The 72,089-nt window shown below is 45.2% G+C and overlaps 1 protein-coding gene across 5 annotated transcripts; it reads left to right on the top strand.

Annotated features, from left to right (window-relative positions):
* The first annotated feature begins 28,279 nt into the window (after positions 1-28,279).
* On the top strand, positions 28,280-61,195 carry TARDBP (TAR DNA binding protein). 5 transcript variants are annotated; one of them, XR_010984955.2, is made up of 8 exons: positions 28,280-28,620; positions 37,315-37,478; positions 37,651-37,791; positions 44,866-44,910; positions 54,140-54,310; positions 57,619-58,150; positions 59,896-60,012; positions 60,793-61,195. XR_010984955.2 is itself a non-coding variant. In XM_068120160.2 (7 exons), the coding sequence occupies exons 1-7, from the start codon at positions 28,383-28,385 to the stop codon at positions 59,919-59,921; spliced, it is 1,317 nt and encodes a 438-aa protein (XP_067976261.1). In that variant the 5' UTR covers positions 28,280-28,382; the 3' UTR covers positions 59,922-61,195. The 5 variants fall into 5 exon arrangements, 3 of the variants coding, with proteins under 3 accessions (XP_067976261.1, XP_067976259.1, XP_067976260.1); XR_010984954.2 differs by having other exon boundaries at positions 57,619-60,012; XM_068120160.2 differs by having other exon boundaries at positions 59,896-61,195.
* The last annotated feature ends 10,894 nt before the right edge of the window (positions 61,196-72,089 follow it).

Here is a 72,089-nt window from a genome sequence, read left to right as displayed (position 1 = left end):
CCGACTCTCTTGAAAATCCTCTCTATCTCTTTGCTGATGACTCCACTCTCTGCCGCTCCATTCCTCATCCCTCAGATCGGCAGTCTGCAGCCTCCTCACTCTCTGCAGACCTGGACAAAATCACCGACGGGGCAAACAAGTGGAACATGTCTTTCAATCCTGACAAATCTCACACTCTTACGATGTCTCTCCGAAAAGACCGACTGGACAATCCTCCCATCCACTTTCTGAATAATCCTTTCCAATAAGTTCTGTCACTCAAGCTTTTGGGTCTCACTATCTGCCATAATAGTCTGGAGGCACTTCCAGGAAATGTGACAGTAGGGGTACACTCATGTTACAAGCTGGCAACAATGTTTTTCTGAAAGCCCAGACCTCTAGGAACCCAAAAAGTCTTGTTGCCAGCTTGGGAAATGGTCTGGACCAGATTTGTGGCCATTTTTCAAAATGGCCACCTACATTTTTGGTGTTTTCTAATATTTGAGCTCTAGAACTTATATCTGGCTGTCTTAAAGGTCTCTAGGGTTATGACCTTATAACATATAGTCATACAACAATCCTCACCCAAATTGGGGTGCATGGCATATCTATAATTGGTTTTATTGAAGCAAAAAGGCAAAAATATGCCTGAAAAACGCCTTCATTTTGATTTTTCCAAATCACTAAATTGCATACTGTGAAGTTGTTCTTTGGTCAATTTCTTTCAAAATAGTTTTAAAATTTGCCCAGATCCCTCCTCTTCATTAGCAAATCTTCAGGAATATACCCAAGTTCTCAGAAAATATGTTTTATGCATGATCAGCTACCCCTACCCCCTAAATCACAAAACGTGCCAATTTTCAATATTTCCAGATTCCAACCAATATCATTGTTGTATGACTTTTTCTCATCATGATAGGTCCAAATTAACTTACTCTATGTGATTAGGTGTTAATAAAAATTGAATTTCACACTTTAGTGAAAATCCAAGATGGCTGCCAAATGGCCAATAAAATATAATATTTCACATTATGACGTTAAGTTAAGGTAATGCAGTCTACCATTTGATACCAACACATTTTTGAGACATAATATATTGCAATAATGATGCTTTCCTTTGTATCCTTCCTCAGGTCCTGCCCGAATCATCATTTTAACATAATTGTTGTGTTAACAATGTACTATAACATATTGCTTGTTGCATGTGCTGTAAATAGCTTTCAGTGTTGTGGTAGACATAGTCTTTGTCTCTTTCCAGATATGAATGAAGATGGAACCTGTAGCTGTGATAGGCGGGAGACGGAAGAGAGAATCAGTTGCACTGGACATCGACTGGAGCACATGCCTCATTTGCCAAGGCAACAGAAAAAATGAAAAGACAACCAAGCCCACAGATGTTGGTCTCGAACGCTTTAAAGACTGTGTGATTACGAGACAGAAATACGATACCATGACCATGAGTACATCTCAACACTTGACAGAATACAGAGTATTGACCTTGATGATGAAAAAGAACACATAGTATGGCACAGGGGCTGTTATTCAAAGTTTACACATGCCAACCATATTGAGAGACTGAAAAATCGGCATGAAAAGGAAGCAAAGGACTCGTGTGACCAACCATCTACATGCATTCGCCCCTCTTCTAGAGCATCAGTTGCTTCAGTGTCCTGGGACAAATGTATTTTCTGTCAGGAGGATAAGGCAGGAAAGCAATTGAGGAATGTAGCCACTTTAGAGACCTCAGACAGAATACTAAATGATGCTCAAAAGAACAAGATTATGAGATGCCGGTTGGCAGGAATAAGTGACCTAATAGCTGCTGAAGGGAAGTACCACCTTCCTTGTTATGTAACCTTCAGCAGGAAGTCTGAGTCAACTGTGGTAGAAGAAGGCCCAGAATATCCACCAGATGTTTGTTTCAACAAAATGATCGAGGAGGTGGATGCTGGGCTGTCTGGAGGAGACATCTATACCATGAAAACCATCTGGCACCAATACTGTTACATGATGAGAAGAGACTTCAGTGTCTGTGTGGAGCAATGTGACCGACAGAGTTACAAAGCATTCAAGAACAAAGTCAAAAGGGTATTAGGAGATAGGGCAGATTTTGTACAGTCCATGAATCAACAGGATTCACTTCTAGTCTTCCCACTAATTCAAACAGGTATTGTTGTTCAGAACTTAGCAGAGATGGCAGATGAGCTAGAACAAAGTGAGATACAAGATTCTGATGAAACCTCCCAGCACATTCCATCTTTCTCAGCCGAAACAAAGGACAAGGAACTCTTGAGTTGGCTTTACAGAGTGGCAGTCAAAATGAGAAATGACATCAAGACAATGCCAGGACACTCAGATATTGGAGACATCAATACTGAAAGTGCACAGAAGGTGGTTCCTGAAAGCCTTTACATTTTCCTACGCCTGCTGTGTGATTGTGACAGCATATTCTAGAGAAAGATGGTGTGTCTCAGGCAAATGCCCCAGCATCTAACACACCAACATGCACAATTGTTGATGGAATGGCCTTAGTTCAGGCATTGGGAAAGCCAAAGGACACAAAGACATTTGGAGACTATGCCAAGAGGGTCGTAGCTGCAGTGTCAAACAACTTCAAGGAGCCCTGTAACCGTGTGGATGTGGTCTTTGACTGCTATGAAAAGCACTCAATCAAAGATGCAACAAGAAAGAGGCGGGTTGGAAAGGGTCGTGGCATTAGATGTGAAATAAGCAACAGAGATCTCAAGCTACCACAGCAATGGAAATCTTTCATGGATGTCAATGACAACAAAGTGGCTCTTACAAAGCTTCTCAAGGAAGAACTACTTGAACATGAACATGAAGCCACACAGGAATTGGTGGTTAGTGGTGGAAACAATGGCATGGCTGCCTCTTCCACAGGCAGGAACATGGAGCATCTCTGTTCATCACAAGAGGAGGCAGACACGCGTATGATTCTTCATGCTCTGGAAGCAAAGGCTAGAGGATATGAGAGGATCGTCATCACCAGTAGTGATACCGATGTATTATTGCTTTTGATGGCCTTCCAGCCCCAAATGCCAGAAGAGGTATGGATGAAATCAGGGACCTCTAAATACAGGCGCTACATTGCTGGCCACAAAATTGATTGCACTGATGATGTCAGGGACAGTCTTCTAGCTTTCCATGCCATTACAGGATGTGACAGCACCAGTCAACTCGCAGGCATATCAAAGAAGGCAGCATGGAAAATATTTTGTGAAGTTCCTCACCTACTCTCCCAGCTAGGGGTTGCACATGTTCCAAGTGAAGAGATTTGTGCAAAGGCTGAGGAGTTTGTCTGCCGTCTTTACAACCCGAAAGGAGACGCAAAGGAAATCCAGGCGCTGAGATGTTCCCAATTCAGAAAAGTTGGTAAAAAGCCAGAGAACATGCCACCAACAGAGGATGCATTGCACCAGCACATTTTAAGGGCACATCATCAAGCCCTTGTGTGGCGAAATGCCAATGTGCCAAATCCAGGAATCCCCAATCCAACAACATCCGGCTGGTACCTTGAGGACAACCAGCTGATGCCCCGTCTCATGACCAAGGAAGGGCTCACAGCAGAATGTGTCAAAATTGCGACGTGTGCATGTACCTCAAAGGCCCGTCCATGTCTAACTGGCAGGTGCAACTGTAGGAAAAATGGATTGCGGTGCACATTGGCATGCAAATGTGCAGACTTATGCAGGAACCCCCTCAATGACTCTGATAGTGATTAGACGACATGCATGGAAACTTGAGTATATTCCATAATGTCATATTGTTACTATGCTGGCTGTATTTGACGTAATGTAACTAGTCTTGCTTCAGCTCTGTTCCACCAATGTATTACTAGTCTATGATATGACTGTATCCCACATTCTGTCACTTATGTATGAATAGCCAGATTAGCTTGTTGGGTATGACTTTGTTAATTCAGTGCCAAATATTTGTTTAGTTTAAAGGTGCAAGCATTGCATTGACGTTTGTATTGTTTGGATCAGTGTAACATAATAATGTTTGCATTATGTATACAAGTTATGTATGTTTATTTTTGTTTTACATTAAATAATATAGCTTATATTTTACAATCTTCTATGTCTTCATTTATGTAAGTGCCTTGTTTGTCAGCTATGTTGGAACTAATATACTCCGCAAACAGGGCACTTCCAAATCCACACTACTTTCCTGAAATTCAAATGTTATAAAACATAAATTTTACATAAAGTCCCCCTCTAAAATAATACATCTTCAACTCATCAAGACTCTTTCACATACATGTGACCTATAGAATAGTAGTGCCTCATATATTTAGTATAAATGGAACATTTTAGAAGTGCCTCTGAATGAAATTGCAGTCTTATGGTCTCGCGCCACCAAATATTCTATGGCCATTTGGCAGCCATCTTGGATTTTCACTAAAGTGTGAAATTCAATTTTTATTAACACCTAATCACATAGAGTAAGTTAATTTGGACCTATCATGATGAGAAAAAGTCATACAACAATGATATTGGTTGGAATCTGGAAATATTGAAAATTGGCACGTTTTGTGATTTAGGGGGTAGGGGTAGCTGATCATGCATAAAACATATTTTCTGAGAACTTGGGTATATTCCTGAAGATTTGCTAATGAAGAGGAGGGATCTGGGCAAATTTTAAAACTATTTTGAAAGAAATTGACCAAAGAACAACTTCACAGTATGCAATTTAGTGATTTGGAAAAATCAAAATGAAGGCGTTTTTCAGGCATATTTTTGCCTTTTTGCTTCAATAAAACCAATTATAGATATGCCATGCACCCCAATTTGGGTGAGGATTGTTGTATGACTATATGTTATAAGGTCATAACCCTAGAGACCTTTAAGACAGCCAGATATAAGTTCTAGAGCTCAAATATTAGAAAATACCAAAAATGTAGGCGGCCATTTTGAAAAATGGCCACAAATCTGGTCCAAACCATTTCCCAAGCTGGCAACAAGACTTTTTGGGTTCCTAGAGGTCTGGGCTTTCAGAAAAACATTGTTGCCAGCTTGTAACATGAGTGTACCCCTACCACCTTTTCTAGGCCACTTTTGGGGATATGCCTCCAGAGCATAATCTTTCCTGGGAAAACCACATTTCAAATCTGGCCTCCAAAGCCAGTCGCCGATTGGGCATTCTCCGTCGTGCGAAGTCCTTGCTTGGCACACCTGAGCTCCTCACCACATACAAGGCTTTCATCCGCAGCTCAATGGAATACTGCTCTCCCCTCTGGGCTGGTGCTCCTGCCTCACACCTCGCTCGTCTTCACGCTGTTTAAACCAAAGCGTTCAGAGTCATTGGAATCTCCTGTGATGAAGCTAACTCCAAGGGCCTTTCACTTACTCACCGCAGGCAGGTTGGTGGTGTTTCTGTCTTCTACTGACTCCTCTCCGGCCTTGCTCCTCCAGCTCTCTCTGGGCTCTGTCCCCCAAATATTCCTAAAGGTCCACAAGATCTGCCTGCAACCCTCTTATGGTTAAACTGCCAAAATCAAGACTCTCTGCTCACCTTCACTCTTTCATTCCTCTTTTCTTCCACCTCTGGAACAAACCTCCCCACTCCCTTCAATCCCACTCCTCCCTCCAGGTCTTTAAAACAGCTGTTCACCACCATCTCTTATCTTCCCCCATCCAAAACCTTGATCTTTTCTACCCCCGCTAATTTCACCCCAAATCCTCTGTTTTGAAATACCAACTTCTTTCCTGGAAGACCTTGGTTTCCTTGTGTTATATACTTCTCCCCCCTCTATCCCCCCCCCCCAAGCCCTCTCCCACCCACACATTCCCGATGTCCCTCACAAATGTTGTGTTTATGTGCTTCCCCTTCTCTCCCCATCTTGTCTCCCCTTCTCCCCTTTTTATATATTTTGTTTATTTGTCTGTTTGATTTGTTTATGTGATAAATGTTAGCTCTTTCACGAGCCTCGATTATGTATACAAAAAAAAACAAAAAAAAACTGAATTCAAACCAACTATTTTTGAGATCAGCATAGGCCAAAAGGTCAACATAGCCCAAAGGTCAACCACTTTTTTCAGATTTCTAAAATCCTCAATTTTCATCCGATTGACTTGAAATTTGAATATGACTTTCATATCAGCTAACTGAATTCAACCAACAACTATTTTTGGGATTAGCATAGGCCAAAAGTTCAACATAGGCCAAAGGTCAACAACAATTTCAGATTTCTAAAATCCTCAATTTTCATCTGATTGACTTGAAATCTGAATAGGAATTTCATATCAGCGAACTGAATTCAACCACCAACCATTTTTGAGATCAACATAGGTCATAAGGTCAACATAGGCCAAAGGTCAACCACTTTTTTGAAATTTCTAAAATCCACAATTTTCATCCGATTGACTTGAAATTTCAAAAGGATTGTCATATCAGCCAATTGAATACAACCATAAACCATTTTTGATATCAACATAGGTCATAAGGTCAACATAGGCCTAAGGTCAACCAATTTTTTCAAATTTTAAAATCCTCAATTTTCAGCTGATTGATTTGAAATTTGAAAAGGATTTACATATCGGCTAACTGAATTCAACCACCAACTATTTTTAAGATCAGCATAAGCCAAAAGGTCAACATATGCCAAAGGTCAACCACTTTTTTTTCAACATTTCTAAAATCCTCAATTTTCATCCGATTGACTTGAAATTTGAATAGGATTTACATATCGGCTAACTGAATTCAACCACCAACTATTTTTGAGATCAGCATCGGCGAAAAGGTCAACATAGGCCAAAGGTCAACCATTTTTTCAACATTTCTAAAATCCTCTATTTTCATCCGATTGACTTGAAATTTGAAAAGGATTTACATAACGGCTAATTGAAGTCAACCACCAACTATTTTTGAGATCAGCATCGGCCAAAAGGTCAACATAAGCCAAAGGTCAACCACGTTTTTCAAATTTCTAAAAGCCTCAATTTTCATCCGATTGACTTGAAATTTGAATTGGATTTTCATGTCAGCTAACTGAATTCAACCATCAATTATTTAAGAGGTCAAAAGGATGCTCTACTGACCGCCATTCTACTTTGTTCTCTTTTGCCAAGTGTCGCTCTATGAGTGATTTTTCATTACTTGGCAAAAAAAAACATTTCTTTGCAAGTGTGTTGATCACTCCGGTGTGTGTGTTTGTGTGTGTGTGTTTGTGTATTTGTGTGTTTGTCTGCCCGTCCGACAAAATCCTATATATTTTTGAGGTCAAAAGGTAAAAACGTCAACATAGGCCAAAGGTCAACCACTTTTTTTCAAATTTCTAAAATCCTCAATTTTAATCCGATTGACTTTAAATTTGAATAGGATTTGCATATCGACTAACTGAATTAAACCACCAACTATTTTTGAGATCAGCATAGGCCAAAAGGTCAACATAGGCCAATGGTCAACGCCCTTTTTTTGAATTTCTAAAATCCTCAATTTTCATCCAATTGACTTGAAATTTGAAACGGATTTACTTATCGGCTGACTGAATTCAACCACCAACTATTTTTTAGATCGACATGGGCCAAAGGTCAACCACTTTTTCAGATTTCTAAAATCCTCAATTTTCATCCGATTGACTTGAAATTTGACGAGGATTTAGATATCGACTAACTGAATTCAACCACCAACTATTTTTGAGGCCAAAAGGATGCTCTACTGAGGGCCATTCTGCTTTGTCTCTTTTGCCTAGTGTCGCTCCATGAGTGATTTTTCATCTGTTTGTTTGTTTGTTACTTGCCGGAAAAGATTCCGGCAAGTATGTTGATCAGTTGGTTTGTCTGTCTGTCTGTCTGTCTGTTTGTTACTTGCCGGAAAAGATTCCGGCAAGTATGTTGATCGGTTGGTTTGTCTGTTTGTTTGTCTGTCTGTCTGTCTGTCTGTTTGTCTGTTTGTTCGCAGTACTACGTCTACACCATTGTACGTAGCATCGCCAAACTTTACACACATATTTGTCTTGCCCTGGAATAAACTGTGCCCAATTGATGATGTCATCGGTCACGTCGTTCGGCCGCCATCTTGGAAAAAACGAAAAACTTTGCACCTCTATATCTCCGAAAGTGCTGAATAGAAAAATTTGTGACATGGCTCATGGTAAAGAACTCTCCATGGGGAATAAAATATGTTAATGATGATGTCATCGGTCACGTGATTCGGCCGCCATCGTGGAAAAACCGAAAATTTTTGCACCTCTATATCTCCGAAAGTGCTGAATAGAAAAAATTGAGACATGGCTCAATGTAAAGAACTCTCCATGGGGAATAAAACGTGTTAATGATGATGTCATAGGTGCCTCCATTATGATGTCATAATTCGACAAGTACAAAACGTCATCCGATCAAGATGAAATTTCTTGAGCATCATCAAGGAATAAATTAGTTTAGAAGACCAATAATGATGACGTCATCGGTCACGTGTTTCGGCCGCCAGATTTGTCCAAAATGGCCGATAAAAAAGTACATTCCGGCAAGTCCTCGGTCTCTGACCGAGTTTTCATCTGTTTGTCTGTCTTTGCGCAGCACTACGTCTACACCGTTGCATGTAGAATCGCCAAACTTTACACACATATTTGTTTTTCCCTGGAATAGACTGTGCCCAATTGATGACATCATAGGTCACGTGGTTCGGCCGCCATCTTAGAAAATCGAAGAACTTTGCACCTCAATATCTTCTGTCAAACCTCGACTCTGATTCTGCAACTGGACCAGACGGCATCAGCCCACGGGTCCTAAAATCCTGCTCTGCCACTCTATCTCACCCTCTCTCTGTTTTTTCACCCTCTCTTTTGCTCAAGGTCATCTGCCAGCATCTTGAAAATCAGCAAACATTACCGCTTTACACAAAAAAGGTGCAAAAACAAATCCTTGCAACTACAGACCAATCAGCCTGCTTCCAATTTATCAGCAAAGTCATGGAATCCATCATTGCTTCGGATATCAAATCCTTCCTCTTCTCCAATGGCTTGATCTCTGATCATCAATTTGGATTTAGACCAGGTCATTCTACTCTGGACATGTTGCTTCTGCTGTCTCAACAATGGATGGAGGTCCTCAATGCCAAACAGGAAATCAGAGCTGTCTCACTTGACATATCACGTGCCTTCGATACGGTCTGGCACCTAGCTCTGCTCACCAAACTCTCCTCCCATGGTATCCATGGAAATCTCCACTCATGGCATGCCGACTTCCTCTCTGGTCGAAGGCAACGTGTGGCCCTGAATGGATTTCTCTCATCTCCCCCTTCCTGTTCTGGCTGGAGTTCCCCAAGGTAGTGTTCTGGGCCCTGTGCTATTTCTGGTCTTCATCAATGATCTCTCCGACTCTCTGGAAAATCCTCTCTATCTCTTTGCTGACGACTCCACTATCTGCCGCTCCATTCCTCATCCCTCAGATCGGCAGTCTACAGCCTCCTCACTCTCTGCAGACCTGGAAAAAAATCACAGACTGGTCAAACAAGTGGAACATGTCTTTCAATCCTGACAAATCGCACACTCTTACAATGTCTCTCCGAAAGGACCGACTGGAAAACCCTCCCATCTACTTTCTCAACAATCCTCTCCAAGAAGTTCTGTCGCTCAAGCTTTTGGGTCTCACTATCTGCCATGATCTTTCTTGGGAAAACCACATTTCCAAGCTGGCCTGCAAAGCCAATCGCCGACTGGGCATCCTCCGTCATGCGAAGTCCTTCCTTGGCACACTTGAGCTCCTCACCACATACAAGGCTTTCATCCGCAGCTCAATTGAATACTGTTCCCCCCTCTGGGCTGGTGCTCCTGCCTCACACCTAGCTCGGCTTCACGCTGTTGAAACCAAAGCTTTCAGAATCATTGGAATCTCCTGCGATGAAGTTAACTCCGAGGGCCTTTCACTCACTCACCGCAGGCAGGTTGGTGGTCTTTCTGTCTTCTACCGACTCCTCTCCGGCCTTGCTCCCCCAGCTCTCTCTGTGCTCTGTCCCCACAATATTCCTTCAGGTCGCACAAGATCTGCGTGCAACCCTCTTATGGTTAAACTGCCAAAATCTAGGCTCTCTGCTCACCTTCACTCTTTCATTCCCCTTTTCTCCCACCTCTGGAACAAACTCCTCCACTCCCTTCAATCCCACTCCTCCCTCCAGGTCTTTAAAACAGGTGTTCAACACCATCTCTTATCTTCCCCCATCCAAAACCTTGATCCTTTCTACCCCCGCTAATTCACCCCAGATACATTTTTTTTCTTTTTTTTTGAATTCCAACTTCTTTCCTGGAAGTCCTTGCAGTGTTCATATGTTTTATCCATCTCCACCCTCCCCCAAAGCCCTCCCCCTCCCACATTTCTCCCGTTGTCCCTGCTCTCAAATGTTGTGTTTGTGTCCTTCCCCATTTCTCCCCATCTTGTCTGCCGCTCCCCTTATTTTTTGTGTTTTGTGTGTCGGTTTGACTTTTTGAGTGATTAATGTTAGCTCTTTCACGAGCCTCGATCTTGTATACAAAAAAAGAAAAAGAAAAAAAAGTGCTGAATATAAAAAATTGAGACATGGCTCGTTGTAAAGAGCTCTCCATGGGGAATAAAATATGTTAATGATGATGTCTTAGGTGCCTCCATTATGTCGTCATAATTCGACAAGTACAAAACTTCATCCGATCAAGATGAAATTTCTTGAGGATAATCTAGGAATAAATTAGTTTCGAAAAAAAATAATGATGACGTCATCGGTCATGTGGTTCAGCCGCCATATTTGTTTAAACACAAAAGCCTTAAAAACCACTGAAAATACATCCTGGCGAGGATTTGTAACCTCTGATTGCTCTTTTTCTTGTTATTTTTGTAATTTGAAGTGGTCTTGGAAAAATGCCACAATAAGGTGGATCTACACTCGAACTGCTTTTTATACACCTTAACATGCCTTTTTTTTGCCAAGGGGGGGAAAAAGGCAATGAAACATGGGAATTCCATCACATTATTAGCCTATATTGGACATAGTCCAAAGCGGAGGCTTATGGATTGGGTCTCGTCTGTCTGTCTGTCCGCCATCATATCTCGGAGATGTAGTGACCGATCTTGTTCATACTTGGCGTAAAGAGAATACATGATGGTAAACATGTGCACATCATTTTGTTTCTCGATGCGATTAAAGATGGCCGACTAGCGGCCATTTTAGTTGTAAAAAAAGCGATGTTGAGCATGTCCTCAACCATTTATTGGACATGCATTTACCGATCCTGTTCAAACTTGGCACACAGATAATGAATGATGGTTTACATAAGCGAATCATTTTGTTTTGAGTTAACATCCAAGATGGCCGACCTGTGGCCATTTTGTTACGTAAACGTGACCCCAACCATATCTCGGACATGCATGGACCGATTTTGTTCAAACTTGGCACAAAGACAATAATACATGAGAGTAAAGCGCAGCGTTACGCGCGCTGCTTGTGAGCAAGTAGGAAGCGGACAAGCGGTAACATATAAATGTCTTTATTGTAAGACTACACTGTAACACCTCCGGGCTGGTCGCCCGGTGTATATCATGAGGCCACGCCTACCCCTCGGGCGTGGCCACCGCCCACTTCGTGCGTGGAATGATGTCACCACGCCAGTGGGCTTTTGTGTCCGCCACACGCGCCCCCCCAGAATTCCCGCGCACCTGGAGGGCCAGTTTGCGGGGCAGACGAATGACCCGGCCGAAGCGCCCCCTGGCGATCGGCGGCGTCCGGGGTGCAGGGATACCAGGTGGGATGCCCCTGGCTGCCCCTGGGATGGGTGCAGGACCAGGGGGCGCCGTGGCGGCGGGGCTGGGCGGTGCCGGGGGTCCGCCCGCAGGAGGGCGGCCCCGACGTGGGGGTCGGGCCACTGGCGGTGGATGGTCCACATCGAGGTGGGCCGGCTTGAGGCGGTCTACCGAAACGCGGTCAGGAGTACCGCCGATGTCCAGGGTGAAGTGCTTCGCCCCGGTCTCCAGCACGCGGAAAGGCCCGTCGTACGGGGGCCGCAGTGGTGTCCGATGGGCATCGTGGCGGACGAAGACGTACTCCGCCGTGCGAAGCTCCGGGGCGACGTGCGTCGGTGGGTGCCCGTGGCATGCCGTTTGCACCGGGGCGAACCTCTGGGCGGTCTCTTGCAGAGCGGAGCGCTGCTGTGCCGCGGACCATGGTGCCGTGGAGTCGGGGAGGAACTCGCCCGGCACCCGCAGCGGTTGCCCGAAGACCAACTCCGCCGCGGATGCGCGCAGGTCCTCCTTGGGCGCCGTCCGGAGGCCCAGCAGGACCCAGGGGAGCCTGTCGACCCAGCCGCCGTCGCGGAGGGTGGCCCGGAGCGCGGCCTTCAATGAGCGGTGAAATCGCTCACACAGGCCATTAGCCTGGGGGTGGTAGGCCGTGGTTCGGTGCAGCCGGACCCCGAGCCCCTGCGCAACCGCCCCCCAGAGCTCCGAGGTGAACTGGGGGCCGCGGTCGGATGAGATCACGTCGGGGTCACCAGTAAAGCGCGGCGTTACGCGCGCTGCTTGTGAGCAAGGAGGAAGCGGACAAGCGGTAACATATAAATGTCTTTATTGTAAGACTACACTGTAACACCTCCGGGCTGGTCGCCCGGTGTATATCATGAGGCCACGCCTACCCCTCGGGCGTGGCCACCGCCCACTTCGTGCGTGGAATGATGTCACCACGCCAGTGGGCTTTTGTGTCCGCCACAAGAGCATACTTATGCAGAATATTTTGTTTTGTAATCTGACCAAAGATGGCCGACTGGTCGCCTTTATCTCTGTACAGCAAAATTATTAAAACCACGGGGGCTTTTCTCCTTGTTTGCAGTCGAGTCTAAAGCAACACAGGCTAAGCTTGTGTTAAAATAATACGCAGTCCTCTTACTCGTGATGCAATGGATGATTGTGAAGCATCGCTCTTAATAACCTCTCCCACCACCACCAAAAACGGCGCCACACGGTACACGTTTACAAAGATAATTTGCATTGCTCCACCTTCAGAACTCCTGGTGAGGGGGGCAAATTAGGTCACTGCACCCTTTGCCATATGATGCCTAGTCCCCTTGAAAGTTTAATTGGGTGAGATTGTATAAGGAACGACCGAATACATTATTATTATTATTACTATTTTTTTGGTATACAAGATCGGGGCTCGTGTAAGAGCTAACATCAATCACAAAAAAAAAAACGGACACACAAAGCATACAATAAAGGGAGCGGGAGACAAGATGCGGAGAGAGAGGGAAGCACATAAGTACAACAGCAGAGAACAGGGACAACGTAAGATCCGTGGGAGGGAGAGGGCTTGGGGGAAGGAGGCATGGGAAGGCGGGGGAAGGGGTGGGAGAGGTATTAAACATCATGGACACTGCTAGAACTTCCAGGAAAGAAAGAAGTCGGGATTTCAAAAAAAAGTGGATCTGGGGTGAATTAACGGGGGTAGAAGAGATCAAGGTTTTGGATGGTGGAAGACAAGAGATGGTGGTGAACAGCTGTTTTAAAGACCTGGAGGGAGGAGTGGGATTGAAGAGAGTGAGGGAGTTTGTTCCAGAGGCGGGAGTAAAGAGGAATGAAAGAGTGAAGGTGAGAAAAGAGTCTTGATTTTGGCAATTTCACCAGAAGAGGGTTACTGGCAGATCTTGTGCGACCTGCAGGAATATTTGAGGAACAGAGCACAGACAGGGCTGAGGGGGATAGGCCGGATAGGAGTCGGTAGAAGACAGAAAGACCACCAACCTGCCTACGGTGAGAGAGAGAAAGGCCCTCAGAATCAGCTTCATCGCGGGAGATTCCAATGATTCTGAAAGCCTTGGTTTCAACAGCGTGAAGACGAGCTGGGTGTGAGGCAGGAGCACCAGCGCAGAGGGGAGAACAGTATTCCATTGAGCTGCAGATGAAATCCTTGGATGTGGTGAGGACCTCAGGTGTGCCAAGGAAGGACTTCGCATGACGGAGGATGCCCAGTCGGCGACTGGCTTGAGGCCAGCTTGGAAATGTGGTTTTCCCAGGAAAGTTCATGGCAGATAGTGAGACCCAAAAGCTTGAGTGACAGAACTTCTTGGAGAGGATTGTTCAGAAAATAGATGGGAGGGTTGTCCAGTCGGTCTTTTCGGAGAGACATAGTAAGAGTGTGAGATTTGTCAGGAATGAAAGACATGTTCCACTTATTTGACCAGTCTGTGATTTTGTCCAGGTCTGCAGAGAGTGAGGAGGCTGCAGACTGCCGATCTGAGGGATGAGGAATGGAGCCGCAGAGAGTAGCGTCATCAGCAAATAGATGGAGAGGATTTTCAAGAGAGTCGGAGAGATCATTAAGGAAGACCAGAAAAAGCAAAGGGCCCAGAACACTGCCTTGGGTAACTCCAGCCTGATCAGGAAGGGTAGATGAGAGAAACCCATTCAGGGCCACACTTTGACGACGATGAGAGGAAGTCCGCAAGCCATGCATGGAGATTTCCATGGATACCATGGGACGAGAGTTTTGGTGAGCAGAGCGGGGTGCCAGACCGTATCGAAGGCAAGTGATATGTCAAGGGAGACAGCTCTAATTTCCTGTTTGCCATTGAGGACCTCCATCCATTGTTGAGACATCATAAGCAGCATGTCCAGAGTAGAGTGACATTACAAGGGGTGCTAGATGTCAGACAGACTTGATGTCACACAGACTGTCAATGGATGCCAAATTGCGTACACCATAGATCGGCATCTATTTTAGTGTGAGGAAAGATTGACGGGGCTCACGGAGGCCCTGCTTGTCCATCATTGCATTTTGCATGGGGCTCCCAAATGACTAACGCCGCCTCTAGGAATAGTTAAACATATTATATTTATATACCAACGCCAGGAGTATAAATAACAAGCGTTACGCCTCGGTCCCCCGTCGGTGAAGTGATGTGAGTTGACAAAGTGGAAGACGCAAGGCGGCCATCTTGGATTTTGACTTGGCGACCCAATTTTCAATAGCGTTCTTCCTTATGCCTGCATACACCCACACACCAGATTAGAAGTTAGTAGTTCGTTTATATTTCAAGATATTTCGCTCACAAGGTTCAGACATATATATGGTGGCGGCCATCTTGGATTTTGACGTGGCGACCCAATTTGCAATAGCATTCTTCCTTATGCCTGCATACACCCACACACCAGATTAGAAGTTAGTAGTTCGTTTATTTTTCAAGATATTTCGCTCACAAGGTTCAGACATATATATGGTGGCGGCCATCTTGAATTTTGACGTGGCGACCCAATTTTCAATAGCGTTCTTCCTTATGCCTCGATACACCCACACACCAGATTAGAAGTTGGTACTTCGCTTATTTTTCAAGATATTCCGCTCACAAGGTTCAGACATACATGGCGGTGACCATCTTGGATTTTGACGTGCGTTGCACCCACACACCAAATTAGAATTCGGTCCTTCGCTTACGCACGCACGCACATACGCACGCACGCACGGACGGACAGACGCACGCACGCACGGACGGACGGATGCACGGACGGATGGACACACGGACTGACGCACACACGGACGGAGGGGAAACCATAGTCCTCCTTCCGCTCCGTGGTGCGACGGGGGACAATAAGATGGAAGAGCTTGATGCCAAAGTGCAAGTACCAAAGTGCTAACCCCTGTAACGTTCTGGACTGTATTGTCCTGAGCATGCCCCCTACGGAGGAAAAACGGAAATAATAGTCAGGTTCACTTTGTCAATAAATTATATTTCGTTCAAAATCATGGTAGATTAGCAAACCTATACATTTTTGGAAAGGTTATAGCATGAGGAAACTAAAAATCAATGTTTACATTTGGAGAGATACCTGTATGGCGGCCTTTTTGGATTTTCAAAATGGCCACTGTAAAATACATATTTTGTTCTATTTCTGCCTCTAATTACCCTAAAAACTTTTTAAAACATACTAAACCTATATTTTCAGGGACAAGGAATCCAATGAAAGTATCAAATTAGTGCTATGGGGAATGGTAAGACACGAATCAAAGGTTTTGAATTGCAAAATACTGTCTTTATATTCGCGATAAGTTGCATAATCAAATACATGTTATCATTTTGTACAGGCAGTTAATAACATCAAAATGTGTCACAATAATTCATATCACCAAACATACACAGGCAGTCAGCAAAATCATATATATACATGCAGTCAGTATAACTTCACATCTACACAGGCAGTCAATGACAAAATATACACAGGCAGTCAATGGCATCAAACATACACGATTACAGAATATGCCATTTAGAGTTCGTCATCACTGTCCTGTGTGTCGTATCCGACAATATAGTCCGCATCGTTTTCACAGTCCGTTCCACACAAGCAAAGGTCGGTCAAATTGATTGGCAAATCGAATTGGTCGAATGGTCGATCGAATCGAATCGAATCGAATCGATCGAATTGGTCGAATGGTCGAATGGTCGATCGAAACGATTGGTCGAATGGTCGAATGGTCGAATTGGTCGAATGGAATTGGTCGATTGGTCGAATTGGTCGAATTGGTCGAATCGAATTGGTCGGAATTGGCAAATGTAAACATTGATTTTCAGATTTTCCATGTAATAACGTTTCCAAAAATGTATAGGTTTGCTAATCTACCATGATTTTGAACGAAAAAACATAGTGAACCTGACTATAAAGACAGTGCCTGCTGAGACCTCAATTAGAAGAGTCCGTGTCTTTTGTGCTCATCACAAAATACTACAGGTACGTATTATACCAGGCACGTTGGATACTTTACAACCTCCCCAAAATATTATACCAGGCTACTCTCCCGTAAAAACCTAGATTTGTGAAGTGCTGCAGAGACGGTTGTCCTTCCGGCATGTTCTCCCATCTCAGCCAAGGAACTCTGTAGTTCTGTCAGAGTGTTCATTGGGTTATTGGTCACCTCCCCGACCAAGGTCCTTCTAGCCAGGTTGCTCACATTGATCAAAAGGCCAGCTCTAGGAAGAGTCTGGATAGTTTCATATTCTTTCCATTTCCTAATGATGGAGCTCACTGTGTTCTTGGGAACTTTTAACACTCTATAAATTGTTTTATACCCTTCCCCAGATATGTGCTTCTTCACAATTCTATCTCGGAGTTCTGCGGACAGTTCCTTGGATTTAATGGTGGAGTTTATGCTCTGACATGCACTGTCAACTGTAGGACCTTATATAGAAAGGTGTGTTTCTTTCTAAATCATGTCCAATCAATTGAATTAGTCACAGGTGGTCTCCAATCACGTTGTAGAGACATCTCAAGGATGATCAAAGGAAATTGGATGCACTTGATCTCAATTTGGAGTGTGATAGCAAAGGGTTTGAATACTTGTGTAAATTAGATATTTTTGTATTTAATTTTTGATCTTTTTTTTAATTTCGAAAAAGAAAATCCACTTTGACATTATGGGGTATTATGTGTAGATCAGTGACAAAAAAAATCTCAATTTAATCCATTTTGAATTCAGGCTGCAACACAACAAAATGTGAAAAAGTCGAGGGGTGTGAATACTTTCTGAAGGCACTGCATGTATAATTAGGAGTACCCATCCCCAGTGATGGGAAAAGCAAGCAAAAGTATCCTTTTCAAAAAGTATCCAAAAGTATCCCCAGTGATGGGAAAAGTTGAAGTAAATTTATCAATTTAAATTATTTCATAGACTTTCAAAAGGTTAATTGTGTTGCACTCTTCATTTCTCTCAGAGGCAAAGCTCGAAGCTACTTATACCACCCACCGGGAAATGGTGGTGCAACATTGGGCGGAAGAGGTTGGATTTGTCTAAAAAGAGTTTTGAAGGTCCTGCTTGCAAAATAAAATTTGGTATCAACATTATCCATGCCTGTTCTGCTGTCATTTGAAAAGTGAATGTTAAGCTTTGCCGGCATGCGCAGCTTTTGAAACGCAATGCGAGAAGCGGCCACCGCAAACAGGAGACAGACAGAAGCATGAGCTTTTTTTTTTTTCTTTTTTTTTTTGTATACAAGATCGAGGCTCGTGAAAGAGCTAACATTAATCACACAAAAAGACAAACCGACACACAAAACACAAAAAAACAAGGGGAGCGGTAGACAAGATGGGGAGAGAGGGGGAAGGACACAAAAGAGAGGGGGAAAGACACAAACACAACATTTGAGAGCAGGGACATCGGGAGGACTTGGGAGGAGGTGGGAGAGGATTAAAACATATGAACACTGCAAGGACTCTGGGGTGAATTACCGGGGGTAGAAAAGATCAAGGTTTTCGATGGGGGAAGATAAGAGATGGTGGTAAACAGCTGTTTTAAAGACCTGGAGGGAGGAGTGGGATTGAAGGGAGTGGGGGAGTTTGTTCCAGAGGCGGGAGAAAAGGGGAATGAAAGAGTGAAGGTGAGCAGAGAGCCTAGACTTTGGCAGTTTAACCAGAAGAGGGTTGCAGGCAGATCTTGTGCGACCTGAAGGAATATTGGGGGGACAGAGCACAGAGAGAGCTGGGGGAGCAAGGCCGGAGAGGAGTCGGTAGAAGACAGAAAGACCACCAACCTGCCTGCGGTGAGTGAGTGAAAGGCCCTCGGCATTGACTACATTGCAGGAGATTCCAATGATTCTGAAAGCTTTGGCCTCAACAGCGTGAAGCCGAGCAAGGTGTGAGGCAGGAGCACCAGCCCAGAGGGGGGAACAGTATTCCATTGAGCTGCGGATGAAAGCCTTGTATGTGGTGAGGAGCTCAGGTGTGCCAAGGAAGGACTTCGCACGACGGAGGATGCCCAGTCGGCGACTGGCTTTGGAGGCCAGCTTGGAAATGTGGTTTTCCCAAGAAAGATCATGGCAGATAGTGAGACCCAAAAGCTTGAGCGACAGAACTTCTTGGAGAGGATTGTTGAGAAAGTAGATGGGAGGGTTGTCCAGTCGGTCCTTTCGGAGAGACATTGTAAGAGTGTGAGATTTGTCAGGATTGAAAGACATGTTCCACTTGTTTGACCAGTCTGTGATTTTGTCCAGGTCTGCAGAGAGTGAGGAGGCTGCAGACTGCCGATCTGAGGGATGAGGAATGGAGCGACAGAGAGTAGAGTCGTCAGCAAAGAGATAGAGAGGATTTTCAAGAGAGTCAGAGAGATCATTGATGAAGACCAGAAAAAGCACAGGGCCCAGAACACTACCTTGGGGAACTCCAGCCTGAACAGGAAGAGGAGATGAGAGAAACCCATTCAGGGCCACACGTTGACTACGACCAGAGAGGAAGTCCGCCAGCCATGCGTGGAGCTTTCCATGGATACCAAAGGAGGAGAGTTTGGAGAGCAGAGCAGGGTGCCAGACCGTATCGAAGGCACGTGAAATGTCAAGGGAGACAGCTCTAATTTCCTGTTTGGCGTTGAGGACCTCCATCCATTGTTGAGAAAGCAGAAGCAGCATGTCCAGAGTAGAGTGACCAGGTCTGAAACCAAATTGATGATCAGAGATCAAGCCATTGGAGAAGAGGAAAGATTTAATATCTGAAGCAATGATGGATTCCATGACTTTGCTGATAATTGGGAGAAGGCTGATTGGTCTGTAGTTGCTGGGATCTGTTTTTGCACCTTTTTTGTGCAAAGCGGTGATGTTGGCTGATTTCCAAGCAGATGGCAGATGACCTTGAGCAAAAGAGAGGGTGAAGAGAACAGAAAGAGGGAGTGAAAGTGCAGAAGAACATGATTTTAGGACCCGTGGGCTGATGCCGTCAGGACCAGTTGCAGAATCAGAGTCGAGGGTTGCCAGAAACTTTTCCACCTTGTCAGGAGGAAAGGACACAGAGTCCAAGAGCAGCTGGGTACGACTGGGTACGGTGGGTACAGAGAGGGATGGGTTTGGGACACAAGATTTAGAGGCAAACACAGAGTTGAGGCATTCAGCTTTTTCACGTGCGGAGTCAGCCGTTAAGCCATTTGAGGTGAGGGAGGGGATGGAGGGGGAACAAACACCAGAAACAGATTTGACCAGACGCCACCAGGATTTGGAAGAGGGAGACAGATAAGAGAGTTCGGTCTTGAGAATGGTGAGATATTGTTTCCTGGCTCTCCTGAGGGTGGACACACACTTGTTTCGGGCTTTGTGAAAGGAAATGAGATTTCCTTCCTTTGGATTTGCTTTCCAGGAGACGAAAGCAAGTTGTTTCAGGGCAACAGCCTCACCACAAGATTCCGTGTACCATGGACGGGAGGAAGGGTATGACAACTGAAGACGAGATGGTATAAATCTGTGCATGAGAGAGAGCAATTTACTTTGAAAGAATTCCCAGGATGAGTTGATGTCAGAGGCGGTAGAGATGGGAGACCAGTCCAGATGATTGATGGCTGCTTGAAGACCGTGCCAGTTGGCCTGAGTGAAATGCCAGACTCGTCGACGCTGAGGAGGCTCTCTGAGAATGGTCAGAGAGATGTCCACTTTGACAAGCACATGATCAGATGAGCCGATTGGAGCAGAAGAAGAGCAGCAGACATTTTCAGGGAAGTTTGTCATAACCAAATCCAGAAGAGAAGATGCTCCGTTGACTGAGATCCGGGTCGGGAAATTGACAGATTGTGTCAGTCCCAGTGAGTCGCAGAAGTCCTTTGCTGAAGAGCCATGGCTGGTGAGAGAGGTACCCACACCCAGCCAACTGGCATGGTGACAATTGAAATCACCACATATGAGGAAGAGAGAGTTGGGATGGGTAGATAGAAGTTGGTCCATATTATCAGACAGTGAGATGTAGATGGAGTCATCGCTGATTGGTGGACGGTACAACACACATATGAACAAAAGGTGGGAGCGAAGGGGAAGCCGTAGCCAAAGGTATTCCTGGGGGTGAGGTGGAGAGAGGGCAGTGGAGGGCGAGTGAGGAAGAGAGTTTTTTATAAAGATAGCAACCCCACCTCCAGGACGAGGCTCAGGTCTATCATACCGGAGGAGGGAGTAACCTGGGAGAGATACCAAGGCATCAGAGACATCATGAAGGAGGAAAGTTTCTGTTAAGCAGATCACATCTGGTTTGTCAGAAGCAACCTGTATGGAGAGGTCAGTCAAGTTTGAGCGAAGGCCCCGGATGTTTGAGGTCCATACCGTTAATGAAGAGGAAGGGGGAGCATCGGGTCCAGAACAGGGGGGGAGGGGTAGGGTAAGATGTGGAAGAGGAGGAAGAGGTAGGGAGAGCTGTTGAAGGTGTGTTAGAGATTTCAGAATAGCTTGGAGAAAGGGAAGAATGGGGCGGACAAAAGGTTTGATGGAGATTGGGTGAGGCACAGTGAGGTGTTATTTGAGGAGGAGGAAGAGCAAGGCAGAAGGTTTGGGGAGATGAAGGTGAAAGTTGGAAGGAGGAAGAAGCAGGGAGGATGCTTTGAGGAGGAGGGGTGAGAGGGGAGTCTAGGAGGGGAGGAGCGAGGGAGAGTCTCGGAGGGGAGGGGTGTGGGGGGAGTTTAGGAGGGAGGGGAGGGAAGGGGCAAGGGGGGAGATTTGAAAGGGATGGGTGATGGGGAGGATTTGGAGGGGAGGGGTGAGATTGGATTTTTAAAAGTGTACGATTCATGGGAAACGAACATTTTTTGCAAAATGAGTTTGAGACCTTCGAGTCAAAAATTCGTTTGAGGACACTGGAGGAGAGATGGAGTTCTGGATAGTTTAGGGAATGTAGAAAGGAGGAACTGTAAGAGATGGTATTATATATATTTTTTGGAATGAATAGATTTGGTGAGCAAGACGAAAGCATCCTTTTGTAGGAAAAGAAGAAAAGGGTGTTATAATATATGAGAGAAAATAGTTGTTCAGGGGAGAGATTATACATTTCTAACCGCGTGATCGCGAACGAAGAACGAACGAACAAAAAGAACAAATAAACGAATAAGACCTGGGAAGGAAATAGTTTTTTTGGGGGTTTTTTTTTTTTTTTGTGAGTAGAGATATTAAACAAGGAGGTACGGGGTGAACGACTGGTACGAAACAGTGAACGAAAATAATTTCAGCGCATTCGACGAATCACTGAGAGAAAAACAAACCACAAGGTCGGAGACGGTACGGTAGTCCAAGCCAAACGGTACGGTAGTCCAAGCTGACACCACAGTTCGCAATATACAGTGCATTCAGAAAGTATTCAGACCCCTTCGCTTTTTTCACATTTTGTTATGTTGCAGCCTTGTGCTGAAATCGTTTAAATTCTTTTTTTTCCCCTCATCAATCTAAACTCAATACCCCATGATGACAAATAGTAAGGGAAACATATGAAAATCTGTTAACTAAATTGTTACCAAAAAATTTCTTCACCAATATGTTTGTAAAGGTGTGTAATAACATGTGTTAAAATGTTGAAGGTCAACTCCCGTGGGAAACCCAGAAAAAAAGCTGTTGAATTCGGGTACCGAAAAATTATTTTCGAGAATTTTTATTTTTTTTAATCGGCCCTTAAGTAACTTATGAGGGGTCAAATAAGGGTTTTTCATGATTCTGAGTTGATTGTTAACATTTATATTTCACCACAGACACTCCTTTGTGGAAAAATAATTTCTAAATATATCTCATTTTCTACTTTGCAGGACATGTAGTCTAGCAATATGGATGAAGACGTTACTCCACCTGTGCTCAATTGCTTCATCTGTGCACGCTCGGATACACCAGCTGAAAGGCTCATACAGGCAACTCCAATGGGATACTCAACTTTATTGAAACAAGCAGAAACTGTCGAAAATGTTACTGTTGTGGAATGTATGAAGGAGGCTCAAAAGGAAGGAAAACTGAGGTACCACCAGAAGTGTAAAAATGATCTGTACAACAACTTTGTTGCAACCACCAAGAAGTCAGCTCAAGCATCAAAGGCAGAGAAAGAGTCATCAAAGTTGAAGAGAAGACGCACTACTTGTGAGTTCAGTTCATCAACTGGCTGCAGTTCTAGAAGATCACAGTCAGTTGACCTCCTGTATAAGGATGTATGCATTCTTTGCAACCAACCAGCCCAGCTCTACAAAAATAATCCAGCACAAGCTAGAAAGAAATACAGAGTGCCAGATAATTTGACTACAGATACACTGAAGGCAAGCTTGCTGAAGACAGCACGGAGTCGCGGGGATGACTGGGGCACTGAAGTCACTGGATGCCTGGAAGGGATCAACGACTTGGTAGCAGAAGAAACACTGTACCATTTGCGATGCAAACTTATGTTTGCGAGAGGTGACAGTTTGTCCAAGACTGATGAGGAAGGAAAAAGGAAGAGAGGACAGAGGAGTATTGATGAGGAGCGAGAGGCAGTTTTTATTGAATTCTGCGAATGGTTAGACTCAGAATTAGAGCATGGGGTAATGAACATGGACCAAGTCCATGAAAAGCTGCAGGAGTTTGATCAGTCACCAGAGAAGAGCCTTTCTTATTCAAAACATTGGCTAAAGATAAAACTTCTAGAGAAATACGAAGACACCTTGTATTTCACAACACAGGAAAGAAGGGCAGATGTACTCTGTCTCAAAGATGGCACCGACAATATTCTGCGAGTGCATCATGCTAATCTTGACAATAGGTGTGCATGGGTATGAGCCAGTTCCAACACTGGACCCCACGGCTCCTGAGGAGCTATTGCAGATCACGAGCTGTAATTGTCATGGAGATTGCAGCAACCGGCGATGCAGCTGCAAGAAGAATGGGGTCACGTGCATCTCGGCCTGTGGAGTCTGTAATGGCATTACATGCAGAAACTGCAGTCATGATGTTGTTGAGTCTGAAGAAGACATAGACAATGACTGTTGAAACTTCTGACATTGTGAATGAGAAATAGGTGTGCATGGACAATAGGTGTGCATGGGTATGAGCCAGTTCCAACACTGGACCCCACGGCTCCTGAGGAGCTATTGCAGTTCACGAGCTGTAATTGTCATGGAGATTGCAGCAACCGGCGATGCAGCTGCAAGAAGAATGGGGTCACGTGCATCTCGGCCTGTGGAGTCTGTAATGGCATTACATGCAGAAACTGCAGTCATGATGTTGTTGAGTCTGAAGAAGACATAGACAATGACTGTTGAAACTTCTGACATTGTGAATGAGAAATAACTCTTGAGTATTATATATGTATGTGAAATAAAAGCTACTTTGTGTGTAAATGTAAAAGTGAAAATATAAATGTTAACAATCAACTCAGAATCATGAAAAACCCTTATTTGACCCCTCATAAGTTACTTAAGGGCCGATTAAAAAAAATAAAAATTCTCGAAAATAATTTTTCGGTACCCGAATTCAACAGCTTTTTTTCTGGGTTTCCCACGGGAGTTGAACTTCAACATTTTAACACATGTTATTACACATCTTTACAAACATATTGGTGAAGAAATTTTTTGGTAACAATTTAGTTAACAGATTTGTGAAATATCTCATAAAATATCCTTACTAAAAGAGAAAACAGGATTTTAGAAAGTTTTGCAAATTTATTAAAAAGAAAAAACTGAAATATCACATTGAAATAAGTATTCAAACCCTTTGCTATGACACTTGAAATTTAGCTCAGGTGCCTCCCATTTCTCTTGATCATCTTTGAGATGTATCTACACCTTGATTGGAGTCCACCTGTGGTAAATTCAATTGATTGGACATGATTTGGAAGGCCACTCTGCCATAAAGCCCAGATCGGTGGAGTGTTGCAATGATGGTTGTCCTTCTGGAAGATTCTCCCATCTCCATACTGGATCTCTGGAGCTCAGCCAGAGTGACCATCGGGTTCTTGGTCACCTCTCTTACCAAGGCCCTTCTCCCCCGATTGCTCAGTTTGGCCGGGCGGCCAGCTCCAGGAAGAGTCCTGGTTGTTCCAAACTTCTTCCATTTAAGAATTATGGAGGCCACTGTGCTCTTTGGAACCTTCAATACAGCAGAATTTTTTTTGTAGGCTTCTCCAGATCTGTGCCTCGACGCAATCCTGTCTCTACGCTCTGCAGGCAGTTCCTTCGACCTCATGGCTTGGTTTTGCTCTGATATGCATTGTCAACTGTGAGACCTTAAACAGTCACGTCAAAAAGTAAGTACACCCCATGAAAAGTTTTGACTTTTTCAACATATTTCAACATACAGCTATTTGATCTTCATTTCAACAATATTGATAGATAAAGGTGATATAATATAACAAATATCATGAAGCATTTACATTTTGTAGTCAATTGTATAATTTAAATAAACATAAATGCAAATTTCGCATGTGGAAAAAGTATGTACACCCCTACATTTATCACTACTTCAAATACCTAAAATTAAAATCAGGTGCACCAGCTCAGGTGCAAATGATTAGAACATCGTTAGAGAGGATCTTGGAGGAACCTGTCTTATTTAAACCTCAGACATTTAGTTTGGTTTGCTCTTTGTTGTTGAAGTGTGCGGCATCACCATGCCTAGATCAAAAGAGCTCTCTGAGGCCTTCAGAAAGAAGGTTATAGAAGCCTACGAGTCTGGGAAGGGATTCAAAAAGATCTCCAAACAATTTGAAATCAATCATTCGACTGTCCGGAAGATCATCTACAAGTGGAGAAGATTCCAAAAACAACTGCCAACTTGTTCAGGCCAGACCGCCCCAGCAAGTTCAGCCCGAGAGCAGACCGCAAGATGCTGAAAGAAGTCTCTAAGAACCCCAGAATGTCATCACGGGACCTACAGGTAGCTCTTGCCACTGTTGATGTCAAAGTGCACAAGTCTACCATTAGAAAGAGGCTGCACGAATTTGATCTACATGGGAGGTGTGCCAGGAGGAAACCTTTGCTGTCCAGAAAGAACATCAGGGCAAGATGTAAGCTTGCCAATGAACACCTAGGCAAAGACCAGCACTTCTGGAACAATGTGCTCTGGACAGATGAGTCAAAGGTAGAGCTATTTGGCCACAGTACCAGAAGACATGTTTTGCGAAAACCAAAGACAGCATTTGACCACAAGAACCTGATTCCAACTGTAAAGCATGGTGGTGGAAATATTATGATTTGGGGGCAGCTTTGCTGCATCAGGGCCTGGGCAGCTCACCATCATAGAATCCACTATGAATTCTTCATTGTACCAGAGGGTGCTTGAGCATAATGTGAGGCCATCTGTCGGAGTGTTGAAGCTCCACCGAAGGTGGACCTTGCAACATGACAATGACCCTAAACATACCAGTAAATCCACCAAGGAATGGCTGAAAAGAAAGAAATGGAGGGGTTCTGGAATGGCCAAGTCAAAGCCCCGATCTAAATCCCATTGAGATGTTGTGGGGGGATTTGAAACGAGGTGTGCATGCAAGAAACCCCTCAAACATCGCACAGCTGAAAGAATTCTGCATGGAGGAGTGGGCAAAAATTTCTCCCAGTCGATGTCAGAGACTGGTCGACAGTTATAAGAAACGCCGACTTGAGGTTGTTTCTGCCAAAGGGGGCAATATCACCTATTGGAGCCAAGGGTGTACCTACTTTTTCCACATGCGAAATTTTAATTTATGTTTATTTAAATTATACAATGGACGACAAAATGTAAATGTTTCATGATATTTGTTATATTATATCACCTTTATCTATAAATATTGTTGAAATGAAGATCAAATAGCTGTATGTTGAAATATGTTGAAAAAGTTAAAACTTTACAAGGGGTGTACTTACTTTTTCACGTGACTGTATAGACAGGTGTGTGCCTTTCCAAATCATGTCCAATCAATTGAATTTACCACAGGTGGACTCAAATAAAGGTGTGCAAACATCTCAAAGATGATCAAGAGAAATGGGAGGCTCCTGAACTAAATTTCAAGTGTCATTGCAAAGGGTCTGAATACTTATGTAAATGTGATATTTCAGTTTTTTATTTTTAATAAATTTGCAAAACTTTCTAAAATCCTGTTTTCTCTTTGTCATTATGGGGTATTGAGTGTAGATTGATGAGGGAAAAAATGAATTTAAACGATTTCAGCATAAGGCTGCAACATAACAAAATGTGAAAAAAGTGAAGGGGTCTGAATACTTTCTGAATGCACTGTATAATAGATGACTTCCCTTCGAAGGAACTTCACACAGAAAGAGATCATTCGGTCCATTAAACCTGCTCAATAGTTGCCAACCTATGGTTATTCTTTGTATACAGAGTCACGACTCATTGGAGAGGACAAAAGGAATGGTAGAGAGGGTGGGACACCAACAGCAGAGCCGAAGACAAAGATAAAGGGAGGCATACAAACAATGGGCATGGGGAGGAATGCATGGGATGGACAATGTGGATGCAGGAGGAAATTCTCAGGAAGGAAAAACTTGAAACTTGGAAGGAGGAGGGATTGGGGCGGCTTTATAGAAGGTGGAAAAGATCATGGTTTTGGATTGGGGACCATTTGAGATGATGGTGACTCGCTGTCTTGAAGAAGTCTTGTCATGGTGTTACAAGTTCCAACTAACAATGGAATTGTTCAAGACATTATTTGGTTGTAATTGTGTCCAGTATTTGAATAAGTACAGTACCTACCTTCTGCTCATCTTTGTGCGCACACCATGAGTGTGAAACCTTCGTTCTAGAAACCGAGTTACCATGCAGAGACACCTGTCGGTGATTGCTCAAACTACATGTTTTTAGATGTGCAGGTGTTCTTGCACATTTTTTTTTTAGACTGTGTTGGGTAAGGTGTTCTATGACCTCTCCAGTTTATATTAAGTTTAATATTAAGTTTATGTATTAGGTTTATTTAAGATTTCAGATAGTTTCGATATAAGAAAGCACAGCATGATTGCAAACCTTGACTTAGTCACAAACCTCCTTCAGCTGAAGAGTTCTTCACACTAGCCAATTACAGGTTTTTAAACAATGATGTAGGGATGGATCTTGAATATTATTGTGCTGTTGGCATCTTTTTTTCCTTTTTAATGCTTTTTCCTTGTATACATATTATCTGCAATGGTCATTCTCATGTGTATGAACAAAATCGTCTTATCCCCACCAACGTGGATATCTATACTCATGTCTTTGTCCTGTACTAGATTATGTTTGTGCAAACTTCACGATGAGCTTTAAGTTAGGTCAATGTTAAAAACCACTCCCATACATACATACGTCACCAAAACCACCCAACCACTTGTTTGTGCGATGTTAGATCAAAAGTGGAATTTTACTTCTGATATTTATTCGGATCTTCGTACTCTTACACTATTTATCGGCAGGTGTTGACTGTCGGTGCCTTTTTGTTTTTCGTCCAAATCTTTACGCCATGTGAGTGTAGTTAAAAGCAGTCACTGTGCGGTGGACAGCTTTTAATCTATTTTCCTTATAAATTCTTCGATGAAGTTAACAAAGAAAAAAATTTGTGGGTGCAATTTTCTCCACATAATAGGACTTTATGAAGTGGATATTGTGTGCAAGAGAAGAACGGAAGCAGATCTTTCGCGCCCTCTCACTCTCAGGTTTTCTTCTGGCGCCATTTTCTGTTTTGTGTTGAAGTTGAACGTGGTCGATTTGATTGCTTCCTTTCATCGCGAAATCAAACAAAATGGCAGAATATATTCGCGTTGCGGATGATGAGAACGAGGAGCCAATGGAGATCCCTTCTGAAGAAGATGGTACGGTGCTTTTGTCAACGGTCACAGCGCAGTTTCCTGGCGCCTGTGGCCTAAAGTACCGAAACCCAGACACGCAGACCATGCGCGGGGTTCGCCTTGTGGAGGGAGTGCTCCACCCGCCCGAACCCGGCTGGGGAAACATCATGTACATTGTCAGTTACCCGAAAGGTGCGTTTAAGTTTATAGATCATCCCACTAACACAAATAATGAAATATCGCTCTATGTAATTGTATGCATCCGGTGTTGTTTTCGGAATATATTAAATGCAAACTTTATTTAAAAAATTCCCTTTATATAATATACATGTATTAATTATATATACATACACACGTGCAGTATAATGTATATGCAAGCAACTTTGATACAAGAGGACAATTGGCCGATCATGCCGACGCTGTAGCAACACTGAATAATTGATTAGGCCTATTATTATTATTAGGCCCCATAAAAAAAGTATTATCTTATCACTCCATCCAGGCTGGAGAAGTGATGAGGGAGGGCTCAGGGCGGTTTTTTTTTTTTGGGGGGGGGTTTCCACACAAAGGATCGAACAGTCATTGTGGTAACTGCGCATGCGCATAAAGTAAAAACTATCGATCCGATGACTTCCGGAGCGCGAAAGGAATCGTTCGTTGTTATTCGGAAGGGATCGTCCGCTTTTCGAGCAAAAAAAACACCGAAAAGACGAAAGAAAAAATAAATAAATAAATCGGAATTCCACCAAAAGCGATGCGCACGAGGGTGATAGTGATACTGATAAGCTAATGCTTTTTGTTATGGGGCCTTATCAGAGAACCCACCCGACGGGCGATCTTGTTCCAAGCGTGCAACACATTTTTCTGCCGACACTACTTTGACTTGGATTTATTCTTGATTTTATTTGGTAATATTGCTCTTGCTGATTTCTGTTCAATGTAGGTGTCCTTGGGCTTGGTTTTTGAGGCCTCAATTTTCCAGAAAGAAAAAAAAAAATCAACCGTCACCCTAGCTAACGTCCCCCTAGCGAACAATGACTGCCACATCCTCTTCCTTTCCCGCCCCTCCACCATCCCTTCACAATCCCCTATCAACCGTCACCCTAGCTAACGTCACCCTAGCGAACAATGACTACCACATCCTCTTCCTTTCCCGCCCCTCCACCATCCCTTCACAATCCCCTATCAACCGTCACCCTAACTAACAATACCACACCCTCCTCTTTTCCCTCCCCTCACAATCCCCTATCAACCGTCACCCTCGCTAACAATACCACACCCTCCTCTTTTCCCTCCCCTCACAATCCCCGATCAACCGTCACCCTCGCGAACAATACCACACCCTCCTCTTTTTCCTCCCCTCACAATCCCCGATCGGATCAACCGTCACCCTCGCGAACAATACCACACCCTCTTTTCCCTCCCCTCACAATCCCCTATCAACCGTCACCCTCGCTAACAATACCACACCCTCCTCTTTTCCCTCCCCTCACAATCCCCTATCAACCGTCACCTTCGCTGACGATACCACACCCTCCTCTTTTCCCTCCCCTCACAATCCCCGATCAACCGTCGCCCTCGCTAACAATACCACACCCTCCTCTTTTCCCTCCCCTCACAATCCCCTATCAACCGTCACCCTCGCTAACAATACCACATCCTCCTCTTTTCCCTCCCCTCACAATCCCCTATCAACCGTCACCCTCGCTAACAATACCACACCCTCCTCTTTTCCCTCCCCTCACAATCCCCTATCAACCGTCACCCTCGCTAACGATACCACACCCTCCTCTTTTCCCTCCCCTCACAATCCCCGATCAACCGTCACCCTCGCTAACAATACCACACCCTCCTCTTTTCCCATCTTCTCACAATCCCCTATCAACCGTCACCCTCGCTAACGATACCACACCCTCCTCTTTTCCCTCCCCTCACAATCCCCTCACAATCGTCACCCTCGCGAACAATACCACACCCTCCTCTTTTCCCTCCCCTCACAATCCCCTATCAACCGTCACCCTTGCTAACAATACCACACCCTCTTTTCCCTCTTCTCACAATCCCCTATCAATCGTCACCCTCGCTAACGATACCATACCCTCCTCTTTTCCCTCCCCTCACAATCCCCGATCAACCGTCATCCTCGCGAACAATACCACATCCTCCTCTTTTCCCTCCCCTCACAATCCCCTATCAACCGTCACCCTCGCTAACGATACCACACCCTCCTCTTTTCCCTCCCCACACAATCCCCGATCAACCGTCACCCTCGCTAACAATACCACACCCTTCTCTTTTCCCTCCCCTCACAATCCCCTATCAACCGTCACCCTCGCTAACGATACCACACCCTCCTCTTTTCCCTCCCCACACAATCCCCGATCAACCGTCACCCTCGCTAACAATACCACACCCTCCTCTTTTCCCTCCCCTCACAATCCCCTATCAACCGTCACCCTCGCTAACAATACCACACCCTCCTCTTTTCCCTCCCCTCACAATCCCCTATCAACCGTCACCCTCGCTAACAATACCACACCCTCCTCTTTTCCCACCCCTCCACCATCCCTTCACAATCCCCTATCAACCGTCACCCTCACTAACAATACCACACCCTTCTCTTTTCCCGCCCCTCACAATCCCCTATCAACCACCACCCTAGCTAATAATACCCATGACCGCCCCACCCTCCTTACCCCACTCCACCATCCCCTCACGATCCCCTATCAACCGTCACCCTAGCTAACAATACCACATCCTCCTCTTTTCCCGCCCCTCCACCATCCCCTCACAATCCCCTATCAACCGTCACCCTAGCTAACAATACCACACCCTCCTCTTTTCCCACCCCTCCACCATCCCTTCACAATCCCCTATCAACCGTCGCCCTAGCTAACAATACCACACCCTCCTCTTTTCCCGCTCCTCCACCATCCCCTCAATCCCCGATCAACCATCATCCTAGCTAATAATACCCATGACCGCCCCACACTCCTTACCCCACTCCACCATCCCCTCACAATCCCCTATCAACCGTCACCCCAGCTAACAATACCACACCCTCCTCTTTTCCCGCCCCTCCACCACCCCTCACAATCCCCTATTAACCCTCACCCAAGCTAACAATACCCCACGACAACCCCACACACTCTCTCCACCCCCCCCCACCCACCCACCTCCCCCCTTCATCATCTACAATCAGTATCGGAATCAGAGCTCGCAATGCGACGTTTCTCGATGTACAGTCGCCGGCAGGATAACGGCGTGTTCACAATGTGACATCACTGGCAATCTCAAAAATCGACAGTCTCGGGTTTTTTTCGGCACTTTGTGATTGACAAATAAATATAAAAATTCCCTTCAAATTAGACCATGATTAATGATTGCCAATGGTTTTTCAGACCAATAAATCGTGCTTTTTTCCCCTTTAAGGGTATTTTGGGTCTTGGTGGTCTTTTGGGTCTTGATGATCTTTTGGGTCTTGATGGTCTTTTGGGTCTTGATGGTCTTTTGGGTCTTGATGGTCTTTTGGGTCTTGATGGTCTTTTGGGTCTTGATGGTCTTTTGGGTCTTCATGGTCTTTTGGGTCTTGATGGTCTTTTGGGTCTTGATGGTCTTTTGGGTATTGATGGTCTTTGGGGTCTTTTCGGTCTTTTAGGTATTTGGGGGTCTTTTAGGTCTTTGGGGTCTTTTAGGTATTTTGGGGTCTTTTCGGTCTTTGGGGTCTTTTCGGTCTTTGGGGTCTTTTCGGTCTTTGGGGTCTTTTCGGGCTTTGGGGTCTTTTCGGGCTTTGGGGTATTTTCGGGCTTTGGGGTCTTTTCAGGCTTTGGGGTCTTTTCTGGATTTGGGGTCTTTTCGGGCTTTGGGGTCTTTTCGGTCTTTGGGGTCTTTTAGGTCTTTGGGGTCTTTTAGGTCTTTGGGGTCTTTTAGGTATTTGGGGTCTTTTAGGTATTTGGGGTCTTTTAGGTATTTGGGGTCTTTTAGGTCTTTGGGGGTATTTTAGGTCTTTGGGGTCTTTTAGGTCTTTGGGGTCTTTTAGGTCTTTGGGGTCTTTTAGGTCTTTGGGGTGTTTTAGGTCTTCGGTGTGTTTTAGGTCTTTTGGGTCTATGGGGTATTTTTGGTCTTTTGGGTCTTTGCGGTATTTTGGGACTTTGGGGTCCATTGGGTCTTTTGGGTCCTCTGGGTCTTTGGAGTATTTTGGGCCTTCAGTATCTTTTTGGGTACTCTGGGTCTTTGTGGTCTTTAAGGGTATTTGAGGTATTTTGGGTCTTCGGGGTATTTTAGGTCTTTAAGTGTTCAACCCCGAAACCCCCCTGAAACATATTCAACCCTGAAAAGTCTTTTAGGTCTTTGTGGTCCATTGGGTCTTTGGGGTATTTAGGGTCCATGGGTTATTTAGGGTCCTCGGGGTCTTTTGGGTCCTCTGGGTCTTCACGGTCTTGTAGGTCCTCTGGGTGTTGAGGGGGGGGGGGGGGGGGGGGGGGGTGGTCGGTCTCTTGGGTCATCTGGGTACTTTGGGTTAGGTATGTCAGGTTACTTTTGTGGGAGGAGTCAGGTCAGCTGTCCAACCAATGGGTGAAGAGCGGACATACAGACACATACATACATACATACGAACACTTCATTTATATGTATAGAACTAGCTGAATGCACCCGGCGTTGCCCGGGTTCTTTTTGAATGAATTTAATCTTCTGTACATAGGTCTGACGCGAGCCCAGTATCAGTTAGTGCTCAACGATTCCTTGTTCTTTCTTCTGTCGGGCCCCGCGAGAGAGAATTTTGAAAGCATGTGTGGCAATCAGTCAGATATTCCGATAAAGTGCATAAGAAGTACTTCCAGAGGATTTTGGAAGAAGAAGAAGAATATTTATTGCGAAATGGGCCCAGCCCGGCCGAGGCGGCCTCGCCACCGAGCCTAAAACCTTCCCGGGGCCCGTCCCGACATTTTTTGTTTCAGACGTTTCCTCTTATCTTTCACCGTTCAGGAGATTAGCGCGTGCAGACAAACAAAAACTTTCTTTTATATATATATATAGAAGAAGAAGATAGATAGAAGATAGATTATCTGCTTGAGTTCAGTGGAGGGGTGGGGGCAGGAGCAGGGTGTTATTTAATGGGGGGGGGGGGGGGTGGAAGGGACATGGTGTTATTGGCATGTGAGGTGGTGATGGGTAGCAAGGGGTCATTTACCCAGTTTGGGCAGGGGGCTGGGGGAGGTGGTGCTGGGTGGATGAAGGCGGTTGTACGGTGAGACATTAACAAATGCCGACAGCATACTCACCCCTTGACGAGACTCCTCTCCCACACATTGCATTCACTACACGTGTACACTGTACAATCACCCATCCATACCAAAACTACCCACCAGTCCCACCAATATCAATGTACCCTTCTATCCGCAATGATTCTAGGTGCCCAATTCAAGTTTAAACCTATTTACTGTTTATGCTTATCTTTCCAGGGATACCAGTACCAGTTCACTGGTAATTCCCTGTTTGTCGTTAAAGGCGGCAAAAAGGGTTGGCGTCAGGAAGGGCATCCGGCCGTAAAACATTGCTTCAAAAAGGGGACCAAAAAAAAACAACAACAACCACGGTTCCCGAAAAAGGCCAACCCCCGCTTGCGGGGAAAAATGGCCTCTAAAGGTGGTTTTATCTTTCCAGGGAGAGCATTATATTTATATGCATTAACTACTTCCTGAATGAAAGAACAGTCCCTGCCTTACTACTGTCATTCATATCACGACCATGGATCGGATCGCTCCACGGTGCTACAGAGGCACAGGCTTTTTTAACCGAGGATAATGACTCGGCTGAACTAGAGTTGATCATAGTTGAGTTGTTGAACTAGAGTTGTTAATCTTGTTGATTTAGATCTAGAGTCGTTGATCAACTAGAGTTGTTGTTGATCTCGTTGATTTAGATCTGGAGTTGTTGATCAACCAGAGTTCTTCAGTTGAAAAAAAAAATTTTTTGTAGAAATTTATTTGTAATAATATTTACTTGTAATGTAAAAAGTTCCAAGTGGTCTAAATGTTCAAGGGTCGAAGCTATTATAATGGGTCTGTTTTAAAAGCGTTTTACACGTCTTTAGGGTATTAATGGTCTTCAGGGTATTTTGGGTCTTTGGGTTATTTTGGGTCCTATGGGTCATTTGGGTTTAAGGGGTCTTCGACGAGATTGCCAAAAAGAATTATAACATAAAGAAACGCTGGTTTATGTCAACTAGAAATGACTGTTCCCTCCGGGACCACACGCACACATGAACGTCAAAAATTATCAACTTATCGTTGTGCCGGGGAGTGGGGGGGGGGGGGGGATGAGGGGTGGCGGTGAGGGATGCTGTTTTACACATGATTTGACCTTGTGCAGCCGCAGCACATATTCATATTTGGCAGAGATAGGCCAAATCATTGGAGTCTGGAAGCGAATGGGGGGGGGGGGGGGGGGGGATGAGGGGTGGCGGTGAGGGATGCTGTTTTACACATGATTTGACCTTGTGCAGCCGCAGCACATATTCATATTTGGCAGAGATCGGCCAAATCATTGGAGTCTGGAAGCGAATAAATGATCGACACAATCAGACACAGTGTATTTTCATATGTACTTACTGCCACGGCGATGTACTTCCTGTGTAAGCGAGCGTACATGGACATTGTAATCAAGATCAACTTGGTTTAAAGCGCCATGAATCAGGTTTCCATGTTTTTATATAATTTCCATGCCCGCCCTGCGGTCCTTTGTCCACGTGCGCCATGAATCATTTTCTTATTCTCTACATTTGTAATCCTGATGGTAAAATTACACCATCTGGGGATGCCGTGGATGATTTTAGGTGTGGAGACTCAAGGAAAAATTTAATTTAATTTTATTATTATTATTGTTATTTTTTTAGAAATCCGCTTTTCCTGGGCTCTCTAGATATTTAGATGGGATTTTATTCAGTATTGATTTTTTGGTGCCAGCAACCGAGAAATATTCACAGCGAGCTTTGTCCAAAGCAACTGCAATTCACGTGAGCGGACCATCGGCTTTGTTCACATTCCAGATATGACTATATTCCGTGTGCATCTAATTGAATTTTTTCCCTTCTCCCCCCCCCCCCCCCCCCCCGTACTTTTTGCAATTTTGCTGTGGAAATAAGTCTGTGGAGAATCGCAAATGCTAATTTTATTTTTTCCGTTGCAAATTCACCAACAAATGCTTTTCTTTCCATTGATAACACGAAATTGAACTTTTTTTTTTTAAACGGAATTTAGGTTTTTAGGAAATGGAAAAATCGCTGCCTCTACGTGCCATGAAAAAATTTCGCACGTTTATAGTTCCAGGGCTTCGTCTGCGATTTGTTGTGACCAGAGCGTTCACAAAGCAAAAAATAAAAAAAATCTCCAATTGTTTTGTCTCTTCGAGCCAATTTACTATTTCTCCTCAATTGATCAATTACAGGCCAACATTGTATCGAAGCGAAATGAATTAAATTGTCCCCCGTCGCACCGCGGAGCGAAAGGGGGACTATGGTTTTCCCGTGCGTGCGTGCGTGCGTGTGTAAGCAAAGGACCGAATTCTAATTTGGTGTGTGGGTGCAACCCACGTCAAAATCCAAGATAGCCGCCACCATAAATATGTCTGAAGCTTGTGAGCGAAATATCTTGAAAAATAAACGAACTACTAAATTCTAATCTGGTGTGTGGGTGTATCTACGCATAAGGAAGAACGCCATTGAAAATTGGGTCGCCACGTCAAAATCCAAGATGGCCGCCGCCATGTACGTCTGAACCTTGTGAGTGGAATATCTTGAAAAATAACCGAAGTACCAACTTCTAATCTGGTGTGTGGGTGTATCTAGGCATAAGGAAGAACGCTATTGAAATTGGGTCGCCACATCAAAATCCAAGATGGCCACCACCATATATATATGTCTGAACCTTGTGAGCGAAATATCTTGAAAAATAAACGAACTACTAACTTCTAATCTGGTGTGTGGGTGTATCTACACATAAGGGAGAACGCTATTGAAAATTGGGTCACCACGTCAAAATCCAAGATGGCCACCTTGCGTCTTCCACTTTGTCAACTCGCATCACTTCACCGACTGGGGACCTAGGCGTAACGCTTGTTTATTATGATTTTCGCTCATTCTTGAAGATAATCTTCAGAACTGCTGAACCGATCTATCTGAAATTTTATTTAAATCCTCAGTGGACCTGTGTCCTCAGTTTGTGAAAAAGTACATCTGTGAAAGACTATGGCCCGCACAGACAAATCAAATTTGACCATTTTGTTTTTATCAAAATGTCGAAGTTGATGGCTTAGCAGGAGAGTTGTTATATTTAGGTTTTAATCTCTCATGTTTGAGTTAGCTACCCAAGATCCGTCTATTTCAGGTAGTGACAATTCTCTTCATGAAAACCAGACATCATACAAGTGGGTGATTATCATACTGAATTTATCATATTGTTTTTGTGTGTTTGACCTCTATGCGCTCCTCAACCCCTGGATAGGATGAGTCAAAAGCTGGTGTTTTTACTCGAGGGGTGGAGGGGAAGTTTTTGGGGGTATTTTATTTTTAAGTCCCAAGGATTCCAGCTGGGTGAAGAACCCCAATTTCCTCTTGATGTATAGTATACTTCAACCTGGTGGAAGCTGATTCTAAAAGTCATACTAAAATGCAAAATATACTTCATAAAAGTGGGGGATGGTTCTTTGCTAATGCTATGCATCTCATGGTTCTATAAACTCGAGGTGTTGCAGCTTGGAAGCCTTGACAGTTTGTTGCAATTCTAGTTTCAATGTGTTACTTCTCGACTAGTGCTGTTTGTAAATACACTTGAGATTTCCGGGTGAATGGATGTGATCTATATTGATGCATTTGTTGCTGTTGGACAGACAACAAACGCAAGATGGATGAATCTGACATCTCAAATGTGATAAAGATAAAGCGATCAGTGCAGAAGACATCTGATCTTATTGTGTTGGGGCTGCCATGGAAAGCTACAGAGCAGGACTTGCGTGACTATTTTGGTGCCTATGGGGAAGTTCTCATGGTTCAGGTACGGTACAGGCTTTATTGTTGATAATTTGCAATGTGGTATTTATTTCATCCCGTTTTGCTTCTTCCACTTGTGTAATAATTTACTTTGAATCACAGTTTGGCATTTTAAAGAGTGAACATGTTTTGTAATATGAGTCGAAGCACCAATATGAGACATTAAATGCTTGCAGGTGAAGCGAGATGTAAAAACTGGAAACTCTAAGGGCTTTGGTTTTGTCCGATTTGGTGACTATGAGTCCCAAATGAAAGCCCTGTCTCAACGGCACATGATAGATGGTCGGTGGTGTGACTGCAAACTTCCTAATTCCAGGGTGAGCAAACAACAACACTTTCCATCACTCTTTCCTCTTTGAGCTTTGTGCCTATCCTCTTGTGTTGAGCCTTGCATCCACCTTTTTCTTTTGTTGTTGTTTTTGAGCCTTGCATCCATCCTTTAACTTTTGATCCTTGCATTCATCTAATTTTTGAGCCTTGCGCCCGTCATCTAATTTTTGAGCCTTGCGCCCGTCATCTAATTTTGAGGCTTGCGCCCGTCATCTAATTTTTGAGCCTTGCGCCCGTCATCTAATTTTTGAGCCTTGCGCCCGTCATCTAATTTTTGAGCCTTGCGCACGTCATCTAATTTTTGAGCCTTGCGCCAGTCATCTAATTGTTGAGCCCCGCGCCAGTCATCTAATTTTTGAGCCTTGCACCCATCATCTATTTTTTGAGCCTTGCGCCCATCTCTAATTTTTGGTCCTTGCGCCCATCATCTAATTTTTGAGCCTTGCGTCCGTCATGTAATTTTTGAGCCTTGCGTCCGTCATGTAATTTTTGGACCTTGCGTCCATCATGTAATTTCTGAGCCTTGCATCCGTCATGTAATTTTTGAGCCTTGCGCCCGTCATGTAATTTTTGAGCCTTGCGCCTGTCATTTAATTTTTGAGCCTTGCGCCCGTCATGTAATTTTTGAGCCTTTCGCCCGTCATGTAATGTTTGAGCCTTGCGCCCGCCATCTAATTTTTGAGCCTTGTGCCCGCCATCTAATTTTTGAGCCTTGCGCCCGTCGTGTAATTTTTGAGCCTTGCGCCCATCATGTAATTTTTGAGCCTTGCGCCCGTCAGGTAATTTTTGAGCCTTGCGCCCGTCATGTAATTTTTGAGCCTTGCACCCGTCGTGTAATTTTTGAGCCTTGCGCCCGTCATGTAATTTTTGAGCCTTGCGCCCGTCATGTAATTTTTGAGCCTTGCCCCCGTCATGTAATTTTTGAGCCTTGCCCCCGTCATGTAATTTTTGAGCCTTGCGCCCGTCATGTAATTTTTGAGCCTTGCGCCCATCGTGTAATTTTTGAGCCTTGCGCCTGTCTTGTAATTTTTGAGCGTTGCGCCTGTCATGTAATTTTTGAGCCTTGCGCCTGCTCTCCTGTCCTGGGCCCGCTCGCTCCTGCCCTGCGGTCCTGGTGCTGGGCCCGCTCGCTCCCGCCCTGCGGTCCTGGTGCTGGGCCCGCTCGCTCCCGCGGTCCTGGTGCTGGGCCCGCTCGCGCAAGCCCTGCGGTCCCGGGCCCGCCCGCGCAAGCCCTGCGGTCCCGGGCCCGCCCGCGCAAGCCCTGCGGTCCCGGGCCCGCCCGCGCAAGCCCTGCGGTCCCGGGCCCGCCCGCGCAAGCCCTGCGGTCCCGGGCCCGCCCGCGCAAGCCCTGCGGTCCCGGGCCCGCCCGCGCAAGCCCTGCGGTCCCGGGCCCGCCCGCGCAAGCCCTGCGGTCCTGGTCCTGGGCCCGCTCGCGCAAGCCCTGCGGTCCTGGTCCTGGGCCCGCTCGCGCAAGCCCTGAGGTCCTGGGCCCGCTCGCGCAAGCCCTGAGGTCCTGGGCCCGCTCGCGCAAGCCCTGAGGTCCTGGGCCCGCTCGCGCAAGCCCTGCGGTCCTGGTCCTGGGCCCGCTCGCGCAAGCCCTGCGGTCCTGGGCCCGCTCGCGCAAGCCCTGCGGTCCTGGTCCTGGGCCCGCTCGCGCAAGCCCTGCGGTCCTGGTCCTGGGCCCGCTCGCGCAAGCCCTGCGGTCCTGGTCCTGGGCCCGCTCGCGCAAGCCCTGCGGTCCTGGTCCTGGGCCCGCTCGCGCAAGCCCTGCGGTCCTGGTCCTGGTCCTGGGCCCGCTCGCGCAAGCCCTGCGGTCCTGGTCCTGGGCCCGCTCGCGCAAGCCCTGCGGTCCTGGGCCCGCTCGCGCAAGCCCTGCGGTTCTGGTCCTGGGCCCGCTCGCGCAAGCCCTGCAGTCCTGGTCCTGGGCCCGCTCGCGCAAGCCCTGCGGTCCTGGGCCCGCTCGCGCAAGCCCTGCGGTCCTGGTCCTGGGCCCGCTCGCGCAAGCCCTGCGGTCCTGGGCCCGCTCGCGCAAGCCCTGCGGTCCTGGGCCCGCTCGCGCAAGCCCTGCGGTCCTGGTCCTGGGCCCGCTCGCGCAAGCCCTGCGGTCCTGGTCCTGGGCCCGCTCGCGCAAGCCCTGCGGTCCTGGTCCTGGGCCCGCTCGCGCAAGCCCTGCGGTCCTGGTCCCGGGCCCGCTCGCGCAAGCCCTGCGGTCCTGGTCCCGGGCCCCGCTCGCGCAAGCCCTGCGGTCCTGGTCCCGGGCCCGCTCGCGCAAGCCCTGCGGTCCTGGTCCCGGGCCCGCTCGCGCAAGCCCTGCGGTCCTGGTCCCGGGCCCGCTCGCGCAAGCCCTGCGGTCCTGGTCCTGGGCCCGCTCGCGCAAGCCCTGCGGTCCTGGTCCTGGGCCCGCTCGCGCAAGCCCTGCGGTCCTGGTCCTGGGCCCGCTCGCGCAAGCCCTGCGGTCCTGGTCCTGGGCCCGCTCGCGCAAGCCCTGCGGTCCTGGTCCTGGGCCCGCTCGCGCAAGCCCTGCGGTCCTGGTCCTGGGCCCGCTCGCGCAAGCCCTGCGGTCCTGGTCCTGGGCCCGCTCGCGCAAGCCCTGCGGTCCTGGTCCTGGGCCCGCTCGCGCAAGCCCTGCGGTCCTGGTCCTGGGCCCGCTCGCGCAAGCCCTGCGGTCCTGGTCCCGGGCCCGCTCGCGCAAGCCCTGCGGTCCTGGTCCCGGGCCCGCTCGCGCAAGCCCTGCGGTCCTGGTCCCGGGCCCGCTCGCGCAAGCCCTGCGGTCCTGGTCCCGGGCCCGCTCGCGCAAGCCCTGCGGTCCTGGTCCCGGGCCCGCTCGCGCAAGCCCTGCGGTCCTGGTCCCGGGCCCGCTCGCGCAAGCCCTGCGGTCCTGGTCCTGGGCCCGCTCGCGCAAGCCCTGCGGTCCTGGTCCTGGGCCCGCTCGCGCAAGCCCTGCGGTCCTGGTCCTGGGCCCGCTCGCGCAAGCCCTGCGGTCCTGGTCCTGGGCCCGCTCGCGCAAGCCCTGCGGTCCTGGTCCTGGGCCCGCTCGCGCAAGCCCTGCGGTCCTGGGCCCGCTCGCGCAAGCCCTGCGGTCCTGGTCCTGGTCCTGGGCCCGCTCGCGCAAGCCCTGCGGTCCTGGTCCTGGTCCTGGGCCCGCTCGCGCAAGCCCTGCGGTCCTGGTCCTGGTCCTGGGCCCGCTCGCGCAAGCCCTGCGGTCCTGGTCCTGGTCCTGGGCCCGCTCGCGCAAGCCCTGCGGTCCTGGTCCTGGTCCTGGGCCCGCTCGCGCAAGCCCTGCGGTCCTGGTCCTGGTCCTGGGCCCGCTCGCGCAAGCCCTGCGGTCCTGGTCCTGGGCCCGCTCGCGCAAGCCCTGCGGTCCTGGTCCTGGGCCCGCTCGCGCAAGCCCTGCGGTCCTGGTCCTGGGCCCGCTCGCGCAAGCCCTGCGGTCCTGGGCCCGCTCGCGCAAGCCCTGCGGTCCTGGTCCTGGGCCCGCTCGCGCAAGCCCTGCGGTCCTGGTCCTGGGCCCGCTCGCGCAAGCCCTGCGGTCCTGGTCCTGGGCCCGCTCGCGCAAGCCCTGCGGTCCTGGTCCTGGGCCCGCTTGCGCAAGCCCTGCGGTCCTGGTCCTGGGCCCGCTCGCGCAAGCCCTGCGGTCCTGGTCCTGGGCCCGCTCGCGCAAGCCCTGCGGTCCTGGTCCTGGGCCCGCTCGCGCAAGCCCTGCGGTCCTGGTCCTGGGCCCGCTCGCGCAAGCCCTGCGGTCCTGGTCCTGGGCCCGCTCGCGCAAGCCCTGCGGTCCTGGTCCTGGGCCCGCTCGCGCAAGCCCTGCGGTCCTGGTCCTGGGGCCGCTCGCGCAAGCCCTGCGGTCCTGGTCCTGGGGCCGCTCGCGCAAGCCCTGCGGTCCTGGTCCTGGGCCCGCTCGCGCAAGCCCTGTGGTCCTGGGCCCGCTCGCGCAAGCCCTGCGGTCCTGGTCCTGGGCCCGCTCGCGCAAGCCCTGCGGTCCTGGTCCTGGGCCCGCTCGCGCAAGCCCTGCGGTCCTGGGCCCGCTCGCGCAAGCCCTGCGGTCCTGGTCCTGGGCCCGCTCGCGCAAGCCCTGCGGTCCTGGTCCTGGGCCCGCTCGCGCAAGCCCTGCGGTCCTGGTCCTGGGCCCGCTCGCGCAAGCCCTGCGGTCCTGGTCCTGGGCCCGCTCGCGCAAGCCCTGCGGTCCTGGTCCTGGGCCCGCTCGCGCAAGCCCTGCGGTCCTGGGCCTGGGCCCGCTCGCGCAAGCCCTGCGGTCCTGGTTCTGGGCCCGCTCGCGCAAGCCCTGCGGTCCTGGTCCTGGGCCCGCTCGCGCAAGCCCTGCGGTCCTGGTCCTGGGCCCGCTCGCGCAAGCCCTGCGGTCCTGGTCCTGGGCCCGCTCGCGCAAGCCCTGCGGTCCTGGTCCTGGGCCCGCTCGCGCAAGCCCTGCGGTCCTGGTCCTGGGCCCGCTCGCGCAAGCCCTGCGGTCCTGGTCCTGGGCCCGCTCGCGCAAGCCCTGCGGTCCTGGTCCTGGGCCCGCTCGCGCAAGCCCTGCGGTCCTGGTCCTGGGCCCGCTCGCGCAAGCCCTGCGGTCCTGGTCCTGGGCCCGCTCGCGCAAGCCCTGCGGTCCTGGTCCTGGGCCCGCTCGCGCAAGCCCTGCGGTCCTGGTCCTGGGCCCGCTCGCGCAAGCCCTGCGGTCCTGGTCCTGGGCCCGCTCGCGCAAGCCCTGCGGTCCTGGTCCTGGGCCCGCTCGCGCAAGCCCTGCGGTCCTGGTCCTGGGCCCGCTCGCGCAAGCCCTGCGGTCCTGGTCCTGGGCCCGCTCGCGCAAGCCCTGCGGTCCTGGTCCTGGGCCCGCTCGCGCAAGCCCTGCGGTCCTGGTCCTGGGCCCGCTCGCGCAAGCCCTGCGGTCCTGGTCCTGGGCCCGCTCGCGCAAGCCCTGCGGTCCTGGTCCTGGGCCCGCTCGCGCAAGCCCTGCGGTCCTGGTCCTGGGCCCGCTCGCGCAAGCCCTGCGGTCCTGGTCCTGGGCCCGCTCGCGCAAGCCCCGCGGTCCTGGTCCTGGGCCCGCTCGCGCAAGCCCCGCGGTCCTGGTCCTGGGCCCGCTCGCGCAAGCCCCGCGGTCCTGGTCCTGGGCCCGCTCGCGCAAGCCCCGCGGTCCTGGTCCTGGGCCCGCTCGCGCAAGCCCCGCGTTCCTGGTCCTGGGCCCGCTCGCGCAAGCCCCGCGGTCCTGGTCCGAGCGCGCCCGCCCTGCGGCCCTCGGCCCGAGCTCGCCTCTCCACTATTGCCCCCCCACCCCTTTCCCCACCCCATTTGCACTTCTCACCTGGTCCACACAGCCTCAACCCGTGTCCTCGCTTTTGAGCCCCGCAGTTTCCTGTCCAGCCCCTTTCAAGCATCCCCCTTTAAAAAAAAAAAAGGCTTTAATTATATCTTGCAAGTTTCTTTCAACTTCCCCTCCTATTCTAAATCTAACTTTTCACCATTTGTTTTTGTGATCCATTTTGCTCTCTTCTCTGTCCTGTTTCGATTTTGAACCAGCATTAGAAAGTTTTCAAGTGAGCAAGCGTGTGGCATTTGTGCATCTTAAGGCGTTTTGTAGATAGGGCATCAATGATCCCGTTCTTTGGGAAGATTTGGAGTGGAAAAACGTGTAAATAAAAGCCCAGTGCAGTCATTGTTATGATGAGGGCCAAATTATTAGTTTTTCCTTTTTCTTTTTAAATCTCGGTTGAACTCCAATTTTACTGTCCCTGTGTTTTAGTTTGGTTCCCCCATCTTTTCTATTGTACCCTAGCTTCCTGTGCATGAAATGGAGAATTTATTTCCATTGTTTGAGCTTAAACTAGCACCATAATACATCAAGATAATCAAAATCTAATTTGGAACACTTGCCGTATTTTAATTTTGTCTTGAATGCTTGCGCATTTTGTTTGAAATAATGATAAAAAGTAATTCAATAAACAATAAGTAATAAATAAATAAATCATGGTGATTTTTGTTTATTGGACAAATACAATTGGACAATTTTTATTTTGTTGCTCGTATTTCAATCGACCATTCTCATTTCAAGTTTGTTTTAATCGAGCACTTTTCATTTTGAACAAATTTTCAAAGTCCTTTGGGAAAGCAAGAAAGGGTAGGAAGAATAATTAAAAATAAGAGAAAATCAAACTGTAATGAGATCGGATCAGTCTGCCACTTTAAGGGGTTTCTTCACGATGGATGAGGCCCCAAGTTTTAAAAGCCTTCTTCAGGTCAGAAGCATGTCTGAGACATGCTTGATCGCCAAAAGTCTTCATCCTAGTACGAGTAACCCGTTGGATTGCCATTGTTGGGCCATCGTGTTAGTATCGCTTTCCTATCTTAAAAGTGAGGATTGCGTACATTTGTGTATTGCTCTTTATTTCTCTTGAAATTCTCTTTTCTACAATTTTTCTTTCCTTGTATCACAAAACCAATTCTTCCTTTCTCCAGTGTTGTTTTTGACTTGCTTTTATTTTGCTCATTTCATAGTATTGCATAAACTGTGGCTCTTTCAGTAGAGTGCATATTTTGTTTTGGCATGTTACAGTCGGTCTCATCCTCGAACCCAAGGGTTTTGGGCCTGAAGGCTGATGTTTTTAAGTCGGGCATTGATTTTGACTGTTATATTGGTGTGTGAAGGATTTTGGGGATCAAATTGACCTTAAACGCATTTTGAAAATGTTTGGAAAAGAGGGGTTGGCTGAGAGGAGGCTGGTGGGGAGTGTGTCAGGGTGTGGGTGGGGGAGAGATAGATGGAGAATGGAAGGGAATATGTACTGTATGGATGACACTCGTGATTATTCAAATTTGAGGGCAAGGCTTAGAGGGATGGAAGTGGGCAGTAAAAATGGATTGCTGTAGATAGATGAATTGTGGGTGTAGATTGGTTGATGATTTTGGTTGAGTGGTGTTGGGAGGGGGGGGGGGGGGGTCAGGAAAATATGTTTCGGAGGCATTTTCCAGCCTCGCGGATGTAAAGCTGGGGGCATGTAGCTGCGCCAGCCTGCAGGGGCAAGAGCAGGCGTTTTACAAGACGCCAAGAGTTTTCTCTCTCTGTTTGTCAGCTGAACAACGTACCAGCCGAGTTTGCTCTAAACAGGACGTACTTGGTGAGTACGGGAGCGTTAGCACTGTTGTCAACATGGCAAATTTGTTTACAGGCTGGAAATGTTGGCCTCAATAGGCAAGCAGAGATATTTTTTTTTCCTGATAACCCAAGGGTTCAAATCCTTTTCCTGATTTACCAGTTATCTATTTTTCTATTTGGATCTGCAGATATACCATTTTGATGATGATGATGATGATGATGATTATGATGGTGGCAACGGTAATCACATTTTGTTTTGCAATACAAGTGTCTGATATTCACTTGCATTTAAATAAAGTAACTGGAGAATTAATTTCTGATCTAAAGAATTCTTAAGAATGTAATGTAAGAAAAACTAAAGTCTATCTAAAATTACAATCTAAAGAATGGAGAAAGAATCTAAAGAATGATATCTTTAATCCAATTAACTGGATTAGAGATAGAACACCTGAGTATCCTGCAAGGTCTTGAGAAAACAAGAATGATCGTACTGTGGTCACAACCTGCTGCAAAATCTGGTAACGGACCGATTGGGAAACACATTTAATGCGCTATTTTGAGATTAACTTGACACATCTCATCCATGTTATCCTCCACCACGGTTATTTCAGAACGAGCTGAATGGTCACGTATTGTTTAACCCCAATATGGGGGTGTTCAAAAGTTATCTTCTACGAGTTTATCCCCGAAAACCCGCGAATAGAGAGGACCAAACCGCGAACGGCGAGGCAAAATCTGCGAATGGTGAAGCAAATCCCGAGAATATCGACGGTAATCCGCGAAGGTCGATGAACGTTCCGGAAATGGTGAGATAAAACCCACGATTGTTGGCAATAATCTACGAATTTCTATGAAAATCCGCGAATGAATGCCGCGCCATTGTTTCAATGGGGAAAAGGGAGACAGCTAATTGCACTAATAGATACTGTGGAGTGTTTTCATTCTGTACAGTAACTCACAAGGATGACGTGTTATGCAGCTGGTGGGATATCCCGCGAAGCAATGTTTACCTGTGAACGGTGGAATATCACATGAAGCTGTTCACTATGTGAACAGAACTGTGGGACTGCGAAACATTGTTTACCTGTGAACGGTGGAATATTACGTGAAGCTGTTCACAATGTGAACGGTGGAATATTACGTGAAGCTGTTCACAATGTGAACGGAACGGCAGGACTGCGAAACATTGTTTACCTGTGAACGGTGGTTCACGTGAAGCTATTCACAGTGTGAATGATGGGATATCCCACGAAAGCCGTGAAAACGTGAAACACACGGCAGCAAACGCAGGAGCAGTTCTTGCTGCTCGTGGAAGATGTTTTTTTGCGAATGTCCAGCTGCTTTATACATGCTGGTGAAAGATAGGTTATACAAGTAAACAAAAAAAACATGTTTTAGGGCTACACACTTTAATTTTTTTTTTGTTGTTGCAAGTTTTAAACCAATTATTTTTTATTTCAATTAAAAAAAATTTTTTCTTACATTTTCATAGATGAAAACCATTTTCGGGCATAGATGAAAATGTACCAGAAAAGAGGACCGTGGGCCAGATTTCAGCTCTCTCGGACGTATGGAACCTAGAAAATGAATGGCTCAAAGATTTGACATGGGACAAACAAACAAAGTTCATATGAAGTTAAATAAAAGTGTGTAATAAATACCGTATGTCAAGCTAATGCCTCGTGAAAAAAAAATTTGCGCCCCTGAAAAACCGTGAATTCACGGAACACGACCGCGAGCGAATAGGAAAAAAAAAATCCGCGATTTTGCAGAACACGGCCACAAATAGAAAAAAAAAAAGCGAATTTGCGGGATACTTTTCCGCGAATGGAGACACAGGTTGCATTTTATCGCCTGCGAATAGTGGGGTCCGACTGTATTTAATTCATTTGAAATAAATAAAGATTTTAAAGGTTGTCGGGAAAAAAATATTTTTGAAAGTTTACCCCCATCTTTTATACCACCTTATTGAAGAACTTACATTGGTTATTCATGCATGTTTGTGTCCTTTATGACGTCCTTAAAAAGAGTAAGCTTCCTGTTTGGAATGATTTTCAATTTCGTTTGACTGCCAGGCAGGCAGAGTAAAAAAATAAAATAAAAATTAAAAAAAATACTCAACGTACTGATAAACTCCAGGTTCGTTTTCTAATTTGTGTTCAAAATATAACATTCAATTGAAATTAAGTTGGTTGTTCTTCGATCATAAACTGACGTTTGTTGATGGACAGATGCAGTGAACCAATAATTGCTTAACCCCACCTTTCGCTTCACGTGTGTGGGGTAATTACAACTATCTATGATATTTCCCATCGTTCCAGAGATTATTATAATGGTTGCACATTGAAACGTTACCATTGTCAATTAAAATGTGATGTAACTTCTGATGCATCACAATCAACGTCCTCTGCTAGCAGCCCTTTTCCCAATGGGGGGTTTTCCCTTTCCAATTTCAAACTTGATTGAACACGGGTTTAAATCAATTTTAAAGGATGAATCACTTTTGCAATTGACATTTATTTTTATTGGTCTTTGGTATTTTCCCAAACTACTCGTGACTTTGCTTCCAAATTTATTTATTTATATTTCGATGCTGCTGTCTAAGAGCCAACGTTCCACCTCGCAGGTTGGAGAAGCGCTGCTATCTGCACATTCTTCCCGAAACCTCTCAGTAGAACTTGTAAAATGAAAGCGAGAAATCTGCCCTTAAACATCACGATACAAATGATTTTTCTCCAAGTGGAGGCATTGTCATCAAAATGGTACATAGGCCAAATATATGTTCAGCCTCCCATCTTGAGACAGGACAGTGTAAACTTTTGCAACCCTTGGGTTCTCATTTTGCCCCCATTCCCATGTCGATAGAAAAATTACCATGACAATATCACACAGGTGATGTTGGGAATTCTAGATTTATTGTACTGACAAAGGTGGGGGAAATGTTTTGCATGTTGGTCAGTTGCTTTTACCTGTGCACTTCCAAAATCTAAATTTGCTTTGCAACATCCTTATTTCAAATGTACTAATGAAATGACACTGGTTGACACCTGTTTCTTCCTGGTACGTGCACACATTCTCCAGTTGGCTTTTGTTTGGAACTCAGCGTATAATTGGAACCCATCCGCTGTTACAAATTGCCTTATGCATAAACTTAAGGTTGTGCTGATGCTCTTCGAGTGGTGAAACTATCTACATGTTACGTATGCAAAAGGATAGAATTTCTGGTCTCCCCACTTTGCTGCACTGTTCTAAACATCCATCCCTCCACCCTCGCTTGCTTTTCATCTTGTTGATCCTATTTCCTCCCAGATTTCTTTTAATGCTTTTTACTTGAGAAAATCCAAGATTTTTCAAGTATATTGGTTGGTCGCATGTGTTGCTGTCTCTGTATGTCAATCACTTACAGGTCACAATTTTAAACCGAGCTTCACGAAACTTCACCAAATAGTTTTTTTGTTTTTTTTATATGCAAGATTGAGGCTCGTGTAAGAGCTAACGTCAATCACAAAAAAATACGGACACAAAACATACAATAAAGGGAGCGGGGGACAAGATGGGGAGAGAGGGAAGCACTCGAGTACAACAGCAGAGAACAGGGACAACGGAAGAGAACAGGGACAACGGAAGATCTGTGGGAGGGAGAGGGCTTGGGGGGAGGAGGCATGGGAAGGCAGGGGTGTGGGGGGGGGGGGGGGGTATGGAAAAGTATAAAACGCATGGACACTGCTCTAACTTCCAGGAAAGAAAGAATTCGGTATTTCAAAAAAAAAAGTGCATTTGGGGTGAATTAACGGGGGTAGAAGAGATCAAGGTTTTGGATGGGGGAAGATAAGAGATGGTGGTAAACAGCTGTTTTAAAGACCTGGAGGGAGGAGTGGGATTGAAGAGAGTGAGGGAGTTTGTTCCAGAGGTAAAGGGGAAGGAGTGCAGGTGTGCAGAGAGTCTTGATTTTGGCAGTTGGTCTGAAGGAAGAAAAGAAGCCTATTGATTTTGAGGTCAAATTTCATCCTAGGCCAAATGTCAAATTTCTAAAATTCTCACTTTTCATCCGATTGACTTGAAATTTCAACAGGATTTGCATATAGGTCACTGAATTCAACCACCAATTATTGAGGTCTGAAGGTCAACATGGGCCAAATTTCTAAAATCATCAATTTCATCCGATTGACTTGAAATTTGAAGAGGATTTGCATATTTGGTCTTTGAATTCAACCACTAATTGTTTTGATGGTCAAATTTGTTTGTGGGACTTCGCAAGTATCCTGTTCTGCATGACATCTGTCCTGTTTTTTTTCTTTTTTTCGACAACTCCATTCACCCATTATTATTTTTTCCCTGCACTTTTCTTTTCCCCCATCAATTTACATTTTCTTCCCCCCTCACTTCTCCCACATCTCTCTTCCCCTTGCTCATCTGTGTATGTAACATGTGGATATAATTTGAAGAGCTTAGTTCAGATAGATATTGTGGAGCTTCTGAATATAGTTGTTTCACAGTATAAGGGAAGTTTTTGGCAGAATGAGTAACATTTCCCCTACCTTTGTACAGTTAGAGATTTTTCTTTCATGATCAAGAAAATATTTAACCAAAGTGTGATGATTTTATGGATTTGTAAACGTTGCTTGTGATGGACTGTTGCAGAAAACCCAAGATATTCTCCTTGAAACATATTTTGCTATTCTAATGTGCAGTGACCATTTACAACCTGCTGACCTATTAATACATTTCCACCACGCATTTCATGGTTAAAAAAAGCTTTTCTTGTGCTTGTATAACAATAATTGATTGAAGAAAAACAGATTAACAGAATTCAGGCTTGGCACTGTTTTTTTTGTGTTTTTTTAAATCTTTTTTTGGGGCCTCTGCAGCTGGAAAGCTTATATTGTCATGTTGTTTGTCTGTACGTCTAGACTTGAAACAAGGTTGTAAGGACAAGGTTGTCCAGTCATCCGTGTAATCATGATAGGATTTTCGTTACCACAATAACTTAATAACGGCTAAAAGGATCTAAGTCCAACTTGTTACAATTACGTATGATGCACTGTCTCTTACCGAAAGAGGTCGTGCTGTGACACGGGATAAATAAATAAAAACTCGGTTTGAATCTGGCACAGTAATAATTAAGGCAAACTTTGCCAGATCCCGAATTGGCTCGGAACTGGGATAAGTCTGCAATTTTTTTTCAAACATTTTTTTATACATTATGGAGGCTTTTGGACAAAAGAATCAAACCGGTGTAAATCAGTCGCATTGGGGGCGCATATCCTCAACCTAAGCTGCATTGACAGGTACAGCTTGCCACAGCACTGGTCACGTTACAGTACAACAATGTCGTATGCAGGAAATGAAAATGATGAATTAGTTACTTCATAGTGCAAAGTTTACTTCCATTCTTTCCATCATATATGCTTCAATTCGCTATGAATGCTTCAATCTTTCCGTCATGCTTCAGTTGACCATGTAGTCCAGGAGCCAACTTCTGTAGGAGCCCTAAAAATGGAATTTGTTCAACACCCGCTTAGATCTAAGGTTTGACTTGGCAGAGTGCTAGAATAGTTCTGGAACCGCCCCAGGTAGTATGTCAGGTCAAATTGTTGTATCAGTTTTTATCTGGAAGCCATTTTATTGGCTAAGGTGCGTGACAAGTTAACTCTGGAAAAAAAAAAAAAAAAAAAAATGGGGTAGGGGAAACATGATCGCCTACGGTACGGTACATCTTTGCTATTCTTCAACTGATTGTGTTGATTTAGGTAGCATTGGATTTGCCTTTTAATGCACAAGGATAGTTCATGACAGAAATATAATGTATGAGGCCACTCGAGGTCCACAGATCACGTGACTATAATCTTACATACTTTTGTCTATGATTTGAAAAATTGATAATATACTACAGTCCGAACTTCATTATTATCAATGCTAAGAATGAGGAAGCTTTATTTGGAGCACTTCAAACAAGGCAATGGGTAATACTAATTATGTGATCCCAATTAATGAGTAATAAAAAAGTTAATAATTATGTATGAAATCTCAGCTGTGGAATCAAAGTTCTCTTTGATGAGAAAACACTACGTGTATTGTATAAAATAATCCACTGGTCAGCCATCCAATTATAGACTATTAAAAGTCGGCGTCATCACAGGATAATAAGTGGGTTCAATTTGTTGGTGCAAAGTGTAGAAGAGGCTGTGTTGCATCATTCCAGAGTAAATTCTGACTTCGGCCAACACCCGCAGTCCTACATATTTAGTGTTCAAGCCAATCGCATTTGATCCTACAATCTACATGTTCGTTTAAACAATCCTATGTTTCAAGTGCATGTACTTACTCTAGCAAGTCCAGGTAAATATCTCCTTAAGTATCTTCCTCACTGTCAGAATCACCAAACCAATTCTCAATATTACATAGACTGGTACTTGGGGTTTGGCAGTCTTCATTTCCCATGAAAGCACATGCTTATGTGCATATGACTTCACTGATCCAGCAAGAACAATCTCTTCTGTGACAGGATGACTTTTTGCAGTGACAAACTGTAAACTCTACCAGACCTCGGGTTGCTGGGTCCTCCATCATCGATATATGCTGCAGAAAGCAATGAGATGCTCCAAACATGCTCCTCGGGTGCAGGGAGGCGTTGCAAGGCGTTCATCGCTTTCCTCCAAATTATGGATTGAATGTTCACTCGCTTTGTATGCTGGAGGAGGCTTTCAGATGTTGGAGGGAGTCTGTTGTTCTCCTGACCCTTCTGACAGAATACCCAGTGCCTAATATTGGCTGCTTTGTCACCAGCCTTTTCATTCTTTGTGTACAGATTGCACAGAAAAGCTTCACATCCCAACATTGTGTCTTCCCCAAGTGTAGTATTTTTGCCCAACTTAGACGTGCTGTTCTGATGCTGTTTGCTCCCACGTTTTGTCAAAAGCTTTCTTCTTGTCAATTCCCAGACATTGAACTGGTCGAATCACACCCAAATCACAGAGGATTTGCATGTATGGTCACTGAATTCAACCACCAATTATGTTTTAGGTCAACATAGGCCAAATTTCCAAAATCCTCAATTTTCATCCGATTTACTTGAAATTGGAATAGGATTTTCATACCAGCTAACTGAATTCAACCACCAACTATTTTTGAGATCAACATAGGTCACAAGGTCAACATGGTTTAGAGCTCAAAATTGGGCACAATAGTGTGGACGTGCTTTGGCAAAAACACTTTTAATTTTTTTTATTAATCAATTGTTTGATTAATTATTTAATTATTATCGATTTATTAAGTACTTATTTCTTTACTTTCTCATCTGGGAAATCGCTCGGGCACCGTTTGAGCTGGGAAGCTGATATTTGGACAGGACAATGATCAATAGATTTGGCTGTAAAGGGTATTTTTGATTTATTGATTAATCTATTAATTTATTAATTAATCAATTAATTATTTTAGGTTTTTTCGATTAATCAAACATTTAATTAATTTTCAAAAAGGTAAAAGCTTCGGATGAAACACTGGTGGTTTAGGTATGCCACTAGCCAATTGATTGAGAAATTAATTATTTTATGATTATTTATTTATTTATTTTAATGACAATCAATCAATTGTACACCTCTACCAATACTGTATTTTTGCCATGTGCTGGAGGATGTTATTTATTTATTTGGCATGGGGGCAGTGAACTTTGTATCTGTGCTTTGTCGTTTTTCTCAGACTACCATCTGAATGTGCAAGATAGTAAGGCACTCTTGCAAGTTCATAACTGAGGACCTCTTTCAGGTTTACATTTTAAAATCGCCGATAACATTTCAAATTGTAGTGACCTGACCGTTTGACCTCTGGCAACCTCATACCAGGGTGAAAGTTATATTTCTATCGTGAACTATCCTTGTGCATTAAAAGGCAAATCCAGCGTTTCCTGAATCGCCACAATCTGTTGGAGAATCGCAACGATATAGGCAATTATTGTTTCCCAATTTTTTTTTTTTTTTTCAGGGTTAACCTGTCACACCTTAGCCACACCCTTTTTGTCTCACACACACACACCCCCTTTTAGGTTATGGGAAGTATATCTGTTCTTTTATTTATTTATTTATTTTGTCCTTTTGTAACTTGTGGCGTCGAAGTGCTAATGTAATCTAGAAAGGATAACTAAATCATCTGAATGTCCATACTTAATGCTTTATCCACTCAACCAGTAAGCTATTCTGAAATGAGTTGGTTTTCTTTGGAGGTTTTGCATTTTTGACAATTCGACATTAAGCCGCTCATTAATGTGGCACACAACACATCGCCACTCATGTAATACCATGCTGATTTATTTTGTATATTATTTTGCTGTTACCCAATTACAATTTTAGTTTTTAAACCATGAAATTTGTGGTGGAATTGTCCAAACTACCTTTAGTGTTTTGATTCCTTTGCCTTGTGTTCATTTTGAGTCCAGTGACATTTTGTTAAAATATTTTTGCACAACACGTACGTGTGCTTAGCTCGCCATGATCACATTTAATGCATTTGACAGTTCATTTCCTGTTTCCTGCAACAGCCCTTGATCAAGATTTTGTCAAGTATTTGCTTGATCGTAACACCTTTAGTGGTACAAAATACATTTTTTTGCAGACTTGTAAATTTGAATGTGAGTTGAGTGCTGACTTAAAAAGTAGACCAAATCGAGCATGACCATTGAGGTTAATCAGATGGTTGCTCAGTCGTCTGCATCTCAGATAAGGGGCAATCCCTTTAATTGGTCAAACAACAGATAAGGCAACAAAAAATCCTGAAGATTCTAGTAGTCCAACAGTTGCATTGTTGATGGTTGGAAAAGCATGTTTTTACTATTTATTTATTTTTTAGTCGGCAGCTTGAGGCATTTCGGATTTGAAAACAAAATGTGTCATTGGCAAAATTGTGATTGTTTTCTGTTGTTTACTCTCAGAGGATATGAAACAGGTTGGGGGAAGGAAATATTGAAAAGAAAACGAAATGTGAAGAAATAGAGATCGTCAGTGACAGTGTGATAAACTCACTTTGCAGCTTTGAATACATATTGTTAAAGTAATGGGGGGAAACTCAGATATGGGTATACTTGTAAATAGACTTTATCTCGGTCACATTTTTAAAATTCGACTACATTTTGTTGCCTTGCAAGTTAAGAATATAATTTCATGGCATATTTGTATCTGCTTGAATACTGTGACATAAGGTCTTGCAGGCTGTGTGTCACGAAGGGGAGCACCAAGTGGATGTTCCTCTTCTCTCACCAGCAAAACATGGCTGATACGTATCGCAGTCGGAAGATTTTTGTGGGACGCTGCACTGAAGACATCACTGCCGAGGATCTACGGCAGTTCTTCAGTCAATTTGGTGATGTTACGGACGTCTTCATTCCCAAGCCTTTCCGTGCCTTTGCATTTGTCACGTTTGCTGATGATCAAGTGAGTTGGTGTAACTGACTTTTTTTTCTCTTGCGACAAGAGTGAGGCTGTTTTGGGTTGCTTTGATTTGAAGTTAATTTAAAAGTACTAGTCGGGCCCGTTGGTTCATTGGACCAAATTTTCATTGGTTTTCATGACCTTGTAGCATACCTGCCTCCTGTACTGCTTGTCCATTAGCTTGCTTTTCACCAAGCCTGGATGTGCTTGGGCCAGGGTGGTGGAGTGTGGGGGGAATTATACATTCGTTGTTATTGTTGCCAAATTATCCTGTTACAAGCGAGGTACCTGTGCTATGAGAAGCCAAAAGCAAACAAACAATGTGGAAACGGTGAATGCTAAACCATGGAACCAATAATTGCCACATTCTTGCTCCTCCTTCAGTTGAACATCAAACATGGATAGCTGGTTCATGAATGACTTGAGCAAAAAACGGCCAATGGGAAACGATGAACCAATAAATTCCACATTCCTGTGCCACCTTCAGTCGAACATCAGACATGAACAGCCGGTTCGTGAATGACTTAAACAAACAACGTACCCCGTCTGAATGGTTCTATACCCAGTCAATGGCGAATCTGCATATGGCGAATCCGTGAATGTCACGGTTATAAAGTAGAAACCGTTACGTCATTTCCACATTCATTTAAACTCAATATCTCTATTTTCATTCCAAACAGCATCATTCCAATCATACATTAATACTCTCACAAAATACTGTGTTGTCACGATTTTGTTGAGATATTTATCAAACCAGCCCATTGTCGCCATCTGTTCGCTTCCTGATTTGGGAGCAGGTTAGTATCGAGCCAAATTCAAAATTATAATTTTATTGAGGAATTCATGAAAGCTCGTACCTACCTTGCAACATCTGTTGGGATCCCAAAACATTGCACAGAAGGTTTGATGAGGCTCAGTCCAAAATGGAGGAAATGGTTTCGGGACGGACAAACAGATGGACGCTCCTGTTTTATTATATAGATTATTGTTGTTCATATTAGTATTAATTGATATATGCTTTGTTACATTTTTAGCATTTGCTTTTATTATGGATTCAATACTTCCAGGATGAGATACCTATTGTTTTTCTTCTGTTTATTATTAATACTACTATTATTCTTCCGCCGCATTTTTTGGGGGGTTTTCCCCCATTAAAATTAATTTTCTCAGCAATAGTTGGTCCGATCGCCACATTTTTGTCCCCCGTCGCACCGCGGAGCGAAAGGGGGACTATGGTTTTCCCCTCCGTCCGTCCGTGCGTGCGTGCGTAAGCGAAGGACCGAATTCTAATTTGGTGTGGGTGCAACCCACGTCAAAATCCAAGATGGCCAACACCATATATATGTCTGAACCTTGTGAGCGAAATATCTTGAAAAATAAACTAACTACTAACTTCTAATCTGGTGTGTGGGTGTATCTACGCATAAGGGAGAACACTTGAAAATTGGGTCGGCACGTCAAAATCCAAGATGGCCGCCTTGCGTCTTCCACTTTGTCAACTCGCATCACTTCACCGACGGGGGACCTAGGCGTAACTCTTGTCATCATAGTATGCGCCTTCAGTGGGTTTTTTTTTCGAAGACTAAACGATTAACATCATGTCGATTTTTTAAATGAATTTTTTATTGATGGTTATGATGTCATAGGTCACGTGGTATGGGTGCCATCTTGGGAAACCTGAAAAATGTTGGACCTGTATCTGTGTCTCCGAAACCGCTCGATTGGAGAGAAAAAATTAATTGAAACATGGCATTGTAAATCACTCCACATGGGAAATAAGTGTTGTTAACCATGACATCATAATTCGACAAGTACAATGCTGTATCCGATCAGTTTGAAATTTATTGAGCGTGTTCAACTCGACAATGAGGAAAATGTAAATTGATGATGTCATTGGTCACGTGGTTCAGCAGCCATATTAGATTGAACATAAAAACCTTAAAATTAAACTTCTCCAGAACAGCTGACCATATCATTGCTAAATTTCATGCACATGATCTACTGCACTTGGAGAATATAGGGTGTTAATGTCCTCAGAGGTCACATGGTCTGGCAGTTATGATTTATTTATTTATTTATTTTTGAAGACTAAACCATTAAAATTAAACTCCTCCAGAATGGCTGGACAGGTCGAGTGGAAACTTCACACACGTGTTCCACAACAAACCTTGTGGATACCAGTGTGTTTTTGAATAAATCATTGGTCACGTGGTCTGGCAGCCAGAATTTAAAAAAAACATTTTAAGCAGAAGAAGAAAAGGACGGCATTTGTCCCGATCAAAGCGGGACAGATTGGAACCCAGTCATAACTGCCCGCAGTTATTAAATGGCCTGTCGTAGGTGGCCCATCTAGTTACCTCCACCACCAAAGGTGGATGGAGGTTGTTTTATTTTGTAATTGGAATGTCATGCCTCTAAAGGTGGCCTCTAAAGGTGGTTATTATATATAATGTCATGCCGTTGAAGTATCTATTAAACTGCTTCTTTACGCCTTAACATGGCATGCTTTTAAATAGTGGGAATGATTTCTTCCAGATTCTTTGTAGTTAAGGTGGGTTTTCACGGGACACGCGAACGGTTCGCGAAGGATGCGAATGTCGAAAAAATGGCAAAGTCCAACATTCGTATTTTAGGCTCCAAAAGTTCGCCAAACATGCGCGGGGGTTCGGAAGCGTCGTCAATTGTTCGCAGGAGTTTTCAAACATTTTTTAAATACCCGCCGAACTAAAAACGACTCCTGCAAACAATTGACGACGCTTCCGAACTCCCGCGCATGTTTGGCGAACTTTTGGAGCCTAAAATACGAATGTTGGCCTTTGCCATTTTTTCGACATTCGCATCCTTCGCGAACCGTTCGCGTGTCCCGTGAAAACCCACCTTTAGTAATCTGTCTAATCAACTCAGGTGGTCATGACAATCATTTTGGTGAATACCATTTCACATCAGAAAGTTTCAGTGGAACTTCACAAAAAAACATGCCTTGCATATACAACGCATCCATTTATAGTAGATAATTTAAATTATCTTGCACTTTTTTTTCCCCTCAGTCAGCTGGAATCTCTTTCAAGTTAATTTGTGAGCTGGTGGACCTTTTCAACATTAATTCAATGTTTGTTTGTTGTTGTTTTTTCTTCTCTTTTTCGCAGGGGTCACCTAATTTGTCTGGACCAAATGTGATTTCATTTGTACTGGCAGATTGAATAATTGAACAGCTGTAGTATACTAGCTAATTCATGCCTTCATGATCTTGTTGTTCTTGGGCCATCTGTCTTCCTGTTTACCGTTCATTTGTACCACACTTTCCCTTGCAGATAGCTCACAGTCTTTGTGGAGAAGACCTTATTATTAAGGGAACAAGTGTGCACATATCCAGTGCTGAGCCCAAGTTTGGTGCTGGCCGTGGCGGCATGCATGATGGACCGGCTCGCTTTGGTGGTGGTGGTGGTGGTGGAGGTGGTGGTGGTGGTGGTGGTTTTGGGGGATTTGGTAACCAAGGGGGCTTTGGAAGCTCTCATGGAATGGGACTTGGCGGTGGAAACTTTGGGTCTGCAGGAGGTTCGGGTGGAATTGGGGGCCCTCCAAATGTGGGTGTTGGAGGTGGTCCAGGGAGTGGTGTTAACTTTGGTGCGTTTAACATCAATCCTGCGATGATGGCCGCTGCATTGCAAAGCAGCTGGAACATGATGGGCATGCTTGCCAATCACCAAGGAGGTGGCGGTGGCCAGCCTGCTGCTCCGGGAACTGGTCCCCCTATCGCCGCGCCTGGCACTGGTGGCACCTCAGGTCAAGCCCAGGCACCAGTACCGATGGACCAGAGCAAGGGTTACACGGCTGCACCAGCAGGTACGGGTGCGGGCTCGGGACCAGGGTACAACAATCCCGCCTCGGCAACCTCCTTCGGCTGGGGCTCCGGCTCAGCAGGGAACAACCCGGCTGGTTTTGGCGGCCCCTTTGCCTCAAGCATGGATGCTAAAAACTCTGGATGGTGATTTTATATCGAGGCGATTGAGTGATTCGGCATGGTTGTTTTTTGGTTTCTTTAAATTAACCTTTTTATTTTGTTATTTTACTTTTTTTGCAAAGCTAACTGATTTGGTCAAAGTGAGGCAATGGGTATTTCGTGTGTTGGGAACCTATGCAGGAGATATGATATGAGGTTGTGTGATGAAATAGGTGTGGATGCAAGAATGAGGAGCTTTTGATGCCATGAAATTTTGGGGGCAGGAAAGAGTGTGGGGGTTCCGATTGTTTGTTCACTCTAAATTAATTGGTTGCAAAACCAAATGCGGATATAGTTTTCACCAGTAATGCAACCAGCTACGATTTTGGTGTGTTGATTTGTATCTGGGTCATAATTGTACTCTCGTGGAATGGGATGAAATAATTTTCTTGAATGATAATTTGCCTCAATGAGAAGCCAATACTATGAAAGTGATTCAATGGTATTAAGTTCTTCTCAAACTGGATAGTTTTAATTTTCTTTTTTCCCAGTGTGACAATTTATATATTGTATATAAACTATGCCATAAATTTTGGAACGTTAGGGGTTGTTTTTTTATTTTTTATTTTTTGCTTTTTTGGGTGGGGTCAGGGGGGTGGTATAGGTCTTGTGTAAATGTCTGTGATATTGGCAAATACTGAGTGGTAGTTTTGTTTAGCTTGCTGGTATTCCCAAATAGGGCTCGTTAAATGTTGCTGAAATTGCAATATTGTGCACCCATAGTAGAAATGGCTTCAGCAGAAGGCTTCATTTTTTCTGCAGTTGCAACGTTTTTGGGATTATCATTTCTGAATTTCTCAACATTTTGTACTGGTTGATTCCAAATTGACGCTAATGAGGAAATGTAACGTGTCTGTGTGAGTTGTGATGAGGCGTTTGCATTTGGTATTGTCAGTCGACTGGTGTCTTTGCCATGTTTTTTTTTTGTTTTGTTTTTTTGTTTTTTTAATAGGGTGGCTTGCTATTCTACATGTTATGTATGACCACCACTGCATTATAACCCTAATTACAAACGTATAATTTAAATACGATGATACAATTTCTGGCTGGTTGTAAACTGGCATTGGGTTTTTTGTGCTTTTCTTTTTGCAATCTGCCCAAGCATGTGCTGACAAAGCAAGCACCTTTGCTAGAATAGCAACTATCAAATAGTAGTGTGTGTGGCATGAAAAGAAATGTGCAGAGTAACAGCGCAATTATTAATTTTTTTTAACCTTAACCTGAGGGGGCTGCTGACATTTAGCAATTGCAACGCAGAGTTGTTTTGCTGTTAAGTGTATGTATTTCCCCCCCCCCCCCTCCCTTGCCCATCTTTATTTTCCTTCAACTTTCTCTATCTATCTTCTTTCCTCCCCTTACTCACCTTTATGCAGCCACTTTCACTGGGCCAACTTAACCATTTCATGAATTTTTATTTGCATTTGCTTTGTTTCTGTTTTACCCGTTCTCGCTGCTGCTTCACTTTTGTTGATTACTTGGCTGCTGTTAACATGCAGCAGCTCCGAGATGTTTTCACACCAGGGATGTGCTGAAGGCACTTGGCACCCTTCCCTCCCCTCCCTTCCCGCTCCCCCTCCCGACGACCCAGGAAGCTTTGTACACAGCAACGGCTGATCAAGTGGACCTATGTTTGTTCCAGAGCTGGTGCTTTTCCGAACAGAATCCGAGGCTGGCATGTGAGCAAAAGACCAAAAGAGATCCCAAGGCAAGTAACTTTTTGCAAAGCGCAGAGTGATTCTGCATTTTGTGGGGCACGACTGAAAAGAGGTGAAGAGTGCGGTTGTTTTGCCTGCCGACTTGCTGAAGAGGTGTTGCTGAGGGCGTGATACCAGGGTGCCCGGTGACAGCTGAGTGCGGTCTGCCTGGCGCTGCATGACTTGGAGGAGAGAGGCAATGGCTTGAGAGGAAGGAAGGAAGAGAAGAACGATGCTGATGGCGAGACTGGGATGTTGACTTGGAAGACTAAAACATTTTGATTGTTTGTGGTTTTGATGTGATGGTGTATTATCGTGGTGCTTGAGCACAGCGGCTGCAATCTTGCTTGAAGACTTCATCTTGCATGGATGATTGTTTTTATTCATTGCCCTCAAACCCAAAACCACTCCCTCTGTCTATTCACCTAACCTGCTTTTTATGCCTGGTGTGAATGCACACGCGGCTGGAAAATGATGGGCTGTTATTGTAATTAGCACAGAGGGGCTGAGTGAGGAGAGATGCAGGTGAATAGTGCGAGAGGATGCTTGTTCATGCTGTTTTCTCATCGGAAAGTTGTGGTTATTAAATTGTATGCTGATTGGCACAGTGTGCAAGTTGGGTGTATGGCAATTTGTGCTGTATCTTCTGCTGATTTGATTTGAGCGCAAATGTAATGCTATGCAAAAAAAAAGTTTTATTGAAGCAAAAAAAATGGACGAAATGTTTGTCATTTGCACAAAATTAGTCCAAGTTTATTTCCAGTAACAAATTCCACAACTTTCTATGCCAGGTGTGCATTTTGCTCCCATGTAAGGAGATCCAGCAGTCACCTACTCAGGTAAGGCTAGCCTCCAGCCAGCAGCATGTGGGACATTGGAGAGAGCGCTGATTTAGAATGTTTGACTTTTGCGGTTTGATTTTTTTTTTTTTTTTTTTTTTTCCCCCTAGCTTAGAAACCCAAACTCAAGTTGTCTACTCTTAACTCTGTTTTCTTAGTGTTTAAATTGAAGCCAATGTAAGCAAGTTGAATGTGGCTGTGCTGTTAGAGTCCACTTAGCTTAGTTAATTTGCCCAAGTACTGTGTTAGTCTGTAATGCAAGTAGCTGAATGATTCTTCGTTAGTCTGGTTGATTGTGGTGCTTGCCTGTTTTGCAGTGTGGGTGAGTTTTTGCAATAAAACTTTTTTAATCCAGGCATTTGTCTTTTTAATGGAAAGTCCACTTAATCATACCGTATATATTAAATTTAGTGAACTTCGGATGTGTTGAGGCACGATTATTGCCAGTCTGCGATGCCAAGACTCGATGGAGCTGTTTTTGTTTTGAGGTTACTTTGCAGAAATCCTGTGCAAAGTAGAGAATTCATTGAAATACCACAGAAAACAAGAAAAAGAGCAATCGGAGATTGCAAACCCTCACCAGGATGTATTTTCAGTGGTTTTTAAGCCTTTTGTGTTAAAACAAATATGGCAACTGAACCACGTGACTGATGACGTCATCATTTTTTTTTTTATAAACTACTTTATTCCTAGATTATGCACAAGAAATTTCATGTTGATCGGATGACGTTTTGTACTTGAATTATGACGTCATAATGGAGGCACCTAGGACATCATCATTACCATTTTATTCCCCATGGAGAGTTCTTTGCAATGAGCCATGTCTCAATTTTTTCTGTTTAGCGCTTTCGGAGATAGAGGTGCAAAGTTTTTCGGTTTTTCCAAGATGGCGGCCGAACTACGTGACAGATGACGTCATAATTATCATTTAAAAATTCTGCAGGTGGAGTTGCACCTATGGTGAAAATTTCCTGTCAATCGGACCAATGGTTGCAGAGGAAATCATATTTATTCTGTGCGGACAAACAAACGGACTCGAATGCAATACCCTCTCCTCTGGCGAGGGTAGCTAGAGTTAATGGAACATGTTACCCCACACAGGTGTCTGCATGTAAGTATATACTACAATTGAAATAAAATGATTTTGAAGATCGTCCAAAAACTGGAGGTTCTTGGATGTGCAAAGAAGGCATTTGTGTTCGCCAGGGTTCAAGTATATAATTCAATTTCAACTAGAACAGCACTTGGTGGAATGCATACCAGCCAGGTTGACCAGTTTACATTTTGTATCCCACCGATAGGCCAGATCTGGATCCGGGCCTGAACCAAAATCGAATCAGCTTGTGCTCGTCGCCGAACCAACTCGTCCACCTCGTTTTGTCATAAGTTGTCAATAACCTTTTTCAAATATCATGCTATATATCGTTTTAACCCGATTTCTCAGTGGTGAATATATACGTAGGATATACAGACTTTTTTTTGTTTTGTTTTGTTTTGTATACAAGATCGAGGCTCGTGAAAGATCGAACATTAATCACACAGAAAGACAAACAGACACACAAAACAAATAACATCGGGAGCGGTAGACAAGATGGGGAGAGAGGGGGAAGGACACAAACACAACATTTGAGAGCAGGGACCGAGAGACATGGAGACATCGAGAGAACTGTGGAAGGGAGAGGGCTTTGGGGGGAAGGCATGTGAAGGGGGGGGGTGGGGTGGGAGAGGTATAAAACATATGGACACTGCCAAGACTTCCAGGAAAGAAGTTGGAATTTCAAACAAGGTGGATCTGGGGTGAATTAGTGGGGGTAGAAAAGATCAAGGTTTTGGATGGGGGAAGATAAGAGATGGTGGTGAACAGCTGTTTTGAAGACCTGGAGGGAGGAGTGTGATTGAAGTGAGTGTGGGAGTTTGTTCCAGAGGCGGGAGAAAAGAGGAATGAAAGAGTGAAGGTGAGCAGAGAGCCGAGATTTCGGCAGTTTAACCATCAGAGGGTGGCTGGCAGATCTTGTGCGACCTGTAGGAATATTTGGGGGACAGAGCACAGAGAGAGCTGGGGGAGCAAGGCCGGAGAGGAGTCGGTAGAAGACAGAAAGACCACCTACCTGCCTGCGGTGAGTGAGTGAAAGGCCCTCAGAGATGGCTTCATCGCGGGAGATTCCAATGATTCTGAAAGCTTTGGATTCAACAGCGTGAAGCCGAGCCAGGTGTGAGGCAGGAGCACCAGCCCATAGGGGAGAACAGTATTCCATTGAGCTGCGGATGAAAGCCTTGTATGTGGTGAGGAGCTCAGGTGTGCCTAGGAAGGACTTCGCATGACGGAGGATGCCCAGTCGGTGACTGGCTTTGGAGGCCAGCTTGGAAATGTGGTTTTCCCAAGAAAGATCATGGCAGATGGTGAGACCCAAAAGCTTGAGCGACAGAACTTCTTGGAGAGGATTGTTGAGAAAGTAGATGGGAGGGTTGTCCAGTCGATCTTTTCGGAGAGACATAGTAAGAGTGTGAGATTTGTCAGGATTGAAAGACATGTTCCACATGTTTGACCAGTCTGTGATTTTGTCCAGGTCTTCAGAGAGTGAAGAGGCTGCAGACTGCCGATCTGAGGGAAGAGGAATGGAGCGGCAGAGAGTGGAGTCATCAGCAAAGAGATACAGAGGATTTTCCAGAGAGTCGGAGAGATCATTGATAAAGACCAGAAAAAGCACAGGGCCCAGCACACTGCCTTGGGGAACTCCAGCCTGAACGGGAAGGGGAGATGAGAGAAATCCATTCAGGGCCACACGTTGACTACGACCAGAGAGGAAGTCCGCAAGCCATGCATGGAGATTTCCATGGATACCATAGGAGGAGAGTTTGGTGAGCAGAGCTGGGTGCCAGACCGTATCGAAGGCACGTGATATGTCAAGGGAGACAGCTCTGATTTCCTGTTTGGCATTGAGGACCTCCATCCATTGTTGAGACAGCAGAAGCAGCATGTCCAGAGTAGAGTGACCTGGTCTGAAACCAAATTGATGATCAGAGATCAAGCCATTGGAGAAGAGGAAAGATTTCATATCCGAAGCAATGATGGATTCCATGACTTTGCTGATAATTGGGAGCAGGCTGATTGGTCTGTAGTTGCAAGGATCTGTTTTTGCACCTTTTTTGTGTAAAGCGGTAATGTTTGCTGATTTCCAGGATGCTGGCAGATGACCTTGAGCAAAAGATAGGGTGAAAAGAACAGAGAGAGGGTGAGATAGAGCGGCAGAGCAGGATTTTAGGACCCGTGGGCTGATGCCATCTGGTCCAGTTGCAGAATCAGAGTCGAGGTTTGACAAAAACTCCTCCACCTTGTCAGGAGAGAAGGTCACAGAGTCCAGGAGCAGTTTGGTTCGACTGGGAAAGGTGGGAACAGAGAGAGATGGGTTTGGGACTAAGGATTTTGAGGCAAACACAGAGTTGAGGCATTCGGCTTTGTCACGTGCGTTGTCAACTGTGTAGCCATTTGAGGTAAGGGAGGGGATGGAGGGGGAACAAACACCAGAAACGGATTTGACCAGACGCCACCAGGATTTGGAGGAAGGAGACAGGTTTGAGAGTTCATTCTTGAGTGAGGAGAGATAGTGCTTCCTGGCACTCCTGAGGGTAGACACACACTTGTTCCGAGCTTGGTGGAAGGAACTGAGATTTCCTTCAGTTGGATTAGCCTTCCAAGAGGCAAAGGCAAGTTGTTTCAGGGCAACTGCCTCACCACAAGATTCAGTGTACCATGGACGGGAGGAAGGGTAAGACAACTGAAGGCGAGATGGGATAAATCTGTGCATGAGAGAGATCAGTTTGCTTTGGAAGAATTCCCAGGAAGAATTGATGTCAGAGGCAGTGGAGATGGGAGACAAATCCAGACGATTGATGGCTGCTTGAAGACTGTCCCAGTCGGCCTGAGTGAAATGCCAGACTCGTCGACGCTGAGGAGGCTCTCTGAGAATGGCCAGAGAGATGTCCACTTTGACAAGCACATGATCAGAAGAACCGATTGGAGCAGAAGAAGAGCAGCAGACATTAGCAGGGAAGTTAGTCATAACCAAGTCTAGAAGAGAAGATACTCCATTGGCTGAGATCCGGGTCGGGAAATTGACAGATTGTGTCAATCCCAGTGAGTCACAGAAGTCCTTTGCTGAGGTGCCATGACTGGTGAGAGAGGAACCCACACCCAACCAGGTGGCATGATGACAATTGAAGTCACCACATATGAGGAAGAGAGAGTTGGGATGAGTGGACAGAAGTTGGTCCATGTTGTCAGACAGTGAAATGTAGATGGAGTCATCACTGTTTGGGGGACGGTACAGAACACATATGAACAAAAGGTGGGAGCGGAGAGGAAGCCGTAGCCAGAGGTACTCCTGGGGGTGAGGAGGAGAGAGGGCAGTGGAGGGCGAGTGAGGAAGATAGTTTTTTATAAAGATAGCAACCCCACCACCAGGCCGAGGCTCAGGTCTATCATACCGGAGGAGGGAGTAACCAGGAAGAGATATTAAGGAATCAGAGACATCTTGAAGGAGGAAAGTCTCTGTTAAGCAGATCAAGTCTGGATTGTCAGAAGCAACCTGTATGGAGAGTTCAGTCAGGGTTCAGTCAGTCAGTCAGTTCAGTCAGACTTGGCATTTAATATGGAATATATTTTTTTCTTGACTTGGGTTTACTTTCTTAACTCAGTATATCAGTCTGATGAGTTTCTTTTACACTTTGGTGATTTATTTGTTGAAAGATCCATGTCACTGATTGTCTGTTGCAGCAAGAAGTCAACAACAGGATTATATCACAGGTGGCGTGGCAAAATGTATGGACAGGTGCATTTGATGATTGGCTTCACAGTCGGGTATACAAGGGTTGTTGCGTTCTGTATTAGTGGAAAACAACTGCTGCATGTCTCCAAAAGTTATTGCCGCTTCCTCTGGAGATGGTCTGTCAAATCGACAATGCTGTTTGTCATGAAGTGGTGGCTTTACAAAATTACGGCATGAAACAGCGTGCTATTGCTACTATTGCTATTGCTATATGAAACAGCGTGCTATTGCTCGGCAGTATGACATCACGAAAGGGTGTCAACGATCCTGAAACGAAATGCTCAGAGGAGTGTCCCTACAATACCGAGGCCAGGACGTCCCCGCAGAACCACAAGGAGGGATGATCGCCAGCTGCACCGGTTAGTCCGCAATGGCCGTACCAAGTCAGCTAATCGGCTTAGGACTGAGTGGCAGCAACTGATAAATGTGCCTGTATCCAGAAGGCTAGTCAACCAATGACTGGTTCAAGCAGGCTATCATGCCAGGTGCCCCCTGAGAAAGCCCCGCCTGACCAGACAACACAGCCAGCGCAGATTGCAGTGGGCCAGAGAGCACCGTCAATGGCAGCCAGGACACTGGAATCACGTGACCTTCAGTGACGAGTCTAGATTTCTGATCTATCGTCAAGATGGCCGTGTCCGAGTGCGCAGACAAGTGCATGAAGCCCACAACGAAGATTGTATAGTGCTCAGAGTCCAAGTTGGAGGTGGTGGGGTGACCGTTTGGGCTGCTTTTCATGCAGGGGGCAAAACTGACCTGGTTGTTCTGAATGGAAACCTGAACCAGTTCAAGTACAGGGTCATTCTCGAAGAAACATTGCTTCCATTTGCTCGTGCAGCCTTTCGAGGAAACTTTGTCTTCCAAGATGACAATGCATGGCCTCATCATGCTCGCATGATCCAACACTTTCTTGCTGACCGTGGTGTGGAGCATATGGAGTGGCCTGCCATGTCCCCGGATATGAATCCGATAGAGAACTTGTGGGCAGAATTAACGCATCAAATCGACCACTTGGACCAGCAGCCGACCTCTGTGCGTGAATTGCAGCAGGCTATTGTCACTGCATGGCAAGCGATTCCTGTCCAAACCTTGGCAAATCTCGTGAACAGCATGCCTCGACGTGTACGTGTCGCTCTCCTGAATGTGCGTGGGGATTACACGAAGTACTGAACTGTAATTTTACTGTCCGTAATCAGTCGTAATTTAACTTTTGTTTTTGTTAAAAAAAATTTTGGCTAATGTGCAAAATAAAGAGATATTTCTGGAAAACGTACAGAAGTTTAACACAGTACTGTCCATGTATTGAGTTTGATATCAGTTTACATCACTTTCAAGGATCAATTTATTTGTTTTGAAATGTCAAATGTGGTTTTTGTTTCTTTTAAAGGTCACATTAACATAATCTAGAATAATTTCAACATAATTCCAATGAACTTTTGGTTCTAAGACATCTTGAAAAGTAAGTTCATCCCCACAAAAAAAATATTCCATATTAAATGCCAAGTCTGTATATATCTATATATATATATATATATATATATATATATATATATATATATATATATATATATATATATATATATATATATATATATATATATATATATATATATATATATAATTCCAGTAATCTCTGTGTGTATGTTTGTATGTTTGTCTGTGACCGCTGTTTCTCGACAATACCGGTCCGATATACTTGAAACTTGCCAGGTATATTGCTGGGGACCCGAGGATGTGCCTTTTCAAGGTTTCATATTAATCGGAGAAGTAGTTACGGAGCTATGTCCAAAAAACGATTCAACCAATCAGAGAGCAGCGAGCTATCACGTGTGCCGAACGTGGCGAACAGACTCTGCCTCGGACGGCACATTTGAGAGCGTATTCATTTATTTCACGTTGGCAAACTATGTTGGCGTTAAACGATGTTTTAAAACTAATTTGCGATTCTTTCGCTTTCCTGCGCGTTTGTGCATGCTATGGCGATTTCTTTACCAAACTCCGCAAGCCGTTCGCTTTGGACCAAACCATTTCATGTAAATAGAGGGGGGGGATTGTCACCGTACTCGCAAGCCGTTCGCTTTGGACCAAACCATTTCATGTAAATAGAGGGGGGGATATAATTTTAGATATAGATATAGTACGGGCATGCCCTAGTATATACATATATATATGTATATACATATATATATATATATATATATATATATATATATATATATATATATATATATATATATATATATATATATATATACATATATACATACATAAATATATAGAGTATATATATAAATACTAGCGGGGTCACCCGTGGGAATCCCACGGGCATGGATGTGTGTGACATTTCGACATATTGAGTTATATGCTGCACATTCATTTTTACAAAATGGTTACTGGCAAGTCATCAGATCCAGAAATGGTGTGAATTTAGTTATTTCACATAATATGTGACCCCTCACTCCTCTCCACCTGACACTCCTGCTCTCCTTCTCCACCTGACACTCTCCTGTCTCCACCTGACACTCTCCTCTCTCCACCTAGCACTCCTCTCCTCTCCAAACCCTCACATCCCTCTCCTTTCCAATCCCTCACCTCTCCAATCCCTCACACTCCTCTCCTCTCCAATCCTTCACACGCCTCTCCAATCGCGCCTCACACTCCTCTCCAATCGCGCCTCACACTCCTCTCCAATCGCGCCTCACACTCCTCTCCAATCGTGCCTCACACTCCTCTCCAATCGTGCCTCACACTCCCCTCCAATCACTCCTCTCCAATCGTGCCTCACACTCCTCTCCAATCACGCCTCACACTCCTCTCCAATCGTGCCTCACACTCCTCTCCAATCGCGCCTCACACTCCTCTCCAATCGCGCCTCACTCGCCTCTCCAGTCGGCTTTCCCCGTCTCGTTTCTCTCCTTTTTCTCCCGTCTCGTTCTTTTTCTTGCTCCAAATCGGCCGTCGGAATCGGAAATCGGCCCGTCTCGCCTGTCGGCCCGTCGGAATCGGAAATCGGCCCGTCTTGCTTTTGTGCTTGTGCGTAAATAAATTGTGTTCATGACACCATTTCTGGTGTTGGGCTAGCGGCTAGGGTGCCGGCTTAGGATCCTGGGTTCGAATCTCGGTCGATCGCCGAATTAATGCCAGGGGGGTTGACTCAGCCTGTCATCCTTCCGAGGTCGGCTAATTGAGTACCAGTTCACTGGTAATTCCCTGTTTGTCGTTGAAGGCGGCAAAAAGGGTTGGCGTCAGGAAGGGCATCCGGCCGTAAAACATTGCTTCAAAAAGGGGACAAAAAAACAACAACTACCACGGTCCCCGAAAAGGCCAACCCCCGCTTTGCGGGGAAAAATGGCCTCTAAACGGTGGTTTTTACACCATTTCTGGATCTGATGACTTGCCAGTAACCATTTTGTAAAAATGAATGTGCAGCATCTAACTCAATATGTCGAAATGTCACACACATCCATGCCCGTGGGATTCCCACGGGTGACCCCGCAAGTTTGCATTGACGTTCGTCGATGGACTCGTTCGCCCGTCTCATTCGTTTTCTTGCTGCATCCTGTTCAAGTCTGCGTTCTTCATCGATCGTCTCATTCATTTTGGAAATAGAAGTTTCCACGCAGCGCATGAATTGTCACGATCCTCAAGAGGAATTTGTCTCGTAATCATCAAATGATAAATGGCAAGTAAATTATATTGTGGAAAATTAAAGATTTCAAATAAACCTATTTAAAGTGTATTCGCACATAACTAATTTTAAAAAACGAAGAAATATCTCTCGGTAATTTCCTGAAACATATTTTACTTCCGGCTAATAATGTTGAATTAAATAAAAACGAAGAAATATATGTCGGCATCATTGTTGACGTTTTTGTGACGACTGTCATCAAACGAAAAAGTAATATATCTTAACGGAAAAGCAAAAGCGAATTTTTAATATATATCGACACGTTTGCCGTCGGTGTCATGTTGGGCGGTGTATGATACACCATGACGCGATTTTTAAAAATATATCTCTGCATTTTCCCGCGTGTGTGGAATGTTCTCAATTATTGCTGACACCGAGTCCAAAACCATCGATAAAAATGAAATCATATGGTGAGTTAGATTGGAGATAAAGGCGTGAGAGAGACTCAATGGCCTTGAAGTTACAGGCATTTGAGAATTCATTTCGTTCTATAAACGGCAACTTTCATTGGATTTCCTTCCCGTTTTTTTTCAACCGAGTCGAAAACTGTGTTAGCGACTGTGAAAAATGAAATGATATATCGAATTTTTAATATGTATCGACACGTTGCCGTCGGTGTCATGTTAGGCGGTGTATGATACACCATGACGCGATTTTAAAAAATATATCTGCATTTTCCCGCGTGTGTGGAATGTTCTCAATTATTGCTGACACCGACTCTAAAACCATCGATAAAAATGAAATCATATGGTGAGTTAGATTGGAGATAAAGGCGTGAGAGAGACTCAATGGCCTTGAAGTTACAGGCATTTGAGAATTCATTTCGTTCTATAAACGGCAACTTTCATCGGATTTTCTTCTCGTTTTTTTTCAACCGAGTCTAAAACTATGTTAGCGACTGTGAAAAATGAAATGATATATCGAATTTAAAATAGATATCGACACATTGCCGTCGGTGTCATGTTGGGCGGTGTATGATACACCATGACGCGATTTTAAAAAATATATCTCTGCATTTTCCCGCGTGTGTGGAATGTTTGTGGAAAATTAAAGATTTCAAATAAACCTATTTAAAGTGTATGCGCACATAACTAATAAAAAAAACGAAGAAATATCTCTCGGTAATTTCCTGAAACATATTTTACTTCCGGCTAATATGTTGAATGAAATAAAAACGAAGAAATATATGTCGGCATCATTGTTGACGTTTTTGTGACGACTATCATCAAACGAAATAGTAATATATCATAACGGAAAAGCAAAAGCGAATTTTTAATATATATCGACACATTGCCGGCGGTGTCATGTTGGGCGGTGTATGATACACCATGACGCGATTTTAAAAAATATATCTCTGCATTTTCCCGCGTGTGTGGATTGTTCTCAATTATTGCTGACACCGAGTCTAAAAGTAAAACCATCGATAAAAATGAAATCATATGGTGAGTTAGATTGGAGATAAAGGCGTGAGAGAGACTCAATGGCCTTGAAGTTACAGGCCTTTGAGAATTCATTTCGTTCTATAAACGGCAACTTTCATCGGATTTTCTTCCCGTTTTTTTTCAACCGAGTCTAAAACTATGTTAGCGACTGTGAAAAATGAAATGATTTATCGAATTTGATTTGAAATAAAACTGGGGGAGAGCAAGACACCACGGGCCTACAAAACAGGACTCAAAGCTATGCGAGTTAATAAAATGGTGGATATTTGTTTATAGCCACTCCCAGAATGGGTGGAGCTATGGGTGGAGCTACTCTGCAAACCGAGTAAGCCACACCCCGGACAGACACCCAACAGATAGACAGACAGACAGACAGAATCATCTACGGCTATTATAATATAGATATACAGTATATATATATATATATGTATATATATATATACTAGCTGAGGTACCCGGGTTGAATAAGAATAAGACAAATATATTGTTACGGACCGCGGGTAAGGTGTTGATTTGCCGAGCGGATGGCGGCCGCGGCCCGAACTATTAACAATGACTAAGACCCGATTCCTTAAACGTGGGCCAAATCGTGCCACAGATATTCAATGGGGAAAAGACAAAGGCGACACGGATGTGAAGAAGAGGAAGACAGAAGTAGGAAATACGAATATAATTTATTTGCTATTTACAACCAAAAGAAACCAAGGAGAAGGAAGGATAATAAAATAATTTACAGAAGAAATCAAGGAGACACAGTGAAAATTCTAGCTTACCTATTCAGTCTTACTTAGAAACCCAAGGACAAGACAAACAAAGACGGACTCTCACGAATGGGGAATTTGCAGGCAGGAATGACCGGAAGGAGGAATAGCTTGGCGGGGGAGGAAGGTTCAGCGGGGATTGGTCGGGCTGGAAGCGGACAGCCGCCGTCAATACTCGAGCTGGGATCGCCAAAACCGCCGCGGTTCCAAACTGCACGGCGAAGCTCCTCCGGTGCACCGTGCGCTCACCAAAGCTGCTCCTTAGAACTCTGTCTTGGTGCCTCTGTGCAACTCTCTCTTGGCGCTTCTCACTTGGTACTTCACACTTGTTCTTTCGCACTTGGCACTTGTTCTACTTGGCACTTCGCACTTCTGCCGTATCTCTCACTTTTCGGAACCTTCTTGCACTTGTCAAAGGCTTCCGCGCGTGCTTTTTATAACGCCGCGGGCAATCAAGCCGCCGGCCTCTAGGACACGCCCATCGGTGAGCTTGCCTCGGCCCTGATTGGTCGGCACGGGCCCTCTGGCTCCA

Source organism: Myxine glutinosa, chromosome 6, assembly GCF_964187855.1.
Source record: "Myxine glutinosa chromosome 6, kmMyxGlut1.1, whole genome shotgun sequence".
Taxonomy (NCBI): domain Eukaryota; kingdom Metazoa; phylum Chordata; class Myxini; order Myxiniformes; family Myxinidae; genus Myxine; species Myxine glutinosa.
Note: the sequence above shows the minus strand (reverse complement) of the source record. Positions and strands in the feature narration are given on the sequence as shown.

Bases quoted from the DNA above. Each gene is read 5' to 3' on its own strand.
- TARDBP (XM_068120158.2), top strand. From the start codon at position 28,383: ATGGCAGAATATATTCGCGTTGCGGATGATGAGAACGAGGAGCCAATG. The intron at 37,479-37,650 runs GTACGGTACAGG...AAATGCTTGCAG, and splicing joins GGGAAGTTCTCATGGTTCAG to GTGAAGCGAGATGTAAAAAC. The intron at 37,792-44,865 runs GTGAGCAAACAA...TCTGTTTGTCAG, and splicing joins GCAAACTTCCTAATTCCAGG to CTGAACAACGTACCAGCCGA.